Source organism: Anneissia japonica, unplaced genomic scaffold (genome assembly GCF_011630105.1).
Source record: "Anneissia japonica isolate Jap-2015-1 unplaced genomic scaffold, ASM1163010v1 scaffold2994_len2133135_cov197, whole genome shotgun sequence".
Classification (NCBI taxonomy): Eukaryota; Metazoa; Echinodermata; class Crinoidea; order Comatulida; family Comatulidae; genus Anneissia; species Anneissia japonica.
This window is the reverse complement of record NW_022728550.1, coordinates 1,315,278-1,387,366: the sequence shown is the minus strand read 5'-3', so window position 1 is coordinate 1,387,366 and position 72,089 is coordinate 1,315,278. Positions and strand designations below refer to the sequence as shown.

The window sequence follows — 72,089 nt, the reverse complement described above, 5'->3', positions numbered from 1 at the left end:
GAATGTTATAATTCGTGCAGCAGTTTTGAAGCCTCTGGAGTCTGTAAATTGCATTGTATTGGATTATTCCAGCTGATGAAAAATATAGGGCCTATAAAACACTTGAGGAATAAAGTTTAAAATATTGGTGACAAAAATTGTCAGAGCGATCACATGATCATGCAGCTGTATAGAGAGAACTTGCAGGAGGTAAGTTAAGTTTATTTATGACATTTGTCAGAAGATAATATATTAGATGACACTGATACACAATAAAGCTATTGTTAGTCACCTTCACTGTCATAATAATGCTCTGGATTTCAACCTACTCATGTTTTACATGTTGTTGACAAAATTCCAGTTGTGCAGTGAATAGTAAAGGTAATTTCTTTAGTTGAAGCTTCAGTTTGGATTCCAGAACTTCACCTAATTGCGCGCCACACCACCACCACAGTACAAAAATACACCGACAGGTGGTCTTTACTAGACTGGAAGAAGTAAAATTTTCATATTTAACAATTCAGAGATAATTTTCAACAGACATTTTTATCATTTTCTTTTTGTATTACCTTTTCAAATATTTTCTGATATTTAATTTAAATAAATTGGTAAAATTTAACTTCCCCATACACATGTTCGCCTGAATAGCTGATTTATACCTTTAAAAACATTGAAAACAAATGAAAACTAATAATAGTAGGCTCAGCATTAGTGCTTGTAAAAGGCTAAAAAAGATCAAACAAGTTGTGATAAACAAGTCTTTTATCTCATATCTGTACTTTTAACCAATGTAAAGTTTAATTTCTTTTAGATATTGACTTTAGCACTTATGGAGTTATTTCACACTCGCATTCCTTTTCATACATTCAGTTGACAGTTTACCTATTGATGTGTGATACAATCGCTCTTTGACAAAAACTAGGCCACCTGTGGAATTGCCCCAGGAAAATTTGTAAAATTCCTCAATTCTCGTGTTGGAAATTTTACTGTCAGAAATTACACTCAAGTATTGTGTGATAAAGGAGATATATAGTATATGTGGTTGTGATCTTTCTATTATGTTTTCGTACATAATTTTATTGTGGATAAATGGTGGTGATGCATGGTTGGTACATGGTTCTATTTGGGGATACATTATTGTTTATATGGTTTTCAGGGGCAGATCCAGAGATGTGCAAAAGGGAGGGGGGCTGGAAGGGGGCCGAAAATTAGGCCGATCAAGATAACAGTACCCTAGGGGATCCGGGGAATACCCCCACCAAAATTGCTGGGTTCTAGATGCCCGAAAATAACCTCTGAGGACTCTTGGGCAATAAATTTGTTCTTTTTCTTTCTTTTAATTTTTTTTTTTTTTTAACCTTCCAAAGTTTAACCTTCCTTCCAAAGGTTGGGGGGGGGGTTGGGGGTTGAGGCCAGGGCAGGACTTTTTTGGTAATGCATGGTCAATACATTGTTTTATTTGGTGGCACATGTATAGGTACATTATTTTGTTTGTGGAGACATGGTTGGTATATGTTTTTATTTGGGGATATATTGTTGGTGAATGGTTTTATTTTGTAGTATAGCACCTGGTTGTTTTGTGGCATATGGATTTAAAATGTGTAATCTATTTACCTACATAGAACAAGCTATATCACTAGTTTTTTTTTTTTTGTGGTAAAGAATGAATATAATAGAAATCACCAATTATAACAAAAATAATAGGGATACTGTATCACTATAGCCTGCTCCATATCACTGTCTACAATTATGCTAAATTAATGTGTTTGTATTTAAACTGATCAAATTTGTAGATCTAGATGAAATGACCAATAAAGTAAAATTTAGTGAATAATTCTGAATCACTGATTATTCAAAAAGATATAATTGACATATTTTAACCACCCACATTTATACTTTACTGTCCAATCAAATTAAATATGTTACCACAAATATTTAGAAATCTCTACACCCACGTACATGTTGTCAAGTTTGTAGCTGATAGTAGATTTAGTATAAAGGAGAAAACCAAGGGCCAACTACTCCTACACATGCAAACCCATAGACACATTCAAATACGACCCTACATGTAAAATTTGCTCTTGAAAAAAGTTGGATGATTGCAGTATAAAAAAAAGCCTAATCATGGCTTCTTACAATTCATGTCCACCCACACAAAACATACAACACATATACCTGCATGCACCCTAGCACATGGGCCTCGCACACATCAGTGACAAACACTTCAGTGTACAAGTCCTTTTACTCTGGAAATCAATTGACAGTTATAAATTATGGCTCTTCTGTTCAGACATTAAAAATGTAAATGCACTTCCAAAAATAGAATACAAACGTCAACAGCATTTTATTCATGTCCAAAATTTTATGGACACCTTTCAATCAATTAAATTTGCTGGCAGGGGGAAGGAAGAGCTGGAAGGAAACAAACGACAGCAATGATTTCAACAAAGATGGACACAAATCGCTCTATCAAATTCCTGCGAATTTAACATGCTTTGAGCTCAGAATGAGATTGAGTACAATGTTGATGGAGGGTCAAGTTATTGTGAAGGTTATAAACTGGATGTGAATAGATACATTATATTAAACCTCTCTCTTTGGCTTCAATATTGGGCATTATATGGGTGACAGTAGTAGTTTTAAAAAGATTATCTCTAGCAAGAGAGTTCATAATTATTATAAGCATCATACAAAGTTTATAACTAATATTATAATCATCATCATCTAATATTATAAAAGTCACCATCACCATCCTCATTGTCCTCCTGCTCCTTCTCATCACCATAATCCTGTACCTCCATGTATCCGAATCAAAGACCAATAATTGGAGGTTGTGCACCAGTTCACATATCTTAGATCCATTAATTTTAATTAGAGGGGCCCAGAGAGAGACTTTCACAGATGGAGGGTCTAGGCCTATACTACCTCAGCCCCACCGTGTTTGGGGCTGAGGTAAGAAAGTTTATGATTATGGCATCTCTAAATGGCTGGAAATGATACTGTTAGACTGAAAATGAATAGAATTTTCTTTTTTTCTTAATTTCTTTCTTAATTTTGAAAAATTTAGGGGTGGGGGCCCCTGACGGCTGGGGCCCCTCCCCCTTGAATCCGCCACTGATTATACAAATCTTCTCTCTCCATGAAGAACAAACAAAATGGGAAGGCAGCATGTATTTTGTCAAGACAAGAGAGTGTGAGAAAACAAATACCTGACCACATCTACCAAGATAACAATTTACAAGCTTGTGTCATTGCCACAACATATTCATCTCAGTACAGGAATACAAGCTCCGGCAATTCACCTACGCTGCTGCTGCGTACTTGGTATTTCTTGGCAGGATAAGGTCACAATCAATGAAGTCAATATTCTTATTCTTTTTATTGCACAATAGAATATTCTTGATGGGAGGGCCTGGTCTCTAAAGTAAACCTTATTACTATAACAATTGTTTGAGAACCACTCCCATCCAGTATAAAAAAAAACATCATTAAAATGTACATTAAATGTACATACACATCACAACATCAAGCAAAAAGCAAGCGATAAAAAAAAAACCAAAAAAAAAAAACAGAATAAATGCAAAAACAGTCATTAAAAGCAAAAAACAAGGTCATCACAATCACCATTTAAGTACAGTAATAACAATAATAATTATAATTATTCTACAAAACCTATTGTTATTATTACCATCATTACAGCAAAATTCCCATTATTATTTTATTATTTATTATTTATAATTATAATTATTACGATTATTGTTGTTGTTATTGTTGTTATAGTAGTTGCAATTACAATAACCACCATAGCAACAAAATTATTACAGTTATGAGATCATTTTTATTCAGATGAGGGATGTTGTGTATACAAGTGTGATTTGAGTCTAGAAATGAATATGGGAAGGGAATCAAGGACTAGAGAATTCTTAAGATCATTAGGAAGGTCTTCCCAAAGACGAGGGAAAGCGTGAATTGCAGATTTGTGGAGAAAATCATGATTAGCTTTAAGGTGTTTGAAGGAGAGAATTTCACTGTGGCGAGGTAAAAAAGTGCAGATTTGGATAGAGTTAGAAATACTTGTACAGTCGACATAACCCAATACATAACAGAAAAAAAAAAATTAATACTGTCTGTATGTCACATGATAATAAATGAAGTACAGTAGTTATTGTTAGTTATGCTGTATACAGAACATTATTGATAGGCCCTCTAAAAGTAATTGTCAGATGAAAAAGATAAAAAACCAAGGCCCAGTAAGTCACATGATCACCCTAGGTTCATCAGAGAAGCCACAGTTTCCATTATAATGGTCAACCAATCATGATGCAACTTATGAAATGACCAAATATGGTTATGACATACAATTCAGAGAGCGTTAATGGGATATTTGTTGCTTTGTTGTGGTAATGGTAAGTGTGGGTTTTATGGGTTAATGGATATCTGCCAGTCTTGTGTCTGAGTAATTTCTATATTATTTCTAAACAAGTGTTTGTTATGAAAAAATTGACTTTTTTTATTTTGAATAAATACAAAACACAAAGTATGTATCAATCCATGGATGAATGAAATTTATGAATAATGAAGTAAACAATTTAAAAGTACCCCAGATGAATACAAAATATAAGTGAAAATAGGAGCACTGTTAAAAAATTTGAATCTTAATCTAATTTCATCAGTGTATATGTTATGTTAGATTTTTCATGTGTATATACAAATAAACACAAAATAATGTACAAGGTATTAATCATCAGGTCTTATAATCTAAATTAAAATAAAACTAACAATTCATAATTCAAGCTAACTGCTACAGTTTTTACAAACCATTTGTTATAGACCTAAGGATTTTTACAGTTTTATTTATGTCTGGATCTTTTTATGTGTATTTTTATATTATTCCCTTTGATACAAATACTGTATTAATTCTAGGGTTAGACCAATCAGCGTACATTTCTAAGATTAATATGTGATCTTTCTATGCAAAAAGGTTTTTTTAATTAATTTTTTTTTTTATTACATTCACATCCAAACAGCAAGTAACTTTTCACTTACAGGATGGATGATGTTTTATTAACCAAGTCTCTTTATTAAGATTAGGAAGTGGAGAATCCTGTTCTCACAGGAATGCATTCAACCCAGGACCCTGGGATTAAAAAGCAAGCAAACTCCACTGCTCGGTTACAAAAACACATGAAATAAATTCAAAGATTTTTTGATAGTTTGAAACATAGAGAAATAAATATAGTAATATACAGATATGAAAAATTACTAAAGAAAGAAAAAAAGAAGTGAGTTAATCCATGTTGGATGTTAATTTGGGAAATACTTTTCCCTAAGGAAAACCAAAAGTGTTTAATGGCCTGAACACATGTGGATAACTGCCTACCAAGGGTCCATATTGAACATACAGGAAGGAAAAGTACATAATTGGTTTTAACCCCTTCCTGGTACACAAGTTCAAAGGTCCTTGTACCACCCAAAGATGTGTGTAAGATATCCCAGTTGTTATTTCCCTGACATGAATTTTTAATATCTTTTACAATGCATTTTTTTTTCTTTTTTTATTTGACTTTTTCAATTAATTTAATATTTAGTATAGTGATGTATGGTACAAAAGTATCAAGGTGTTACTTAAAACGAAAAGGTTGAAATGTGATTGAGGTCATACAATAACCTGATTTGATCCACAATTTTTAAAGGTGTCCACTAGTCTATTTGATCTAGTTGCAAATTCATCACACCCTTCCCACCAACAGGCAGTGGAAGCTCTAGGATATATTTTCTGGGTTTGGGGGGGGGGGGGTGAGCTGTCCGACAGTGGGGATTTGAACTCGGAAGTTCAGAGAGGATGTTGCCCTTCCCAAATGAGATTTTTTTAAGAATAGGAACCTCTGGGTGGCCAGAAGTGACAGACATGTGTTGGCTTGGCGCGGGCCTATTTTTATATATCTTTTAGTCCAACTGCCCGACCAATTACAGCAAAAATAAATTAACAGGAAAGATGTTTACAAACAATATTTCAAAATTAACTTAGCTATGATACAGCAAATGATAATAACTAAAATGGAAGCAATAATAATAATATAACTAAAAGAACATGTAATAATTCAATGTTGGATACTTTTTTTAAACTATTGGAAAAGTATCACTGAACAGTTAAAAGCCTCCTTTTTAAATCTACTGTATATTCAGAAGTGGATCAAAATTATTACAAGTAATACAATTATAATATGATTATATAATTGTATTAATTAATGCAATTATATAATCATATTATGAGGCTTAGTGCGATGGGCACCTAACAGCTCATTCCCTAAGTTCATCAATGAATACGGACTACCTTTAATTATGTAATTAAAGTTAAAATTGCACATGATTATAACATGTTTTAAAGGTACTGATCTCATTAACCAATTTGTATTTCATTAAAATTTACATAATGTAAAATTAAAATATGCTATTTTGGCTCCACAAAAATTTAATACATTATAGGTCTACGTCTGTGTTGTATTTTTGCAAATGGCATGCATGGTAGCCCATTATAGATACATGTGCATGTTTTTATGGTGTTATTTTCTGTGTTACTGATGGGAGCAAATTTGTTTCCCTGTAGATGTAGAGTGTTATAAATATAGAATAGTTCAAGTGGCTGTCAGTGTAAAGTATGATAAAGCTAATCAATGATTACAAATCCTAGACGTTGAATTTCATTTCCTAATGGCCCTGTCACACCTTGACGATTTAGTCAGCGTATGCCAAACGTATCAAAATTTCTCTAAAACGCTGACATACGCTGACCTATCGATGCTTTTTATCAAATTTGGGCGCATTCATAGCGTATTCATAACGTATTGGATGTAAAAATAACGTGTTAGTAACTTATATAGAACGTTTTGATTACTTATAGAAAACTTACACGAACAAATGCTTAGCATGTTGCCGGCATTCCCAACTTATGCCCAGCGATAGTCTACCTTATGCACAGTGCGCAGCAGTGTATCGCCTATGACTGTGTGACGTAGCCTTATAAAAAGGCTGCCTCTCGTCGATTCAAATCATAACCGCACTAGACATCGCAGTATCAATGTCACCGTATTTACATCACCCAATTTTAATGTACCTATTCCCCTAAACGCTGCCAATACGCCATTATACGATAACTGTAAGTTAGAAACACGTTCTGTAAGTTTTGTGGTCGTCTGGAAACTGTCAAATACGTCTACATACGTCAATATACGTTGGAGTAAGTTCGATATAAGTTACATGCAAGTTCGAAGTACGTTATTCATTGGTTAGAAATGCGTTTTGACTTTTGAGTAACTTATAAGTAACGTGTGTCAATGTGTGTCAACGATCGCTTAACTTACCTACAACTTATGGCCCACGCATGCAGAATGTACGAGTCATACGCTGACATACGTCAAAAAGTTTTGTACATGCCCAAAACTTTTCAACATACTCGCCGTACTAGGACGTATACCAACATACTTTAGCGTGCTCTAAACTTATACGAAACTTACCAATAACTTATTCGATGTATGCCAGCGTATTCGCCATTTTTTTATACGTCGGCATACGCTGGCTAAATCGTCAAGGTGTGACAGGGCCATAACAAATTAAATTGAATTAATAACTAAATTAGCCACCCACTAATTTCCTCCATAAAGTAGTCATAATACCACAGCTTAAATCTGAATAAAAAAAATTGAACTGAGAAATTTATTTTGCATGCGTACTTGACCAATCAATTGGTGGACTGGTGAACTTAGAGTGCATATAATGCTATATTGTTTATTTTAGTGACAATACCAAGACATAAAAACATCATTTGTTTCATCAAGGCCATTTTTATTCTTACCTTTTTGCTTTTATTTAAGCATCATCAGGGAACTTATAGGGAACCTATAGATTAATTGGAAGGGAACTTTCATAAGATGTTCAGTTCCCATGGTTTCCCATGCAGACTTGCTTAGATAACAGAGTGTGAGGTAGCTGAATTCCATTATTATTACAGCAGGTTTTTCCAGGTCCATTGCCATGCTGATAGATTCACCAACATATTATCCTACCTAAACTGTAGGCAGTGAATGAGGATCTTGGATAGATAATGGCTTTCAATAGTTTTGAAGTCATTTTCAAATGGTCCTGTTTTGAAAAGGTCAGATACACAAAATGCAGAGGAAAAACTGACCTAATTAAATGTGTGATGGTATGCTTTCTTTAACAATTGGAGATACTGTAGTTGATATCAGTGGCGGCGCTATGGTTTCCACAACGACAGCAGGGCAACGCCCCTGACAAGCAGGGCAAGAGTTGTACTTTGGTGCGTAGCACCACCTGAGGGCCGTAGGAGGGTTTGAGAGGGGGTGTCTCCCTCCCTAACGAGAAAATAAAAACAAAATAAGCTGTTAGATGCTCTTGACCTACGGATGGTGTTCTTTGTTTCTCATCGGTGTCCAAGCTATTAATTTATATAGGCCTTTCCAATTCAGGTCAACATTTGATATAAACATTTTATAATACAGGTATTAATTTTTTAAAATATTTAATTATTATAAGGGGGTGGGAGAAAGCCTCACAAATGGCGGGGCTGTGGCCCTCCTCCTAGCCCCCCCATAGTGCCACCACTGGTTGATATAGCTTGCAACTGATAAATATAGCTTTTGTTATTTTTCCTTCATTTAACATTTATTTTTGGAAAATACAACATCATTCCCATAAAGCAAAATCAACTACTGTTCATATACTGTAGGCCTACTATGTAATATGTAGGTCTATTTATAATACTTATTCTTTTTATAAAATACTAGTTTGTTTCTCTGTTCGAGTGGATAATATGCTAATTATTTAAAAATATTTTGTCTAAATTTTATATTTGTACATCAATATAGTGGCAAGGACAGACGTTTGAATATACAATACATGAGTGTTTATCTTAGAATATTATCTGAATAGAATTAATGAAATAATGATTTTGTATTTCAACCAAGGCTATTACCTCCCACACACATCCCCTATTTCCTCTTTATCTTAACCGTCTGTCAATCACCTACCAATCACATCCCTGTCTCTCCTTTATCTTGCACCTTCCAATCACAATTGCTAACTTGTTTCTCAATTGACTGTTGCATTATGAATATTCTCTTTCAACACAACCTAATACAACCCATGCAATATATCCATTACATTAATATATTGTGTGGTTTTTGTCCATTTATAAATTGAATATAATAACAAACATATATAAAGTCATGAAATAAACAATAACATATCATATATTAATGGAAATTGAATACAATAATAAATTTTTAAAAATATGAAAATATAAATATTTCAAATACAGAAAATATATGTGCACATAATAGATGTATATTTTAAAAAGTGTACAGAGAAAATTGGAGTTATTTAATTGAGACATTTTGTAATTTAGCAATAGATTATAAATAATTATATTTTGAAAGTGAAATATACTATAATTTAACAATTTTTACAAATGTTGTTCCCACTTGATGCATATTGAGTTGAAATCCAAATATTAAATACTGTAAATACAAATTGAATATTTCCCATCATGCAAAGTGTTAAAAGATGTGATTATTAATGATTCTAATAAAATAACTGCAGCATACATGCAACTAGTTAATGAGCTGCTGCTCAATATTGCATGCCTGTGACCTGTTGCCTATTTGGTAATAACTGCAGCATACATGCTACTACTTGCCCGTTAATTATGCTGTTAAAAAATTGAAATTAAAATAATTTTTTTTTCATTTCGGATTTTACTTCATAGCTGCTCAACCATATCTTTTCACTCAATATTTACATTTTAAATTCTAGTAGTAGTAAGGCTAACCAAAAAATTATTTTTTCTTAATAATATTGGGAGCCAAAAAGGTTGAGTGTTTTTGTGGGAAATCATTAAACATCAATAATGTCAACACATAATATACTGGTTTGGCAATTTTCATCCAAGGAAGCAGACAGCAGTATCGTACTATTCCCTTAATAACTTTTTTCAAACCCTTTAGAGTATAATAATTCCTATCAATATCTCCGTTTCTGAATCATATTTGCGTAGTTTCTTTGAAATTAGTTTAGTGTTTCCAAATTTTATGTTATTTATCCCCAGTGGGGGCTCTAATATATAATGTCAATGGTGCCAGAGCTGTCAGAAAGGTGGTGTCAAGGGGGTTCACGTCTAAACATTGGTAGGGGTTCCCATGCTGGCATTGCCATTATTGATATTTAATCAATCACTAATAGTCCTTACTTTTAAGTGCCTGACAGGAATTGCCCCACCTTATCTATGGGTATACCTCCATGATCTATGTAACAAATTACTTTTAATCAAAACAGCCACTCTCAGTGCACTAGAAGTAAATAAAATAACACTTTGATGGAACAGAAATGGAAGCTTGTACAAAGCAATTGAACATTTTTATTTTTAGGTTTCAGAAAAACATCAAACAACATAAAAAATACACATAAACTCTCATATATAAATGCAATAACATTTAAATAATTTTTTGAATAAAAAAAACTTGAAAGAAACAAAAATATATATACTGTATATAAAAGCAGCAAAACCAAACAGGGCACAGTCAAAGGTTTCGCAGCGCACACTTTCCAGCTAACACCAGAGTACTTATTTTTTTATTTATTATTATTATATAAATTATTGTTTTTTTTTTAAATTTATAATGTTTATTTTTATTTATTTTTTAAAATTCTTTTCTTTCTTTGGCCAATGGCCCCTGCAACAACAACCGCAACTTGACCTTCGGGGATGTAACTCAATATCTGCAGCTGTAACGCCTACTCCATTGAGCCACATGCGATATCTAGCCATGACTGGTGCAAACAGTGGCAACTGACAATTTTCTTCTGTCTCTTATACACATCTTATACCTCCATGATCTATGTAACAAATTTACTTTTAATCAAAACAGCCACTCTCAGTGCACTAAAAGTAAATCAAATAACACTTTGATGGAACAGAAATGGAAGTTTGTACAAGGCAATTGAACATTTTTATACCATGAAACTAAGGTATGGAACGAGCTTCCAAACTAAATTAGATCAACATTTAATGATGTTGAACTGGCAAAATTTCAAAACTTAATCAAAACTTAATCAAAACCCTTAAATATTTTTATTAATTTCCATTGAAATGTACTGTTCTCTTGCCTTGATCAAAATTAAATTAGTCATTTTCTTTGGTTTTTCAGAAAAACATCAAACAACATAAAAAATACACATAAACTCTCATATATAAATGCAATAACAATTAAATAATTTTTTGAATAAAAAAAACTTGAAAGAAACAAAAATATATATATACTGTATATAAAAGCAGCAAAACCAAACAGGGCACAGTCAAAGGTTTCGCAGCGCACACTTTCCAGCTAACACCAGAGTACTTATTTTTTTATTTATTATTATTATATAAATTATTGTTTTTTTTTTTAATTTATAATGTTTATTTTTATTTATTTTTTAAAATTCTTTTCTTTCTTTGGCCAATGGCCCCTGCAACAACAACCGCAACTTGACCTTCGGGGATGTAACTCAATATCTGCAGCTGTAACGCCTACTCCATTGAGCCACATGCGATATCTAGCCATGACTGGTGCAAACAGTGGCCACTGACAATTTTCTATTTTTTCAATTTTGTTTTGTTTTTTTATGTGGGTGCATAGTCTGCCAGTACAGCATTAATATATACCATGCTGAATGTATGTGAATACTCTAATGTTATTCAAGCATTTCATTAATCATTAAGTTATGATCATACTGTAAATTCAATTATAAATTTACAATGATTTGTAGAAAAAAAATAGTATAGTAATAAAAAGTCAAACTGGATTAAAAGTGAATTATATTGGTAATTGTTTAGGGAATATTCAGACAAGACCACTGTATTTTAACTTCAAATTCAATTTATATTCTGCATTTATTGTAAGTAAATTTCACTTAAGTACAATGTTTCTTCTTGTATCATGTTGAATTGAATTCAAAATTATTTATTGGAAAATGTAGTAGACATGGCTTTTATTCAATAACTAACTGTATAGTTGAGTCTAGTTCAAGGGTACACTTATCTAGTGCTAAATTTATATTTAATAGAACAGTATTATTAAAGTGATAAAGGTTGTTAATTATATCTATTTCATATCTCTCTGATTCTCTTTGCCACCTGTCTCAGTTGGTCTGAATCCGATTTGTATTGTTTTGCCTCACTAGTTTTCTGTTGATTTGTGCTTGTTTCGACCTGTTCTGTTTCTGTTTTTTTCTTTTGTTTCTATATCTCAGGCTGTACCAACACAAGGTTTGTTTCCTTATCTTCTCTGGTCTTTGCCTTCTTCCTTTTTTTATATTTCGCATATCTTTCTATTATATAAAAATAATAATTTTTTGTTATATTTATGTGAAAGGAAGTAATTCATGTTACATTGAATCGAATTTAATTCAGATAGCTTGATCAGTCCAAAGTAAATTTACAAGAAGTGTACAATAATGCACACATTGGTTACTTAAAGAGAGCACATTATTCTTGAACAAGAAAAGTCTGGAAGTGCTGTTTTTGGCCATCTAGAAGTGCCATAGATATCAAAAATGTGTTTCTCAACCATGGTAGGTCTAAGGTAGACTGGACCCATCATCTATACGTTGCTGGGCCCCCTCTATTTTAACTTCATGGCTCCACCACTGACACTATTGTTATTATTTGTTGGTTATGAGTTTGATTTATTGTTTGGAAAGTCTAATTTATCAACTATTACTGTTCACCTGTATGGTGCTATACAGATCTGTCCGAAAATATTGGACATATTTCTTCATTTTCATATTGAATACTATTCTTGTTCATTTAATACTTCTCAATTTCTCGTAATTTTTCAACTCCGATCACCAGAATCATTGTGTCACCTAATTTTTAGTTCATTAAAGTAGACCATCTCTCATAAATATATACAGTAACTTTAATTAAACCTGTTTAGATTAAACTGTGTCCAGAATGAAAGTCCTATATTCATTTAATGTGCTTCATTGCCATTCTATCTCCTAAACTGATTCATCTACTCATACTAATGTATTTTTTTTTGTCTATTCATTATCAAATTGTGTTAATTAAACATGCTCGCTTCTTGAAGTGGAACATACCAGCAGAAGTAAGTCATCTGCATTTCCACATTCCAAATTTAATTACCCATAATCCCCAGTGACGTTGGTCATTACAATCATGTGGTCATCAAGTAAGCAATTAAATGACACAACTAATCAATACCGGTAACTGTCTTATATTGTAGGTTTCCTGGGTGTCAATGTTATACTGTAATCTTAGTTGATTTTTTGTTAAAAACGGACTCAATTTACTGTGGTCCAATAGCAGACAGTATTTATATTTCCTTTTTTTAATATTTTGTTATGGTATTATGAAAATCACTTACCCTACCCCACCTGAAATGTAACAAAAAAGAAAATTTATTTCATTATGGCTATAATTATAACTATATTTAGGAGAACATCCCACTCTCAATTCCCCCTCTCTCCATCGTTGCTATGACTAGTAGTACTGCTACTAATGCTGTTGCTTAGGATGTTCATTCCTTTGATCTAAACATCCTAAGTGGTTATACATTTGTCAATCAAAACTCAATTAAAAGAGCCTGCAAGTGTGCAAAAAGGCGCAAAACTAGGGATAGAGCATACGGATGGCTATGTTGCTAACAATTGGTTGCTAACATCTAAAGTAACTTACTTTGCTCTAATCCAATGTAAACATAGTGCATTAGGAAGTTTAATGTCTGAATTTCAATACCATAAACCCTCAAATAAGCGCCACTCTCGAATAAGCATCGCTCTCAAATATGTGGCACAAACACAATTACCCTGTGTAATTGGAAACACTTTGAGAAAAAGGGTTTAAATACAAATGTATACAGTGTTCAAATGAATAAATAACACAATGAAAACACAAGCATATTTTTATAAACGTTTATTTACGGTGATGTAGGGCTTATTATAAACGAACTATAGGAATATGTGAGATAGGGATCATGGGAACGGGCATTGAAATTGCCATGCCAATATGTTTTTTAATAAGCACTGCTCTCGAATAAGCGCTGCTCTCGAATAAGCGCCACACTGAAGCCTCAACAAATTGTATAAGCCCTGTGTTGCTTATTCAATGAATTACGGCTACTGCTTTTTAAATTGGTTACATCACTTTCTCTTTCCAATAATAAAATAGTATATTACAGTTGTTGACCTTTAACTCATTTTTACCTGTCACAAATGTGCTTGAAATTTTTGAAATAATAGAAAATAGTTAGAAAGTATACATACTCCAAGTATTGAAATACATGCCATCGTGTTGGGATTCAATATTTCGACATTAATTATGTCATAATCAGGATTGATGATGACATAATTAATGTTGAAATATTGAATCCCAACTCGATGGCGTGTATTTCAATACTTGGAGTATGTATTATACTTTCTTATCTGAGATTAATCAGTGGACCTTTCGGTTTTATTAGAAAATAATTATGTGTTGAGAAAAATTCATAGGTTAAACTATCAAAAATTCAGGAAGAGTATGGCAAAAGTGGTGGAGTGGAGATTGAGAGGGGACCAAAATTATGAGTATATAAAAATAAAAATTTAAAGCTATGCTTGCCCTCTTTATTATATTTAAGGTGGATGATAAGAAGCAATGTATTATTTTTTTTTTTCTTTTTAATTATATTTAAGATGATAGATAAGAAGCAAGGTATTGTTTTTGTTTTCTTTTTTTTCGGTAGCATAATCATCATAATGATGATCAAAATCATCATTGTTGCCATCATCATCGTGTCATATTCATAATTGCCTCTTCGTTTTCAACATATTCTATAATATAAGATTATTAAATTTTTTTTTGTCAAGGTATAACTATAGAAAACATTTCCTTGACGTAGATCTCTTTGAATTTCATTCATTATTTTAGTTGTGAGAATTGTTGATACAAGATTCATAAAGGCTTCAAAACATTTGCAAGATGGCCAATTTAATTTCATACATATGAATGAATTATGTTGAAAGTGATTTATGATAATGAGTGTAATAATGACAAGTTATAATTACTCAAATGACTAGTGTCTAGTATTAAAATCCATAGAGTCTTGTCTCACTGAATGGTGTCTAAATTCACAGCAATAAAAACAAAAGAAATTTGGTTACTCTCAAGAATCTTTAAATTCATTTTATAAACAGATATTTTTTTTTCATTTTTTGCAATTACAATTGTTCCCAAAGTATCTAACATTGCTGAATGTCTGTGTCAACCATTCTTGTGTCATATGCAAAATAAAGAGAAATCAAAATAGATATTTATATAACGATCAATAAATGATCACTATGTAAAACAACACAATGAAAGTATTATTTTTTCTTTATTCACAATATAACAATTCGGTGACTAGCACTTCCTTCCAAGGAAGACTTAGTTCAAAACAAGTAAAACAATAATGAATGTAATATATTTTACAAATCATGATATGTATTTAATCATAATGTTTAACAGGAGGTTGTACAATAGTTAACAAAACCAGATAGTGCAGGTCATACTTGTATCTGCTCCATAATAATATAAGGTTAATAATACTGTAATAATTATAATAATTATAAGTCAATTGTGACCTCACCACTGCAACTCCCAATGTTATTTGCCTATCCCCCACAGTACAATATTATTCCAATTAGTGGATGCTTGGCTTGATTTTTTTAGGTTCGTGTGCAAAAAAAAAAAAAAGAAGAAGATTTCACGCACCTCGATGAAAATTGAATTGTAATTGAAAATTACTTTCGTAAAACAAGGTTAAGTAGAACCCAAAGAAAGTTACTTTAAATTCAATATTAATTATGAACAGCTAAGGAATTCCTTGAATCAATGAACCCTAATAAACTAAACAAACTGATCGTTTAATAGGAATATTCTAGACCTATTATTAAAGACTCAAGAAACGAAATTAGATGTAGGCAGACGGCCAGAGAGGAGGCCACCGAGGCCTTCTCCTACTAGTACTAGTCTGTTACCTAGCGTAGTTATGAAATCATCATACCTGTCTACACCGACCAAAAAGTCAGTGACTGTATATTCTTTCGAATGCTTCAAGAAATGTTTATTTCTTTGACGAAATATCTATCAAAATAGCATTACAAACAAGGTCTTCCAACACAATACAAATTACAATAGTTATTGATCGCATCTGCACTGTACTGCTGATGTGTAGTTAACGCGTACTGCAGGAGCACAAATCAGCATACGCACAACTAAATGTAAATGCGTACACAGTATACTGATCATATCACTATAGCAACCGTGATTGCTACAACAGTTGGTTATTAAAACTAACATTAAAAGACTGACTTATAAACAGGGGTTTAGCTAGAAAAAACAAAATAGGCCATCCAAAATGGAAGCCAGTGGATGCCGGTCCGGAGCCGATGGCCCTCCCAAACATAAGAAAAAAAATAGAAAATTATGATCTTTAGAGAGCATTTAAAGTTGTTTAAATGTGGGATTTTGTCTTCAAAGGAACAGTGTTGAATTAGCTATCAAAAAGATATTTCAGTTATAGACATAGATTGCGCACGGCTACGGTTACTCACAAAATGTTTCTAGGCTATGCAGATGCATCTTTTATCATCTCTCGTCTTAGTCTAGTGTAAATTCTATTCTACTGTAGGTCCTCTGTATTAAGAGATAAGGCTAGACCTACTGTATTTTGTTGACTAATAAAATTTAACATTCATGAATTTACTTATAACCAGAGAGTTAGGAACACCAACGATATTATATCGGGGAACCGAATCTCAAGTATTGTATTTGCAGAGCCACGTGCATACATTGTGGGCGACTCAGAACCATCCATTTTCTAGCGGGGTATAAATGTTCTTAATACGATGCATGTTGTAAGTGAGCTTTTTGCCAGGTTAAACCTTACATCTTTGGGAATCCCCACTGAATATTAGTATGAAAACAATGTACAACAAAAAGTTGTTTTTATCAAATGTAATATGATTTAGCTTTAGTTTAATGTTATGTAACATTCGATAGATTTGAAGAATATAAAGAATTTGCTTAAAAAAAGACCAGGCCCAATTAGGCTAGGCCGAGGTGATTAGGCCAAGCCGTCATGGTAAAAGAGGCCGTCCTAAATAATTGATAGCCGTCCAAAAGACGGCCGAACTGCTCGCTTGGTAAGCCTATGCTTATAAAGCAAATAGTAGAGCATGCATCGTACACTAGCGGAAAAGTATTATAGTTAGGTTAGATTTAATTCATTCAACAATTATTTCAAGCATTAAATCTAACCTTCGTATAATAATTTTCCTATAGTGTACTATGCGGAGCTCTACTAATTGCTTATTAAATTATTTAATTTTATTTCAAACATCATCCAACAGCAAAAAGCCAATTACAGGATGTCTTAAATATAATACATATAAATATAAACAATTTTACAAAAATTATTGCGAAAAGGAACATCCTATTAATGATAATACTTAATAATAATTAATTAAGCCAGATGAATATTATATAATATATTTTTTTAAAAAGAGTAATGGAACATTTGGTAAAAAGATAAGAACTGAGTCTCGCTGGTATCTGTGTTTGAAAGCATGAAATGCAACAGACCTTAAAAGAGACTGGCTGAATATTAGCAGCTCTGGTGGAACTGATATGAGTGATGTAGTGAATTGATATAAAGATTGATGTAGAAGAAAGTGAGTGAGATAAACTACTATTTTCTGTGCATTTAAAAAAAAAGTATATATAGATTTGTCTCATTATGATTTATGGATTGAAACATTAAGCATATGTATTAATTTTAACTGTTCTGTGGAGAAATTGGCTAGAATTTTATTCATAGATACTCCAGTATAGTAGTAAGAGAGTTTAGTAAATGCTATTCATAAGCTACAATTTTTATTTTCAATACTCTTTACCAACTTTATATCACACACTTAAATTAGGTTCAACATGTTTTTCGTAGTGTGTTTGTACAAATAATGGAGAGAGGGATTGTACTGTAGTATGTGTCCTAATAAAAATAATACAGTAATAATATGGCATATTGGTATGAGTAATATTATTTAATTTCAACTTTTAACATTTTAAATTATCTCACTTGTTTTGTGCTTATGAATGTGCTATCTAGAATAGCAATTTTATTTGAAATTTCATAATTGCCATTGTCATTATAATCACTATCATCATCAGTTATAGAATATTTGTTTCATTTGATAATCGCTTCTGCATCCTTTAAGTTTTAGAATCAAGCTGCTTTTTACAACACAAAGATGCTTGAGCAAATACACCAAAAATCAAAATTGTTATATCTATGCTATTGTAGAAGACACTTGGGAATTGAATAAACATAACAGACATAATTGAAAGCCATTCTGCTGATAAGTCCGTAAGTGGTATCACTTAGGATGTTAAATATAGGTCAGCTTAATTTCTGTTTACGCTTTTGTAGAATTTGTGTTCAAATATTTCTAAAAAGCTATTGAACCAATTTTAGGTTGCTTTTTAACATTTGTTGAAGTTTGACATTGACATGGAGATTTCAAAAGATGTTTTTTTGAGTTTTACATATGAGTATTGTTATACTTCTTTCTAGTGCAAACATCAAAAAACTTTTGTGAGCATTACATTCACTGATGTAAATATTTGGTACTGTTCATCAATTTAATAATAATATGTCGTTCTTATATAGCACTTCATGCCTTTACAAAGCCTCTTAGTGCTTCACATTACTACCCCAGTTATTGGATCAAACTCATATGGAACACATTGAACACCAAATTAATTATTAAATTAAATTTTAATTATTATTCCATAATATTGCAGCTAGTAATCAGCGCAGTTGTGTTGGAACCTACCAGGTACCCACTTGTACTCCTGGGTGGAGAGAGGCAACCGTAGATAAAGTGCCTTGCCCAAGGACACAAGCGATTTGCACAGCGAGTCCACAAACAATGCGCAAACCGCTTCTTAGCCAATTTGTTTGGCTAATGGTAAAAGCTTCTACTACAAGTAGTACCCTATAGTCAATGTCGATTTTACTACAAATAATTAACAGCAATAGTAGCATTAATCTTCTTTGCAAGTAGCATAAAATAATGCTTTGCTCATTCAAAAATAAAATTATTGCATTGTGCAAAATTAGTTACTAATAATAATCATAATTAATGTCTAAACAATTAACCTTAATATATAAATTGCATAGCTTTTTGTTCTGTGGTCCTAGAGGTGCATAAAGACAAATGTAATATTATTACATTTTATTTATATTAAATATGCTATACAAGTGTACAGCTATTAAACCATTCAATTATTATAAAATCAGTATTTAACATTGCCATCATTGTAATCATCATCCATCATCACCATTAAACAATGTATACCACTGATCAGCCACCAAGTTGAATGAAGGTAAACAAACATTAACTCTCAAATATTTGCATTAATACCCCTTTTATTTGTCAAAGGCCCAAGTTTTTATCAATGAATGAGTGTTCAAATCATATTGTGGTATGTAAACTAGAAATTGCAAATTGCAAGTGAAGTGCTGTGAAGTACAACTGCATGTAAATGTTCTTTGAACAAAATTATTTATGCGAGTCAAGTGAAAATAATGAATAATAAAAATATAACAAATAATATGAGACACGACCCACTGTCTATATTAGAACACTTCTCATTGGGTAACAAAGTCGTAATTTTTCATTTTTGTCAGAAAGTGTCTATAGTGGTGAATCATGGTTTAGGTTTTTTTTTAATAAAGTTTCAAAAATGTCTATGTATGTGGAAAATGTAGTTGATTACCAAAGGTTACAATTTTTATTTTGAAGACTGCATGGTCTATTTTTTTATGGGGCAAGTTTCCAAGGGCGGGTTTTCTAGGGGCGAGTTGACTGCCAAAGAGTGTTGCCAAAGTGCGAGCCAGCGTGTTATTTGATCACAAGTGCGAGACATCGCAAGTGCGAGCCATGACGTCACGACAATAGATACGAGACGTTACTCGAGTTGTGCGAGGTATCGGCTGAGATTTGTGGAGTACAATTCAAAAAACAACTATAGGTCTAATAATAAATTATTGTGATGTTAAATAGACAATGTTAGCTATCAAGGAGCGACGTTGTTTTTCATTGGGACCTTCGTCCCTTCAAGGTTAGGCCTATACCATCCTAGCTAGTCTAGGCCTAGAGTAGGATAAGGCTAGCGCGACATGCGGACGTTGGTACATGTTGGTTAGTCTACAAACGTCGCCTAAAGTAATTGATTTTACCCGGCAGAACGAAAGAAAGAAACTCCCCTTTTCAGTCGTCTTAGGCCCTTGTTTTTTGACAAACAATGACCTTTCAGAGGTCAAATTGCTGTCAAGAATATGAATTGGCTGCTTGGCAGCAATAACTGTAAAAGTCTCTTTAAGGCCCATTGTCAAAGTTGACTGGCCAATGCCAAAGTGGACCTACTTCATGTACTGAGTAAATAAAACGTAAACAGTCACACATTTCTGTTGGCTTGGTAGACACTCATTCATTAATAAAAACTTGGGCCTTTGACAAATAAAAGGGGTACTAATGCAAATATTTAAGAGTTAATGTTTGTTTACCTTCATTCAAGACATTCAACTTGGTGGCTGATCAGTGGTATAACATTGTTTAATGGTGATGATATACAAAGCCTTTTAAAAAAAAAAGTCTTTATGCACCTCTAGGACCACAGAACAAAAATCTATGCAATTTATTTATTAAGGTTAATTGTTTAGACATAAATTATAATTATTATTAGTTGCACAATGCAATAATTTTATTTTTGAATGAGCACAGCATTATTTTATGCTACTTGCAAAGAAGATTAATGCTACTATCGGTGTTAATTATTTGTAGTAAAATCGACATTGACTATAGGGTACTACTTGTAGTAGAAGCTATTTTGACAAGTTTATTAATGACGTACTCATGTGCGTCATGCATGCAATATGACTTCCCTGTGCTCTGATTGGCTGCGCATTCTTTTGCACAAAGTAGAAACTAGTCAAATTCCAAGCAAGCTATCTGGCGAATCACGCATAGAATGGAACAATGCATGCGTACAGTTAAATACATACACTTCAAATTTTGCACACAAATCATAATAGAAAGGGTAAAGAATTACACAAAACTATGGCTCATGGTTTTCTAATTTAATTTCTTTCATGACATTCATATAGAATATATATGGGTGTTTTTTCTATTCCATCAGGTATTTTTTTATGTCAGGCAAATACATTGCACGAGAATGTTTTAAAAAAAAACACATTTTATTACATTAACCTCTTTTCTTACATAATGCACCACTTTTGAAATGTTCTTCTCTCACTACTGGTAAAATTAATTCAATTTAAAGAAGCTTTTAGTAGTTATAATTTAAATTTTGTTTTAAATGATCTCGCATAATACTGAACGTACAGTAACTTTATATGGCATTATCACTAATGTTACTTCTTTCATCGTTGATGTTTTCTGAAAAAGCTAAAGAATACTGCCCTCATAAGTAAATTATGTGCATTAATAATGTCATATTACTCACAAGCTGAAAATGTTCATAAACATAAGTAGGATTATGGCAGGTAAAGCACAATCATTCACAGAATTCTGAAATTTATTGCTAGTCTATATTTTGTGGATATTCTTGGAACATAAAATTGAATGGAGTAAATATACCTCTTAAAATAGTGAATCCCAAAAAAAAATGCTGAGGAAATGTTGAATTACATGTCTTCTCCAAAGTTAATTACGTCTACAAATCTTGATTGATTCTAAACACATGCTACTCGGAAGAGTAAAAAGAAGTCGGCATCATCGGTACGATCAATTGCTGATTGAATGGTTGCCAGGGTGTTAGAAGTTTTCCGACCTTGGCTTTTCTACAATCACTTTCATTATTATTTATCACTTTTTTTTAGAATATAAAAGCTGTTAGCAATTCATATTATTTAATTTTCTTTTGTAACATGAAGCATGACTTTATTTCTTCTTATCTAAATTAGTTATTTTAGATTATTGTACCAATATTATGTTCGACTTATGTTTATTTGTTCTTTGTCATGTCTGTTGTTGTTCTCCTCCTGTTCCTAAAAAAAACAAAACTTCTTGGGTCCATTCTGTAAATATACCATATAGTAAAAGAAATTGTTATAAATTTTTTTTTGTAGGGCAATGAATAATTTAAAATGTTTATATAATTATTATTCTGGTTGTCATTACTATCTTTATCTGGTACTTGTATCATTAAAATTATTATTCATCAATTATTACATTATGACATGATGTCTAATGCAATTTTACTATTCCATATATTAATGCCCAGGTAGGGCATGTGTGACATGTTCATTTGACGACCAAAGACCATTTCCTGTTTACATTGCGATGACACAATCTATCTTTCCTATATGTTGTTATAACAAATTTAACAATAATCCGAACAAATAAATTCCTATTATTCCATAGATTCCAAGAAAATGAGAACTGAAAAATGTGGTGTACTTTATAATGAAGAACATAAATCCAGGCCTAGCGACCAATGCTAGACCTACAATTAAATTGATTGATTAAATTGACATGATTTTACCAATCTCATGGAGAGCAGCGAGACCTGGGGTGGCAACAGTGAAGAATACAACAAAGAATGTGGTGAAATTTACTCTTCATTCATCTATTCAACAACAGATTTTTGTATCCCATTCTACTCAGCATTCATTCCTTAAACTCCTCACCTATTCAACATTTAGAACTTGTATCTGTATTACCTACTCAACATCCTCTTGTACTTCTCTATTCAAAAACTACTGTACTTCTCATATCCCTAAGATATTCAGCATTTACTAAATATATCCATGATTTATTAGAACCTTCGTTTCTGGATTCTTGCACAATTGGCTCTTTATCAGCTGATTTACTATCCTATAAATTAGCTTGTTTTGTTTCCATTTACTGCTTGTTATAGCAGCATCCCAGAACACTTAGCCTGTATATTGCCTGAATACAGGCATCTGAATTCTTTTATTCACTTCAATTTTTGAGACATAAACAGGAGTTACTGACAGAAATGCTGTAATGACATTATAATATTCAATTGTTTGGTTTTTCTTACTCTAAAGTATGTACTAACATTAAAGATGTATAGTCCAATTAAAATTACAAGAGTATATCAATAATTTGAAATTAACTTGTTCATTTTGTAGTAATTTTATTAACTTGAGCATAGAATTATTGAATTAAGAAAATGTGTACCATAGATGCTCAAATAAGCGCCGCTCTGATTTTTTTTTTCGCTAAGCGCTGCTCTCAAATATGCGCTGCGGCACTTAATCGAAACTATATAATTACCCTGTGTGTAATGAAACTCTTTGAGAAACAGGGTTTTAAATACAATGTATATAGTGTTAAAATGAATAAATAACACAATGAAGACACAAGCATTTCATTATAAACGTTTATTTACGATGACGTAGGACCTATGATAGGCCTACTAAACTACAGGAATATGTGAAATAGGTAACATAAGAACGGGTATGGAAAGCGGCATGCCTATATTTTTTTTTAAACGCCGCTCTCGATTAAGCGCCGCACTGAATACAAAAATGTTACAAGCGCTGCGGCACTTATTTGAGCATTTATGATACCCTGATATTTATACTGGATAATGATAATAAAAATAATAAAACACTTCCAGTGATTGAAAAGTGTTCATACAGTATCATTTTTCACTGTAATATTATTGGTAAGCATTTTTTAAATACACTAATGTTCAAGCATATTTATTCAAAATGAGCAAGTTAATTTAAAAAATGATTTTATTATTATTATTATTTTTTTTTTTGCATGGTACAATACTTCTTGAATGTATGTTTAATTTTAACATTTATTGTATGTGTGTAATCCAGCAGTGATTTATTACTCATTATTCATGTAGCAATAATGTTGTTGTTTCATTTGGAAAATATGTTTCTGATTGATTAACTGATTTACTGCTCATTAATGCTTGTAGCAATAATATTGTTGTTTTACTGGGCTATACATTTTAAGCATCTACATACATTTCAAGATTGATACCTGGTTTATCTAGCTTGTGGAGATTTATTCATTAGTACGTTCACATAAATATGACAAAGTGTATATTTTACTGGCTGTTACTCAAATTCACCTATCTTTAATGCTTAAAGTTAATGTTGGAGTGCATCCTAATTAATCATCATGAAAAAGCAGTGTGTAAACAAATAGCACCAGTCATGCTACTACCATCCATGTACCAACAGTCCTACCAGAGCACGTCATTCAGGCTACTGACCTTCTTGTGCCGAACTGTTCCTTCTTGTGCACTGACTGTTACACTAGAGCACCAGTCATGCTACTGCCATACATGAGCCAACTGTTCTACTAGAGCACATTCAAGCTACTGACATTCTTGTGCTGACAGTCCATTCTTGTGCACCGACTGTTCCACTAGAGCACCAATTATGCTGCTGACATACTTGTGACAACTCCTACCAGAGCACCATTCAGGCTACTGACGTTCCTGTGCCAACTGTTCTACAAGAGCACCAGTCATGCTACAGACATTCTTCTGCTGACTGTCCTACCGGAGCACCATTCAGGCTACTGACATTTTTGTACCAAATGTTCTACTAGAGCACCAGTCATCCATGGATTACTAGCAAACACTACTGCCATGCCTGTGTCATCTGTTCTTCCAGATCACTAACTATTCTACTACCATATCTGTGGCAACTGTTTTACCAAAATAAGACACCAACCATGCTACTCTACCTCTGCCAAATCATCCATGAGATTACCAAACACTACTGCCATGCCTGTATCATATGTTCTTCCAGATCACTAACTATTCTACTACCATATCTGTGACAACTGTTTTACCAAAATAAAACACCAACCATGCTACTCTAGCTCTGCCACATGATCCATGAGTTTACTGACAAAAATTACTGCCATGGCGGTGTCATCTGTTCTTCCAGATCACAACCTTTCTACTACCATACCTGTGGCAACTGTTTTACCAAAATAAAACACCAACCATGCTACCTGTGCCAACGGATCCATAAGATTACTAGCAACACTACTGCCATACATGTGTCATCTGTTCTTCCATATCACTAACTATGCTACTTCCATGCCTGCGCCAACTGTTCTACCAATGAACTAACCATGCTACTGCTGTACCTGTGCAAATTATGATACTTGTATCAACTGTTCAACCATCTCTACTCACAGATTACTATACACATGATTCATACTCAGCAATTCCAAACAGCAGAGAGAAAAAATATTAATATACAGAGTGTAATTAAACAACCAATACACTGTATGAACAACTGAAATCCATGCTTCAACTCAGAATTCTTTCCAAATAGATATAAAGATCATTTGTCAGAAAATTAATAGTGATGGAAAGTTCATTCTCATCCTTGCGAGGAGGTAATGTGCTTCTGTCATTATCTGACCTACCTTTTGTTGACTTTTACCTGTCTGTGCAATAGTACACAGTGTGTACTTTATAAATTAATTATTTTTTCCATATAAGAGCTATTGTGAGATGTAATTCTGGGGATTTGAATTGGAAATAGGTTTAAAGCTAACCTGTTCATTGAATGAGAGGTTAATATTGCATATTTTACATTGCTCTCCTTAATTTGCTTACTCAGAATTATCAATGTAGTAATTTTGTTAAAACATTTATTTATATATGCCTACATATGCACCAACATAATTATACTGGCTAATGATCTACAATACAGTACATAATATAATACTACAAATTAGAAAATTATGTGGCATTTATGTATGTATAGTAATATAAATGAACAGATTTTTTAATATACAAAATAAAATGAACATTCCTATGTATGATAACTGGAAATAATTTTCTAAAATTTATCCCCCAAAAATCTATATTTTCATATTAGCATCATCTACTATTGCAGTATGTGATTGAGTAGGCTTATTCATAGATATCCTGATTGAGTAGGCCTGTTCATTGATATCTTATGAGATAGGCCACTACAAAGAAACTGGAAAAATCAATAAATAAAAAAAAATAAAGAAGAAAATTTTAGATTATAATTTGCCAGCAGGACAGCTGCCAACTGAAGTTCATGTCTAAAGCAACCTAATGCTTGCAGTCAATAGTTTTGAGTAATCCGCACAGACTTAATAGAACATTGGTCAAAAATCAATCCTTAGTTGCGAGACTTAATCTTGTTATCATCCAATCAGTGTCAAGTATTGTCTACAGCCCTATGGTTATGAAATGTTGAATTGATTTAGATGCAACTAATATACTTTGCAGTAATAACTCAAAAACAAATTACCACATATAGAACAAAGAAATCTTCTTCATGAATATGCATGTGAATTAACACTGCATGTAAATATCATCTTATAAACTAACATCAACATTGTTTCTTAATTTAATACATGGTATTGGTGTCGATATTTAAAAATGCCTTGGCAAAATGGATGAGTGGGGGTGGGGGGGTACACGTCGGGATACACCCTTGGGCGTCTATTTTTAAAGTAGTGGTTTGTACCAGTAGTATTCGCTAAGAGAGGTGGGGCAGGGTGGCTTCAGATGTGTATTTGTGTGTTCTGTGGTGACATAAAGTGTTATAAGGTAATCTAATAATTTTATATTTAAGTGCAAGATAAAATGAATGATTTCACAGTGACTCAATGGACAATTCAATTTCATTTGATAGTGTAGACATCTGTAACAAACCATGGTTTTTGGAAGTTCAACAATGCTCTAGGAATCAGAAATAGCCTGATAAAAGTTGTCTGTTATGTGTGACAGTCCAATATTCAATATTCAATATTTTGTAGGTTATGCTTAATTGACTAATATGTATTGGTGAACTTTAAAAAGATATGAAATTAATTTGATTTGTGGCAAGCAACATTATAAACAACAGACCAATTAATTAGCTTGAACTAAGATTGTTAGATCGTCTGAGTACCTAGAGGCTCTTACCTAGTCTAATTCCTACTTTACCATTACAGTTGTCTGCTTAGCTTCGGGATTTGTGTTTATATGAACACTGCATTTAGAATTGCTCAATCAACAAGACATATGGTACGTTTTTCTGGATGTTGAATGCTATTAACAGGTCCCATACTGCATTAGCATACTTGATGACTCTTTGGTCTTTTTGGAGCACTGAAAAATGTTCTTTCGCAGAAGTACCAAAGTAGGGTTTGCCATCTTGTGTGTATCCTGATGATGTGTTGGTTTCAGTTTAAATCCTTCTGGAAGGAACCCTCCCAAGGTGCTGATTATACAGACCACACTTTCATATTCGTGGAATTGCTCTAGATCTTCCAGAAGCCCAATCCTCTGGTGTTAAGAGCTACTTAGTCATTAATATCTGCCTATAATTTATTAAACTTTTATTGGCAAACAATCATGGCCTACACTCTTTAATAAAAAATTTCCAACACATATATATGTATATAACGCATATCAATTTCAGAAAATCTGCTAATTGGGGCCTCCTCCACTTCCAGTGGAGAACTTAAGTGATTATCCATGAGATTCAGAACTACCAATTTCACCCACTTCTCAAAACTCACAATTGAAAGTCAAAACCTTCTACTGCACCACACAGCTCCCACAAATGAGTGGCCTAATTAATGCCTTAACATCAGCTCCAATTCTATTACTCCTCTCCCAGTGTTCATTTGGTAGAACCAAGTCTTCTCGGACAAGGACTTAAAATGGGATTGCTCAGTCTGCATATCTGGCTTGTGTGCAATTTAAAGAACCCAATGCATCTTTCGGAAGAGTAGGGTATTTTCACTTCAACCCCTGTTAATTGTTGTGGAATGGTGTGAACTAAGTGCCTCTCTACAGCTGCTAAAGTAGTAACGGACCTTGTCTTGTATGTATCTTCCTGGAGCCAAACGGTCACACCCATGCAATTCAGCAAAGTGATGCTGTGAGATATGGGTTATTCTATCTTTTTCTTTACCTTAAATTGGATATAAACAATTGGGCAACACCTATGGACTTATTTTCACTGGCTAAAGGCAGGGCCCTGGACATCTAGGGGCCCAGGATATTAACAATTTTTTTGGCTAGGACCATGAGTGCATATAAGCCAAGCAGGATATCTTGATGAGCAGAAAGTGTAAAAAAACCCACAAAAATATGCTGTGAAAACTTATGTAGTTTGGATCTGCACCAAAAGAGATTAGATTTTACAGTACTTTAATAAATTACTGTGAAGCTGCCAAGAATATTTGTAATAAAACTATGCTAAATAATACTATCATATTTGAAGTTTTCATCAAAACATGTTGTTGTACATGGTTGTTACAATATTAATTTTAACAAAAGTATTTTTTAAACCTAATCAACAGACAATTTGATGGTCTGCTCATTGTTATGTAAATTAGGTGGGTGTTATTTTTTTTTTAATGGTAGATTTTAATTTAGATTATTATTCACCAAACAAAAGAATTGATGCTTTCTATCTGATCATTCTGGTTACACATTTTAATTTACAAGAGCTTTGTTGTACATTTTCTTATTCAGTCTCTCCCTTTGTGCAAGTCTATGGTTAATCTTTTTTCTCGTTATTTTTGTTCTTTGTCAGGATGATAGTAATTGTATGTATTATTTTTTACGATGTAAGTATGGTGTTTTTTCAAATTTTTTCTTTGATTTTTTTGAAAACTGACATAGTTATTCATATAAACATAACTTATATTTTAAATATGGAACACAACATCTTGGTGCATTTAGACATAGTTTTTAAGAGACAAACTATCTGAAATTTGTGAATCAATAGCAGTATGCAAGACAATTACTTAATTATCAAAGACTAATTCCATCACTGATAATCTTAATGAACCACTAATTATTGGAAATTCTGTGGAGCTTTATATAGCTCAGTGGAAAAACCAATGCACAGAACATTAATTAGGCTTACTGTCTAAACTCATTTGCTGGACATCTAGATAATATACAACAACTTTAAAATTAAAACATGTACCATGCAATGAAACTTGTCGTGTTTTTAAAGAAATATTGGTTTCTTTTATTGTGTTGAATGAAACTGCTTAGAGGTTGATATTAATTTGTTTATATGATTCATTGTTTTTATTACATCCTGATTTCTCAAATATTGTACTTTAAACAGTTGTATGTCTAAACTCCTGTAACTTCATAAGGAAATGTTGGATTTTAATGATTCTTTTACCATTTTATTGCTCTCATTTTACTGTTTAACACTGTATTAATATCTAATTTTGAGTGACTGGTTTGGCTTGCCTTTGCCACATATGATAAAAAAAAAACCATCATATAGAAATTATATAAAAAAAAATAAGTATCATTCCTGATGATGACATAATTAATGTTGAAATAGTGAATCCCAACGATACTTGGAGTATGTATTATACTTTCTTATATATTATTACAGTACTGTACTATCATCATTGTCGTTTTTAATTTCATAGATTTTTAGGTGAACTATTGCACTGAACTTGGTAGAGTGACATCCACAGGAGGATGCATAGATATTAGTATATAAGTATTTATGTTGAGCGAATATTATATGTAATATAAAAGAAATTGAACTGTTTATTATTGTTATTATCTTTGTCATTATTTACTGGTATGTTATTGTAATAAATAATTCTATTTATTATAAATTGCTTAATTTGTATTAATAGTTGTTTACAACTATCTCCACATTACTTGCTTGTTGTTCCTTGAAGGAAAAATAAAACCTTATACAGTGAACAAATTTCAATACAGTTTCCTAAATTGATAATTTAATTTCAGGAAATTATCTTATGAAAACCCACCTGGTTCTTCCCTCAAAAATGCCTCACTGCTTTAAAACGTCTGCCAACACAACAAATATATCAACAACATACTAATCCATGAAACAGACCGGATCATATTCGAATAGTTTTGTAGCAACTTAGTAATGTAACAAATAAATCAACACATGAGTAAACACACAGCACAAGTATCATAACTGAGTTTAGATTTTGTAGGTGGAGTAGCGGTAATTGATGGACTTTCCACTGCCATTTGTTCAATATAAGTTTTATTATGATAAAAATGGACTTTAAGGGGGTTGCATTAAAATTTAAACTTCGATCAGATATGCTACAACTAAATTTCTGAACATAAGTTGGTCCACAAATAATAACGGAAAATGTAGCCTATGCAATTTAAATTCAGACAAGAATATTGACTAGCTCCCCTTAGTCTGCCCAGCATTACAAAATATATGCACTGATGAAATTTCTAAATTGTAAATAGAATTACTTGACAATAGAGAATTATGTTATCAATTTATTAATGCAAACGATGACCTAAAAATACTTCATATTTTGGGTTGTTCATCGTTGCTACTTAGTAGAAAGTATGAAAATATCTTTGACAAGTTTTGCAAAAGATATACCAAAAGAGCATGGAAATTCCGCAGTGAGATTTTGAATTCCATGCTCTATAACAATATAGAATTATATAATAAATTTATTAATCCAAACAATGACCTAAAAATACTTAATATTTTGGGTTGTTCATCGTTGCTACTTAGCAGAAAGTATGAAATTAGCTTCGACAAGTTTTGCAAAAAGATATACCAAAAGAGCATGGAAATTCCACAGTGAGATTTTGAATTACATGCTTTAACTATACTATACGGTTCATCTCGGTTTTTCAATTTCATTTTAGTTGTTATCTTTCCTGCATTACTGTTTTGATGTTATTTTTGATGTTCATGTATTAAGGGGAAGGGGTAAATGCATTGTTTAGGGAGGGAAAAAGAGTACTTAGAATATTGTTTCTGAAAATTTATTTATTTTTATTTGTGGGGAGGGATAACATTTCAATTTTCAGGAAAGGAGGGGGTGGGAGGAACAGATTAATTTAAGCTGTTTTGAGTTTTAAATTTTAGCTGTTTTTGTAATTTGATGTATATTGGTGTTATTGTCATTATTAATATTCTTATAATTTTCATTGTTATTATTATCGTAAATAATTATTGTAAAATTATATTGGTATTATCAAATTTACCTTGTTAATAATAACTATTGTTAAAATAATCTCTTAAATAATATATAACCACAATTAAAATATAATAGTAAATAACAAAAGCAGTTTTATAAGCAAATGTTATTATACTAATGACAGGTTAATGATATGCATAGTACAAGATAACTGCATTTTTTCCCTAGCATATTGATCGCTAAAACCACTTTCAAAATTATTATTAGAATATTAATAATACTGCTGAGGTCAAATTTAATGTATGGTTATTAAATTGTGTTTTTTTGTGTTAATCTCACTTCAGAGCAATGACGATGATACATCCTGAGTCATGTGATTAGTTAAACGAGAAAGTATTCATCAGCGTAATCATGTGATTTGATGTAAAGTGGCATTCTCATGAGACTATGTGATCATTTATGATGAGTCCAGAACTAACATGTTGTCTGCTCTGAATATAAATCTCTCCATACGGTGATGCAAAATGTAACATAGTTTATATACAGACTTACCACAGTTTAGCGCAAGGAAGGTGTGCAGGGCCCACTGTCTAGGGCAATATGGAGGAAGGGGTGCATGAGGGCCTACTTTTTTGCCCAATTGCATGGAGGAGATGCTTAAGGGCCCATTGTCTAGCCCAATATGCGGGAACGTGTGCAGAGCCCACTGCCTAGGCTAATATGCAGGAAGGGACGAATAAGGGCTGACTGCATGTCTAGGCCAATGTGGAGGAAGGGGTGTATATGGGCCCACTGTCTAGGCCAATGTGGAAGAAGGGGTACAGGGCCCATTATCTAGGCCAATATGCATAGAGGAGATGCTTAAGGGCCCACTGTCTAGGCCAATATGGAGGAAGGGGTGCATAAGGGCCCACTGTCAGGTCAATGTGGAGGAAGGGATGCATAAGGGCCCACTGTCTAGGCCAATATGGAGAAAGGGTACATAGGGCCCATTCTAGGCCAATATGCATGGAGGAGGTGCTTACGACCCACTGTCTAGGCCAATATGGAGGAAGGGGTGTATAAGGGCCCACTGTCTAAGTAAATAAGCATTGAAATATACTTGCCAACTTTGGTATTAACATTATTTTAATGTATAGATTTTTTAGGGTTGGAGTTTGGAACCATAAAACATTTTTTTTGGAAAAAATTTCTGATGGTAATTTGTAAATATATATTATTTTAACCAAACTCAAATAACCCGAAAAGGTTAAGTACTTTAAATGCAGTGTAAGTGCAAAATTGTTGAATCATTCCACAAACTGTGAAATTTTACAGATTTTATCAGAAATAAATAGAACCTCTAGAGACCAAGATGTAAAAGATGTGGTAATATATGAACTGAACTTTCAGATATTTGGTTCGTTTGTATTTGATCTTCACTTATCTAAAAACTTCCCAAAGGCTGCTGAGCAAATAAATTACCCATTATTGTGTTTGTGAAGAACAATGATTAGGAAACTAAAGTAATTGAACCTGATGAACACATCTACATTACTATTCTGGACAACCCCAACCTAATTGTAATCATCTTTCATTTCTGTAGTGTATATTACAAGACTGTTGTGCATTCTGAATTGTAAATTCAACTGTTATTTAATATCCATTCAGTTCAATTTTTATTGTTTTGGAACTTTTAATTTGAAAACTTCATCTTGATAGGTTTTAAACAGTTATGCATCTGTTCTTAATGCTGGATTAATTGATTAATGTGTACATTTCTAATTGCTTTAATGTCAAAATTACAAATAGAAATAGGTAAAATTATTCCAAATTTAGAGTACATACATAAAAGATACTCTAAAATCAACTTATATCCTTTTTTTATAACCCTTACAATGCAGGTTTATATTGGCAATATTGTCTACTTAGGCTTTATTTATAAGCAAAAGAATTTTAGTTTGTTTTCTTTTAATTTTAGCATGCATGATTTTGTATCAGCATGATAATAATAATATATACTCATACAGAAAGCGTAGTGGAACATTGGCTTAATGTAAATTCATTATTTTAATCTAAATAAAATAAAATAATAATGCTGGTAATTTTATTTTTAACCAGAATACTATAGGCTGCATCATACTCTGAATGGCCGTTACTTGTCACTGATGATTTTATTATGAGATGTGCTTCCTATGCGTTGGATTAGGGTTCCATTAGGGTAGTTGTTTAACAGGCAGACTAAGTAGATAAGTGTCTATAAAACATATCTTGGAAGATTCAGAGAAAGTGTATTCCAGCACAGTGTAAATAACATAACATGGCTTCAATAATGAAGCCATCAAGATCATGTGATGAGATAATGTATATTTTTATTTATATGTATCTGTCAACTCCATTTATAGAATTGTTTATTTGACATTTCTCAGTGATGGTGATGCATGATGGTATATACATGGAGAAGTGGATTTATAAGCATCTACATTTCATAACTGTAGTATTCTGAGGGCGGGATATCTAGAACATGTAAGAGTCAAAGAAAACATTCAGTTCCTCTACCTTACCTCATAATAATTTTAATCATGGAATCATGCATATGAATGTTATTAAATGAAAAATAACTATATAAATAAATAAATAAATAATCTATTAAACAATTGGGGAGGGAGGGGAGGAGTGGTGTAAAAAAGATATGAAAAAAACTATTATTAAATTCAGATTAAGATTTGGGTAATTTTTTTTGTCATAACATAGATGATAAATATCACTTGATTTATATCAGCTTTTACAGAAGACATAACTTTAGAGAGCATTCATGAAAAATGTATTAAGTAAATTGTATGCTTCATATATTTTCATTTTCATTTGTATTTACATTTCAAATTGAGCTTTTATGGTTGTATGCTCATGTTGGTCATGAAGTCAGAAAAATCAATTAATTTTAATTAGAATTCACTGTGAATTATTTATTTATATACTTTCGATTGTTGATGAGTCAGTCAATTTTAATTGGAATTGCTTGAAAGAAAAGACATTTAGGAATTACTGAATGTATGTTTTGCTTATTTTTTATTAATGAAAGAACTATAAGCCTATGTATAAAAATTAATATTTTATGGAGAAATATTAATATATTGTTGGATATATTGTAATTAATTTGAGTGGATAAGGTCTCGTGGTAATTTATCATTGGTACTAGGTACGGTAAGTAAGTAATATTTATTGCTTTGCATGAATTAATTACAAAGAAAGGACAAAACATGATTAAGAAGGTACAAAAAAACAAAAACAGGATAAAAAAAACATCATAAATGCACATCATTATTTAAAAATTAAGCATGGAAAGCAGACGATGACCCTTTATTGTAATTAAAGTAGAAAAGATAATAATAATAATAATAATAATAATAATAATTTAGCAATACCATACTATTTAGCCATTCTACAATCAATTGTTGATACCAAAGATATCTTCAATTCATTGTACTTTTAATGACTTTCAACTATCTTTCGTTATTTATTTTTTGTTTTGGTAATCATCAGGCTACTTTGTTTTCTTTGGTTTTCTATTTGATTAAAAAAAATTACTGGTATGGTAAAAATGTTTGGTTGTTTGATAATATGAAAAAAAACCCTTATTTTTGTTACTATGGGAGTATCAAGATAAGGTGTAGCTAAAGTTCAGTTAAGTCTATTCTTGGCCTACTATAATTTATTCAAATAAAGGCCAGGGCTTCTATTCAAGGTTTTTTTACGGTATACAAACTCTACTCTAATGTCAATTAAATATTAAAATATTAAAAGTGTATTTTTTATAAATTTTTCATTTTCATTATTTGAAAGCTTTAACTTTTATGATATGTAAAGTAGAGAATAAAATATAAATTAAAATAACAAAAAAAAACATGATAAACAAAACAAGTCTTTGTCATACTTGCTTATCATCTGTTCCTTTGTTATAATTTTTTTCAGAATTAATAGCAATATTGTTATATGTTTCTCAACTTTGTTCTTTGTGTAGCAAGTTTGTCTCATCAGTGACATGCTCATTTAAAAGTGAATTGCATTCGCGTGTTGCCACAGTGCAACAAGAGCCATAGATGGCTCCCTGGATAGTGATCATTTCAATCTTACAATAATTTACAGCTGTTTATAAAATTAGTTCACTTTCTTCTTGTATTGTCATATTTATGTCCAAATTACTGTCGCTAATTATTTTTGATCAAGAAATTTGTACATTATATTTTTAGATACTACGATAGGGATTTTTATTGTTATTGTTATTATTATTATTGTTGTAAAAGTCATAATTGTTATTGTTCTTATTACTTTATTATTAAACATGTTACCATTATTAGGCCTAATATTACTTTCATGATATTTTTATCACCATCATTATCATCATCATCATCATTATCCTCATCATCATCATCATCATCATCATTAATCCTCATCTTTATTATCATCCTCAGTAGTTTCAATATTAGTAATAACAATTTTAATAGTGGTATTATATCTTATTATTGAATTATTTATTATCAAGTGCATGTAAAAATAAAAACTTATTTATTTATTGTATATTGATCCATGTGTTATATTTTTGTAAAATATGTGCTGTGTGACTTGACTATGCATGTTTTATCTGCTGATAATAATAATAATAATAATAATAATAATAATAATAATAATAATAATAATAATAATAATAATCATAATAATAAATAGGCCTAATAAAACATATATTGGTCAGGAAATAGAATAAGTAATTATTGCAAACAGGTTTGCATTCTTTCTTCATTAAAGTACAGTACACCAGAAACTACTGCAGACGACAAAAAGGGCAACAAAATAAATGAAAAATAAATAATATACATTCTTTCTTTTTGTATAAATAGGAGACTTTCCCCTTCCTAATGGCTAACATCTTTGTTTCAAGTTATTAAATAAGATTTTCTCAGAAAACAAAATCAGGGTTTTTTAGGTGAATACCACTTCCTTGGTTACAGCAAACCTCAAGAACAACCGAACATAACAACAGTCTATTATCTGTCTGGCTGCAACTTTGACGGACATTCCTCAGTCTGGCCACAGATTTGACAAACACTTTCTAACTAGATGTTGCAGTCTTATCATGATGTCTGTGAATCATTAGAATATTACAATCTTATATTTGATATCCACTTAATAAATTTATTCACAAGCAGTTTGAAAAGCTTAATTATTAAGTAAAGGATATAATTACAGTATTGTTATTCTTATTGTTTATTGTTATTATTGTTGCAGTATATTTATATCTATTTTATTATGTAGCATGATGTATTTCATAATTATATTAATTTCACCATTTATATTTCAATCATTTAAAAGATTCATTATTTATAAGATACTAGGATTTATTCAGAATATAGATTTTACAAAAATGAAAATAATTTTAAAATTGGTAAAAAGATAAAACAGTACATGATAAGAAATTATTCTAATCACATAGATAAAAGCTTGACAACCTTAAAAAAATATTGAAAGGAACAATAAAGACAAATCCAGGATATTACCCATGGAAAATTTCAAGGGTCTTATTTCCTATTGGGACAGAATAAACGTTCAAAACAAATTACTATCATGATTCTTTTAATATTACATTTATCATTTTCATTCAGACTATCATCATTTTTATCATTATAATTAAGAGTACTACATTTAAATTCATTTCATTTACAGGATTTTGTTTCCCCAGTCATGTCAGTCATAGGGAGTGGAGTTAGGTCCCCCTGCAGTGACAGGGTGTAAACTTAGGATCCCCTCCCCCAGTCCCATGAACCTGGAGGAGGGTTCCCATGAACCTGGAGGATGGTTCCCATGAATTGGTAAACCGGCATGAAACCTCTCTGGGCCAGAGTGACTTATTACATCCAGTCTAGTCGTGCTGCATATCATCTTTTTAATCATTATTATTCATCATCATTTTCATTAATATTATTTTGGATTTATTATTATCATACCAACTAAAACAATAATAGACATTATTTTTTCATATAGGTCTATACATTAGAAACTGTTTTAAATAAAAATACCTTAGATTTTTTTCTTGCTTTTATAATACTGTATACATTTCTGCTCCATTGACTATAGTCTGTTCAATAAAGAACAACATACAAATCTGATCAATATCATCTCCAGTCAAGCATAACATGTTTCATAAATGAAGATGAAACATGTCTTAGTGAGTGAAAAGATTCATTCAAGGAAGATTACCCATGATTCATTGCAGAATCATTGCTGCGCAGGGAAAATATCTCATTGTTGACATGATGTGTACGGTAACATTATTGTGAATGGATGCAAGAGCTATAAAAACAAGCACTGTATGCTTCAGTAGATCCATTATTTATGCAAGAGTGCTTCACTATATGAATAGCTATTGGACTGTTGTGGATAGATTCATATTTGCAAGCTCATTTTGACACATCTAGGCATGTTTGTTGTATGTTGTATAGTTTGACACTTCATAGCAAGAAAACAAAAGATTGAGGATGTAGTTGTCAGATTTACACGGATGGTGTGAATGAGAGTAGCAAAATTTGGAGGCAAATGGTAACACCTTTGTGAAGTGACGACGAGCTGTTAGAGCAAGATATGGATGGTAACACCTTACGGAGGTGGATGAGAGCTGTGAGATCAAGGTGCTGAGATAATACCTTGGAGAGGCTTATATATAATTTTCTGTCTTGGTCTGTCATTGGCTGATTTGTTAATGATGACAATGGACGAAGGTGATGATGATGGTGATAATGATGCTTATGACATTGATGATTATGATAATGATGCTAATGATGATGGAAATAATAATAAAAAATAACAATGATGATATTTATTACATAAATCAAATATATATATATATATTTTATGCATATGCCTATATATTCTTTTTTTATGCATATTTCTTCTACATACACTATACTGTACCATTAAAAACAGTGGCATTAGCTTACTAAGCTTTATCTTGCACTGTTTTTGCACTATTGTACCTTTGGCATTGAAAGAACAAAGTCTTTGAAACCATCAAAAATAATTAGAAATATATAATTGTCATCAAAGTACATGGTACATATTTTGGTCTGACTACTGATACACCCGAAGGCATGTTACATCAAAGAGTTTACGCCGCACTTAATTCATAGTACAGTAATAAGATTATTCAGCCTATCTACAATCAACACGACTGTGGCTATATTATTCAGAAGGAATCAACCTTACAACATCTGCTCTTCAGATCATCCATATTTTTTCATTGCTGCCTCAGAAACAGAGTTAAAAATAATTATATTAATTAGCACATATGTTTTCTGTGACAATTAATGGACCAAAGTTATATTTGCAAGTTGTGATGACTATTACTAAAATAAAATAATTTGGATTTACCTTGCTATTTAGCATTTAACATTCCAACAGTCGGTGAAAGACTATGTAAATGTGACTGTAAATATCCAAATAATATAGAACTTATTTGTAGTAAATATGAAAAGAAAATAAATAATTTATTCGTTTATAAATCAGATGGGAAGGGTTTGGTGTTGTTAGATCATAAAATATCTATTAAAATTTATTTGTATTCAAATGATTAACATGTGATTGATATCTTTCAAATTCCAAGATTAATACTACTAATTTTTTTGGACAAGTCTAATATACTACATTCCATATGTCATTAAAACATAGCGATTAACTATAAAAGTTTGATAATATTACCTGAGGGAGGGAAAGAAAATCAAATATGTGTAAGGTCAAGTTCAACGTTATTTGACAGATCTTGATAATGGGGTATCCTAGAAACCGTATCATAGCAACCAAGATTACTATGCCACACGTAATTTCCTTGAGCAAATCATGAGAATCTTTAGTAATCTCTTCCTCATATTAGTCTTCCTGGCATTGCTATGGAAATGTTGATGTTATGAGCGGCGGTAGTAGTAATGTTACCTCCGGCTACGTAGTATTTCAAGCTCCTCATGTTAGCTCTCTGCACTTGGCTCATATCCAATAGTTCATAGTTCATTTGTACTTGACTATAAGCATGCAGTGCTCGTTACAAGTCATTTATGATTCGTTTTTTCTACAACTGGCAATTTTCTTCATGTTTAATTTCCGGTACATCACATTTTCTAGAATGACAGAATGTTTAAAATTTTTCATTATGAAAATGCTCAGTATTTTTGCTATTTGCAAACCTTTATTCCATATAAAAAGTTGCCAGAGATGCTAAATAGACATTTTTTTAAAAGGAATTTTTGATCACATCTTTAAATAGTGAACAATGGTTAACAGTTTTAGAAAAGGTATGATAAATATCTAGCTGTAATATGCATTATAACAATGATGAAGGTGATTTCGATATGATGAATATCTGTGAATGTTGGTGGATACGATGAGGACGATGATGATAACAACCACAAGGATAGCTATGGTGATAATAATCAATTACTGATACCACATAAGATGTAGCTAAATGATCCTAGCGAGATCCAAGTCCCACACCCCTAAAAGTTTGTAAATTAGAAACAAAAAATGGAAAACAAATATTAAGATTTAAGTTTAAGAGGGAAATTTCTGACCATCTAGAGTGCTATATCCATTACATTTTGTACCTCCACCATGTTGGGGCTGTGCTGGTGTAGACCCTCTGTCTATAAAACTCCCTCCCTGGGCCTTTCTATTTCGATTTCCTAGTATACAGTAGGCATGATATGGTGTAAACTGTATTATGTAGTCTACTGCATACTAACCAGGGAGGTGCTATAATAACTAACCATGGATTAACTGTATAGGGTGCCACAGTCGTGTCGTCATGACGCCGGGTGGCGCACTCTGCTGTCAACAGACGTTGGTTACCGTTCAATACGCCTGAATGACTTCATAGGCTTTTTGGAATAACCATTTTAAAATCTAATATTTTACCATCAAAATGTACTAAAAACACAAAAGCTCGCATTATATTAGTTATCGAACACATATTTCAATTAAAATTTACAAAGAAAAAGTAAGATACAACATCTTAATAATTACGTAGTACTCTATACGTAACATGTAGTATTAGTATTGGACACATTGTTGTGGTAGTAGTGGGGAAATTCTTTCATTTATTTTCACCAGAATTAATCATCATCAAATGTGTCATTGCCAACATCTGTTGTACTAGTGAAGGAGAACATGTTAACAATTCCAACACTAAGCTCTTGATCTTCTATATCAATGTTCTACATTGTCTTCTATGAGGTTGCCTGACATATGGCATTGGACAGTACTTGGTACTGTACTGTAGTTTTGGTAGTGGACCTGTACCAAGGTGAAATCCAAGTTTAGTTTGTTCAATATCTACTATTAAAATTAGTTAACCCAGCGTAGAGCTGCTAGAATAATTATGTTTAAAATGGTGCCATTGGGACACACATTATCAAGATAGGCTGAAAACGCTTAACATCTTAAGCATAGAAGATATTTTTAAAGATCACCGGCTTATTCTTGGTTTCAAAGTTCTTTATAATTTGTGTCCCCACCCCCCAAATTAACAGAGTTTGTTGTGAGGGCAGGCTTATTGACTGGAAAGCCAAAAGCTATATTTTTCTTAACTCTGCTTTTGTGTCCTTTCCCAGACTCTGGGAATAAATACTGTACCTCTTCTACTTCAAAACTCTGTTAATGTTTCCTCCTTGAAGAATAATTTAGTTAAGCATTTTATATCTTTTTATGTTTCTGATTTTTCTGATTTTTTTTTGTAATAGTGTATTTCATAATATGAAGGATAGGGAACATATCTTGTTGGCGCTTTCGCCCATTCCCTATCCAGGCAATACATGTTATTTTAATTCTATATACTTTTGCCAAATAAATATTATTATTATTATTAATTATAATAATAGCAGGGGCAGATTTAGGGGGCCCAGCATGCCCCCCCCCCCACTTTTTTGAAAGGGGGGGGGCATTTTACAAGCAGTGTTTGACAGTAGATCTCATCTACCACAATGATCATAACTTCTTTAGAAATTATGCATTTTACTATGTAATGAGATGAGGAAAATTATTTATGATGGTACTAGGTAGTAGTAATTTTACTAAAATACACAATTAAAAAAAAAATTCAAAATTTTATAAAATCAGTAATGAAGCATGAGCAATTGTTGCATCCATATTATTATACTTGATCATATTGTAAATTAATGCAAATACAACTCATAATGGCTGGTACAAATCTGCCATAATTCATAAAATTCCTGGAGGAAATTCCAGCCATGCTTCAGCTCTGGAATTAAAAATCTGTGTGGATAAGAATAAATGGATGCTTGTGGTGACTTTTAAACACAGAAACAAAATTAGAATTCTCATAAATCAGTTAACGTTATAAATAAGCATTCCTATTTCTTTATCAAGATTTATGGACGGCGTGAAGAATACATTCTTAAAAGCATTTGAATAGCTACAAGGACACAATATAAACGCTGCTTAAAGTCTGTAGGAATCCTTTTCATAGTGCACTTCCTTGAGAACCAGTAAATCTTAGGGCAGATTAGTAGGAAGGGCCATGAAGATTATAATGCAATATTTTTATATTATTATTATAACATCCACCCTCAGACTTCTTTTGCGCGGACCAGTAAGGCCGCACAGCTAATTATGCAAAAAGGATGGCAGTAAAAAGGGAGGAAAAAGGGAGAGAGAAAGAGAAAAAGAGACACAGCAACTCTATGAACTTGAGCTAGGTTATCCCTACGTGCTAGGCACATGAGGACATAATTAAAACTGATTAAAAGATACCTACATGTGAATGTCGTCATTATTGATCCCAAGAGTTGTCCCAAGAAATTAACAATATAAAATATTAAATGCATTATATTTATATTTAATTATATTTAAAAATATTACATTATATTATATTATATTATGTTTAGAAGGTTACAATGTTACATTCCAAATCAACAGAAAATCACAAAGCACTATTAAGAATATTACTCAGGTGTTTGAACTCATGGTCAGTATTGTTAATTTGATGAGGATTCATAATTATTAATTGATTTCTAATGAAACACAATACATAAGAATTAACTGGAAAACTTGACTATAAATTTTAAGCGATCTGTTCTGCAGGTAGGCATATGATAATATAATAGTAACCTTGGAAGTTTTTTAAAACATTTTATTTCTCTTCTGACATTCCAAATAAAACAAAAGGTTTTTAGTATAATGAATTGGATCAACATGCCTTTTTTTTTTAAATCATAAAAAATAATTTTCTAAATCATGAAAATGCTTGGTTTTACAAGAGTAATTTTGGTCGTGGAAAGCTATAATTGCAAGTTAAACAATTAAATAAAAAACAATTGAAATCAACACACAACAAATAAATTATATATCATCATCATCAAAAACATCATTTTTATGCAAATTTAATTTATGTTCTCATTGGCATCAGAGAGCCACTGACAGTGATTCAGTTCACAATTTGGCAATCCTGTCCGGCCAACTGATTGTTGTTATTGTTGTTTTTCGCTCCCTGTTATCTTGTGTTTGTCAATTTTAATGTTTTTTGGACGAAATAAATGAAATGAAATGAAATCATAATTATCTTGACTTTGTAAATGAAGATTTAGGAAGAAGACTGTCAACATCTATTGCATGCTCATTGGTGGCAAATCCTATGCGGGAAAGCAGGCCCGGACACAGTGGCTGCAGAGATTCGTGCTATATAATATACTCAAACATACATTCTGTTTTGATTTAAAAAATGTATGTTATTGTTGAATGTTTAATCATAAAAACTAGGCCTCCTGAAATATAGCTCTTACCTATCGTTATATCATTTATCATAATTACTAACATAAAAAATTCATTGAATTCTGATTCACTTAAGGAAAATTAATTGGAAGAAATGTTCAGTCAGCTATACCACATGATATCACTAACATGACATTACCAACATAATGCATTTTCATAGTATGTTAGTTATTTTCATAATGAGATGAGAAACTGGAGAACACATACAGACATTGAATGCCAAAGACATTAATGAAAAGCACTCACAGACCATCAACTACTACAGCACATTACCAATCAACAGAATCTGAAGGTCTTTGCTGGTGAACCAGTTGTTTAATTCTATATCTAGTTCAACACTCTATGATTATTAAATGCCATGGTCATGTTTTAAATGAAAGTAGGTATTGTTTAAGATAAATGTGATTATAATTAAGAAAAGAAATAAGGTAAACTAGACCTCAACAATTAAGATCATGATGTAGGTAGTTGAGAACAGAAACTGATTAACTAATTGGTATAAGCTTTATGAAAAGCTGCTGTATATCTGTATCCTTAATAAGCTGAAAGCTTTTTTCATGTTGTAAGAGGCAGGACAATGGCTTCTTGTGAGGAGATCAAACAATGAAGTTTGTGTAACTCCAACTCCAGACACAATAGTCGAAGGTTGGGGACTGTGAGAAAGTTTGCTTATAAATTAGTTCTCATGCGTATCTCCAGCATATTGAAGAGTTTTGTGTATATTTAACTTAAATTGTCATTTTAACACAATAAACTGCAAAAGAAATAAAAAATTTTTAATAAAATAAAAAAATTTAAAATCATCATCATACTTCTAGTAATAATACTGAGTGACCTTGAATAGTGGCATCACACTCGAAGGCTGATAGGGATACAATTCAGGTCATATTGCACCAGGGACCCCAGCACCCTGCTTTCTGCCACTGGAAAGGGTACTGTCAACTTAGCCCTGTTGAGTGTTTCAGTGCATCAAGTAATTTTAATGTGGCCGTTCCAGTCAACGCACTTGAATATCAGTAGGCCTACTTTACAAACATGTAGTCTCTTTTAGTTAGCTGTGAAAATATAGTGTGCAACAGACCTGCCAACCCACTGGGTCATGAAAATCTGGAGATTTTTTTAAGAATCTTAACAAAATCTGGAGATTTACCAAAAAATCTAGAGGTTTCCAAATTAACCAAAAGATGAGGCAAGATACCAAAAAAGTCACGTCCCTACAAATCATTGGCCGTTGGTGGGACATTTGAATTGAAAATGGCTGCTTGTTTATTGCACCGCGAAGCGAGCAGGCAGCGAAATACATTGAATAATAACGATCAAATCAATCAAATTATCTATAAATCGGAGTATTTTTGGGGAGGGGGTGGCCTGTGAAATCGAGTGAAAATTACATATGATCAGGAGAACTGGAGATTTGTTGAAATATCGGGTGACACCCAACAGGATCGGGTGAGTAGGCAGTCTGTTATAAATACAGTATGTGCACCTGGGCTACCATAAATAAACTGCAATGAAATTTGCGATCTTTTATAGACTCTCAACACATTTTACTATCATAGATGGTAACAAAATTTGCATTCATTTGATCATAATTACTGTAAATGAAGGCTTTACTGCAGTAAGAGGTAATAAATTGATTCTGGATTCAATAGAATATTTCTGAATTTTTCCTTTTGGTTAATTGAGTTGTCAATATTGTGTAAGTAATTTTATTTTTTATTTTACATACCGTCATGTCGCGATGCTGAGATTCACTGGTACCGTCACCAGAACAAATAGGAAGTTTGCATCCCAAATCACCCACAGCTCTGCAATTACTGACCACAGGATTTCTATTATGAATCATCTCCCTTATTGGAATGTGAAGATAATTGCAAAAGAATCGCACTGGCAAGATATAAAAATAAGATCAATCAGGCAGATGTTTGTATGAACAGAAATGAAGGGTACAAACACCCCTACATGTACAATGATATTTTGAAGGATACGGTTCTCCCCCCCACCCCCCTTAGATTGGATTGACCCAGGAGCTATAAACCAAATTGTCATCGGACTGTCCTAGCTGTCATTGCTTCACTTTTGATGATGTCTCTTGCCAAGAGGAAAGCCGGTAAGTAAAAATGAACAAAATTACAAAAAATTGACAACTGGATTAACTTAAGGTAAAAATAAGAAATATGCAAGAGCAGTATCCAGATATCAAACACCAAATCCTGCTGTTGGGCATGTAGGGCTTATTAAGTGCTGCAACCTTTACATGAAGTAAACAACACAGCCTTTATTTGAGAGCGGTGCTGAGAGAAACAAAAAACGTGTTTGTTCTGGCGTTTTTTTTTTTTTTTTTCAGAGCAGTGTTCATTTCGTCACCGTTTTCACAAAGTGGCACAAACTTCAATTTCAACGAAAACAAAATTTTGAGAAAAACATGTTTGAAGTGGACTACTTCACAAATCTGTAAATTTCACTATCAAGACAATGACATTTTGAAATTTGTTTGCATATGTTTAAAGATAAAGCATTAAACAATTAAAATGTTCAATTTTTTTTTCTTAACATTAATTAACCTGTTAATTAGTGTTAGTAGTTTGTGTCTGTTCGTGAAAACGATTAGAATAAACATGACATATGTTATTTACACGTTGAGTGATGTTCGTGTCACTTCGTGAAAACGATACACGCTGTACGCACTCCCGTTGGTAAGAAAAAAACTTACACAAACTGTATTTTAGCTACTCTATGTTTAACCATTGTAGTCAAGGGTGAAAACAGGCCTACAAACTTGGCTTATGCTGCTTAAATCATTATGTTTTTACTAATAATTCCACATTTGGTGCATATGTATAGACCTATTCCAAGTTATACTGCAAGAATGGTACCGCTATGCCTAGGTAAGCTAGGGAAATCTAATCTTTACATCTAGCCCTAACAAGCTAGGCCTTACCTAGCGATCACAACGATTGCAACGCCACTGTCATTTAAGAACCACATGAAAATTGGTGTCTTTGTGAAAATGAAAAATCCACTTTTCTCGGTTTGTGCGCTATGGACAATAAGCGTAATTAGCTGATTAGTGTAGTTGCACTCCTAAAAATTATATGAAAAGGTAAAGTTTGATGTACATAATCAAAATGTCAAAGAACAAAAAAAAATGAAAAATTATGATTTTTGAAGTTTGTGTCAGTGACAATTTGAGAGAGGAGCTCATTGGATTATTTGCAGTATTTTTTTCCTACTAATGATTGAAAGGTTTTAGCCTTAGTAATCATAGTATCCAAAGTCATCCTGCTTTACATCATAAAATGATGTATTGAATATTTAATTTTCCTCCATCTACCATTATTGGCATAATCCATAAGTCTCTGATTAATATTAATGTTAATTAATATTGCACCTGAGAAGTAATTATTGGTAATGTATATTACCTACACAACTGAAATAAAATATCTCTTGAATTGTGAATGCCACTAATCTTCCACTGCCATGGTGGGTTTTGATAAAATTTAAAATAATGTATATGCAAATGAGTACTATATTGCTAATGAGATAATGAAATAAAAGAAGACAAGAGTTGTGATGAATCAGCTAAAAGGCTTGAGAATAAAACACCATACTCATCATATTCTTACAGAAAATATATGAAATGTAAATCAATACATTGGTAGGGAATGATATGTAATCGATACTCTTGCCTATTAACGAACATCCTACACCAAGACAAAATATGCCGCACAATCTACTCGCAAATATCGATGAATGAAATTTCTCTCTTCAAAGTGTGGCATTTATTTCCTTAATAATTCGCTTATCAATTATTCTTAAATTTATCACTTTCCTTTATTGAAATCAGAGCACACGTCTAGCTCTGAATTGTATAAGAAATACAGTTTTATCACTGTGCCTTCGACCTGTAAAAATATATTATAAAAGCAACATACTATTCGCCTACAGCCTATCTATATTTTATAAAGGTACTTGTCAACCAAGGATTATGATTTCAACCTATATTTTATTCTTATATTTAAAAGTCTGATTATGACTTGCATATGTTTGTCCTTTTATTAAAAACCAACCTATGCATTTGTTAATAAGTTCATTCAATTTAAAATGTAATATTTTTCACCATTTGATATGTTAAAATTATGTATAATGAAGTCTGTGAATATCTGGCCGCTTACAGTAGCTTTAAGTTCACATCTTCCCACAACGACAATAGAGCATTGTTATGCCATATATTTCAAATATAATAATCACACAATATACTTCAATTTAGTATAATAAATTTATGCATTATTTATAGCTTCCATTTGCAGGTTGATGGCATTGTTTTTGCTTGAGCAAAAGTTTTTTTTTTTTATTTGTTTAATGTGTTGATTAAGTTTTAATTTTCTTGGCTTTGTTTTTCTTTGGACACACCTTTACGTACGAGTGCCACTATTGTAGAAGTATTGTTTCCAAGTAAAGAATATAATAACATAATATACATAATTTTTTTTATATATCATAATTAACTTTCTATAACATACTTGATTAGGCCTATAATGTTAATGTTAATTTTTTTAAATTAAAATTCAAATCGGTTTTGTTTATATGAATAAAAGTTTTTTCCAACTCCAAGATTTTTGCTCAAATAATCATTGTAACAAAAATCTCAGATCAATGTTGATTTATGTTTCATAAATGTCGTTACAAGCCAACAAGATCTGATTTGCTTTATGAAAGATATTGTAGTTCAAACCTCAAAGATGATATGTTATTGAAGTCTATAGCAATATGGCTTGGTCTAATATGGTCCTGCCATCCTCAGTCATTAGTTAGTGTATATTAGTCTGGACTCGCCACAACCGATATTGATTTAATTAAACTGACGGAATTACTGAATTATGCGGCACGCATAGACATCAATACAAACTTGGTCATGTGACCAAATTAGCAGACTATGAACATATGTGAGCTAATTTATTTTGTAGAACTGGCCAGTCGATTGGATATTGCTAGGATGAGACCAGAAGCCTGCAATACTGTTTAATATTAGAACTTAAAATATTTAAAAAGCTAGATATGGATTCAAATCTTAACTCTTCCTTCTCCAATAATGGTATGGATGACACTCAACAAGTATTTACCACATTACCATTGATATTTAGAATTAATTCTGATTTATAATTACTTGTTTTACACAATATATTGAATAAATAGTGAGTATTTCTCACTCCTTCCTATTAAATAATTAAAAATTTGTTCGCACTGTTTCTCTCCCTTCTTCAAGCCTCATTAAAAAATGTACAAAACACTATGAATCTAACGAAAATCAGCCTTTTGGCTAAGCTGTGAATATGGTTTGATATTATTAATATATTGGAAGCAATACAAAGTTATTAAGTAAGTATAGAAATAAGTAAAGCATTGACTAAACAGCCTATATTAGGTAAGTTCAAGCTTAAGATTTTTTTTTACCTCAAATGTGTAAATGGTATTTACACATAAAAAAAAACCTTGTCACTTTCAAAGCTTATATCATCCGGTTTTGACAAGACTGTCACAAAATCAAGCCCATCATATTAGTGTTGGAAGGAAGTGATCAAATGGACTTCTTTCCAAGGTTGTGTTCCTTCAAAAACAAAAAATTATCAACAATTCCAGGGTACCTTTAAATAATAACAACTTCTGCCATATCTTGTTGTGTTAATGTTAATGAGCATTTATATAGCTCATTTCCTTTAGCTTATGAATTGCATATGCTGTCTTTAAGGTATTTTTGTAGCAATCTTATTACATTGCCAAATGTTTATTTATTCACAATGTTTTACAATGGTAGTCCAAAATCCTGGTTTCTATTAGGACTCTGGTACATTTAAGTTAAAACTTGACATATATTAAAGAAGTAAAACATCAAAGGAGATCAATTATATACAATAATCACTGTCTCTAATACTACTATACATTTAAAAAACAAGTAGCTAGTATAGTGCATCATTCACAAATAATAATACTTTAGTTAGATTTGTATAGCGCACATATACATAATTAAATTAAAACGAATTAAAAGTTTAAATTATATAATTATAAAAAAGCAACAATAAAAATGGTAAACTTGCTAGATTTGGGAATGGTAGTAATGTGCATACAGCTCCACATGAGTCGTGTAAGAATTGATCCGCCCTCTCAGTATGTGAATATGATTCTGGGTTTCCTTAATCTACACAAGCCATTGTAGAGGTACAGTAATACATGGTAAATATATTGTGCTATGTTCTCTTAAAAATTCTAATGCTAATTACTCAACATTTCCAATAAATGTAATATAAACTTTAAAAAACTTAATCACTTAATTTTAATATTTCAATAAAAAATCAGAGATAAAATTCAATATCCTTACTAATAATCAAACAATACCACACTTTTTTGCATACATCCTAAGTTTCTGGCAGCAATTCAAAAAGGGTTTTCTTTTTTTTATTGTTAAAATTGTCTTTCATTCATGGTAGTGATTAACTTCACTTTTAGATGACCTTTCTCAAGAAAGGTCTATTGGTCTTGTCATACACTGATATCTGCAATTATGAAATAAATGAAATTATGGATTGTTAAGTATGCAATTTTGGCTTCAGGAGTAATCAGCATTGGAAGTTTAGGAAGTATGTGTGTCTCCTATTCAGAAATAGGAGTCCCTGGAATATTGCCGGAAACTTACGTTCTAAGGAAATAATATAGGAAACAAGTTTTTTTTATGGTCTAAGTAGGTAGATATATTGCATAATTTTGTATAACAAGCCAGTGGTGGCACCAGCGAGCAGCAGGGGGAATTTACCCCCATTGGACAGGCCTGGACATCCATTATTCGACGACAGGACCATGTCATCGGATAACAAATTAAAAAAATATTAAATTGCTTTATTATTCAAATAATGTTATTTTGATTACCAATCCCTAATATTGTGGTCTAGAAGCACAATTTGTGCTATACTAAGCCATAAAAACTGTCCCTGTGAACCCTACCTGGACCCGACCTGAGGCTCTAGTTGGCCCTTGGTTTGGACCCCTTGTCAGCAAATTTCCGAAGCCGCTGCTGTACATGACCATATGTAAAACAGGTTATAATATCCGGCACCTGATATGTTTTATACCTGTATAAATATGTAAATAGGTTACATTAAATATGCTGAAAATTTACTATCCATTGGACTGCTTGTATGTGCTCATTACTCTCTTGTTTAAACGACCTTTAATGGAATCTGTATAATAATACAAGATATTATTTTGTATGATGTGGCTACTCCCCTTCCAACCCAACCCTACTGATACCACAGGCATAAACTGGCTATGATAAACACTTGCCAATACAGTATTTGAATTTCTATAACTTAACACCACACTAATGATATTCAAATTACATACCCGGCACTGTAATCACCCTCATCTGATTGATTTCTCCTGGGACGTGAACCGCATTCTTCAATGGCACAAAAATTCATAATCTCATGACTAATGAACAAGCAACCTCGCCAGAGAATGCAACCTAGAATTTAGTCTCATTAGGAGTATGCAAGCAATAACTCCCATTTCTCTTCATCACACCACTTCCGAACTTGACCATTAGTTCTGAAAGGTTTTGCTGACAGCTAGAAAAATATCTGTTTACTTCATGAAATAAACAACAATGTTGAGATTACTTGTCAAGATTTCTTGTTTGTTTCATGCATTATTTTGTAAACAACTTATTAATTTTTGAAAATCGCTATTATAGCTACCTATATCCCAGAAATAGTGGCTGTAAAGAGAATGTTTTTTTTTAAGTGTACTGGTTTAATATTTTTGATTAATTTTCTCCCTGGAACTCCCTCATTGAAGAATGATACTTGCCTTTATCAGCCAATAAACACCTGAGGTACCATTCATCTTGCATCCTGTTTTCCATATTAATATCCACTCATCTGTCCTTACTGTACTTCCTCACCTTTTCTAGCCTGTAACGATGAGTAAACTTTGACCCTTCTCTGGTCATTTATCATATAATACATCAATAGGCAATGATTATAAATTTTAGACAATTATAGAATTTAGACAATAGAATAAACCAGTGTGATCATAAAGCCTAAACGATTTACCTACCTACTACAATACACTTCAATTTAAAAAGAGATAGATACTAGATTCTTTAACACTGTAATCTATTTAATGTGAATGAAATCATTATTTGGCCTCTTTATAGTTATCAATGGAGTTAAAGGACAAATAAAATAAGCCTTACATGTAAAGCATGATACATAAAAAAAGAAGCATCTTGAAAGGTATTCTTAAGCTGCTGACATAATGGCATTAAAACTCCCTAAGGAATCTGGTAATCCATTTACCTCCCTCCTACATGTTAACAAAAAATAAGGTGAAATTGCCAGGATAAATCTGTGGTGAATTCACAAAAGATGAGTAATCGTGACTCGCAAAGAATTGATAGCAAGAAGATCCATGCAAAAGCGTGGTCTCACTTGAATGGTACAAAATAATTGTAGGATTAGTGTTGCACAAAAGGTATCTTTGGTTAGTATCTTGTGAATGACCACGTAATCTTTCACTGGTTTTTTTTATTTTTTATTAACACTCCCTTCTTCTGAACAATGGTTTTTTTTACACATCCCTTTTCATGTCCTTGGATAAATTTGGTTGAGTGAGACCCTGAATTAATCACTCTATTTAATTTATGTGTATTTAAAATTCTAAATAAAGTGAAAAGAGCTAGAAAAATAGCTGGGATTTTGTAAAAACAGGATTTGCTATTGTATAAATCATTGGACTTCAGCATCCATCTGCAATGGAAATAAATCCAATGTGTGGTGGAATGCTTAAGATTCAGGAAAGGTCAATGCTATGGTCAAAAGCATTTACTTCAATATTTTTTGTCATTCATAAAATTAATAAGAATGTTGACAGCAAGCTCATGAAAACAACAGTCTCTTATTCAACGCTTTTTAGATTTAACCTTGAATAATTACTTTTCAGAAATATCCAGTGGTGGTGACAGCTTTTCCAAAGAAGTCTTCCGCAAGCAAGTTACCAAAACTTTGGATTGGAGAACCTGTGGAGGGTGTCAGGGAAAATCTCCCCTCCCTCAGACAAGGCATGCCTATTAGGGTTTTGTGGGCTATTAATTGCACAAACACAATATCTGTATGCAAGTCCAGAAATTACAGATTTTTATCTCGCTGAGCAGCATTAAATCTTACACCAGTATCATAATCTTACAGAAAAAATAATTAGTTTTCATGAAGTCATTCTGCAAATCAACGTTAAAGTAGGCGTAATCAATTTTGTTGCCCTACTAGTATTCAGCTTACGATTAGATGGAACCAGTGTGCTGTAATGAGCATTAATTTCTTAAGCTTCAATTGAACCTTGAACTTTGTTGTCATGGTAATTTTAATAAACTTGACATGTGCATATTAGTATTTTAAAAATGGTACAAATGTAATGTAGTTAGATTTATATAGCACTTTATACTGAAACAAATGCAACAACTAGATATTTTTCAAGGTTTTGTGTGCTTTAATATGTACTTATAGATCCATCTGGACAAAAATATGACAGTTTAATGGTAATTTTTATAGGAAAGGAAGGTCACATCATGGCGAGTATACTAACAAGTTTAGATATGTTATTGTGAAGAACGATGACACTATTGATTACAAGAATAATACATCTTTTATTGGTATTTTAATTAGACCCAAAACAAAATTGTTTTATTGCCCTGCACCGAAAATTAGTGTTGGTTGGGTGGTTTATACTATATGGCCTGGGACACGCATCAGTCAATGGCCAATGCATTTTGATTGGTAAAATGATAACAATAAGGCTAAATTTCAAATGCATAAAGTTACTTTGCAAAAAAAGCCAACCCTAGATTTTAAAGACTTTGCATAGGTTAGGTTGTGCAACACAAAGTGTATTTTGCTGCCCTTTTAAAGCACATTATGATACCTTTAAAAACATATTGTTTATATTTGAAATCAATAATCCTTATGGTTTATAGCCCTATGTGTACCAGGGAATATTAATTGCAATGTACACATGTACGAATCATTTTAAATTACAAAACGTTTCTGAAATGATAATGACAATTTGAGTTGATTGGAGTTTATGATAAGCATAATTTAGGAAATTGTATTTGAGGCTTTTATTTCAACAAACTCAATGGATAAAATTATGCATTAAATCTCAATAATAACATTTTCATAAAAAAGACGCTCATTTATTGATAAATGAGCATGCTACATGAAACCTCTCAACAGCTACCTACATGACCATGTTTATGAAAAGATTCACATCTGTTGTTATATTGACATAAATTAAGGCATGAAATACCCCAACAATGCAGATAGCAACCAGTGTGGATGCCAGTTTGAACATCCCACAATGCTATATTCAATATCCCATGATGCTACATAAATCATCTCGGAAGTCTGCATAGCATATGCCTGTTGTAAAATACATGGTGCGGAATAGGCATATACTACATGCCGTGGGGGTCTAGCCTTGGGTACATATTGTGGCCTATGTGTACCTGTAGAATTGGCCTATCATGAGAACGGAAAATGTTTGGAGAAAGCACCTGGTAACTCTATGTATAATGCAAATAATGATGATTTTGACTAAAAATAACATTTTATTTGTAGCCAATTAGCATATCCCATCCACAAAAAAATAGAAATTTCAGAAAAAAATAACCGTTTTTCTTTATTTTTATTATGCCCTCCGCTGCCTTGAAATTTCTAATGATAAGATATGTAAATTCTTCCTGATTATATAAATTTAAATCATTTAACCATCCCATTACTACACTGTTTACATTTACCAATAAAATTTTATTTTTATTTTCTCCTCTGTCTGGATGCTCTGTCAAAACTATTTGCTATATAAGAAAACAAAACTTTATTTTTATTTTTTTCCGCTCTCCTCTGGTGATCTTTAAAAAAGTAAGTTCACGAAACAAGGAATAAAAAAAGTCTTGCCTAACAGGTAAGGAAAGCCATTAATGAAAAACAATTACAAATTAATTATTATTTTTAATTGATAAGTTAACAATTGTTTATAACTAAAAAGATATTACAGATTACAGATTGCCTGGATACCAAATAAAAAAAATTAGAAATGACACCAATATGTTGTATTTAGGAGCTAACATCAGACTTGATATATCTACTTCAGCTCACTTTTGCTTAATAGTATAATAAAAATATGCACTATTATTTTTTTTTAATTTGTTTTACATTTGATTTATTTTCAGTTGTGGCACAAGACTCTTAATGTAGGGAACACAATGAAACACTGATAAATTTTCAATGAATGATCATTATGCACATTTCTGTATGATACAGATATTCTAGTTTGTATTTTTCAAATATTAATCACAACCTAAATGTTGGAACACCAGAATTCCTTGAAAGCTGATTCTGTGAAATGTTCTTTACCTGCCATGTACTTACTACATTTACTCATCGACGCATCGTCCTGACTACAAGCAAAATAAAATAGCATGTAGGATGACCTGTGGCATTAGTGACATCATGAATACATAATACTACATTAGAACTTGAGCTGAAAAACATCTTGATGGAAAGTATTCAGATGATGTTTTCTCCTTGGGGTTTGCAGAGGAATGCTTGCTAGTTCTAAAGTTACATCAGAGAGGTCAATTTTAGAGGTGGTATGACCTCATAATGAGGCAAGCGAAGAAGACTGAGATATGATGCAATATTCCCCACTCCCTGTCATGTCATGTGATGCAATATTCCCCACTCCCTGTCATGTCATGCGATGCAATATTCCCCACTCCCTGTCATGTCATGTGATGCAATATTCCATGTCATGTGATGTAATATTCCCCACTTCTTGTCATGTATGTCATCTGATACACTACTTCGCTCACTCCATGTTTAAATGACATGTGATGCAATACTTCACCCACTCCTGCCATTTCATGTGATTCAATAGTCCCCATTCCTGGCATGTAATGTAATGCAATATTATCCTCTTCCTGCAATATTATGTGATATAATACTTCCCACACTCTCTCATGTCATTATAATGAGATGGAAGTAGGTGGCCAAGATTTTATTATTTTAATAATTTATAGTAGTCTCGACATACTTTTAAATATGTGAGCTGTTAGCTCATTCGGCTAAACTAGTGGTAGCCACCGTGTGTGCGCTGAACTGTGGAGATCTATTGGTTCCTGGTTCAATTTCCATCGCTGCTCTCCTTGTATTTCAGCTGGAGGGCTGCAATGCAAGTTACGATAGCACATCTTTCAGATGAGACGTTTAAGCCATTGGTGTACATAAAGAATGCAGTACTATCATCAGAAAAGAGTAGGGGATCAGTGCAGTGGCGGCTCTAGGATATATTTTCTGTGGGAACTAAGTTGTCTGACATGGGGGACTTGAGCTCATAGGCTCGAGCTGGGAGAAGGGTTTGAGAGGGGGTTTCCCCTCCCAAATGAGAATTTTTAAAGAATATCAACCTGTTGATGGCCAAAAATGGCACTCTCAGACTGTGACAGACGTGTTGGCTTGGTGTGGGCCTATTTTTATATGTTTTATGGTTTGACTGCCTGACGAGCTCTGTCCAGCGGGGGGGGGGACTTGACCTGTCCGGTGGGGGGCTTAAGCCCCCCCTGCCACCCCGCTGGCGCTGTCACTGTAGGGGATTATCTCCCGGTGTACTGCCCAATCACCACCAGAAAGACTCCACTGGAAATAAGTATTTTTCAGACATTTGTGGGTTATCCTTGGGGTTTTCACCAAATAAATCCATCCATCCATTTAATATTTCTGTATGATTTTATGATAATTTTAATCTAAATTTGGATCATCCTTGTCATATTAATTTATATATTGAATATTTGGACTAAATGGCACACAGAGGCACGAGGCCCCTTGCTAAAGCTTCCTCGGGCCCTATTAACTCTTGGAGCTAGAGGTCATGTAGGGGTGTATACCATGTTATTTTTATAATTTCTGTTCATTAAGGGGTCCACTCCACCAATTTGTGGCCCATGGTCTTGGCAAAAATAAATGCCAATTAGTATCTCGGACCCTTTAAGGTCTGGGCCCCTGGCTCTAAGCAGTGAGAGATCATAGCTGCTGTGCCACTGTTTGTACTATTTTATTATTATGCAAGCCATTCCAGTCCTTAGCTGTGGTAACCCTTTCTGGCATTTGACTACTGACCACTGCTAATGAACCAAATAAGTATCCCACCAAATTATATCTTCGTTTTATATGATGTCGTCTCACTGTTCACCAAAACTGCTACAGACAAAGCCATTAACATCATAAAACACCAGTTACTCAGTTGCACGAGCCTAAAGGACCGCACAAACCTATCTGTCGATGATCTAATAATGTTGCTCTCTATTGTTCTGAAAACCACATATTTCAGCTTTAACAACAATTTCTACAGGCAAGTGGAAGGAGTTGCAATGGGCAGCCCAGTAAGTCAAATTGTAGTGAATATTTTCATGGTTGGAAGAGGAGGCGTTACAATCATCCCCAGCAGATGAACGACCCATACTATGGAAAAGGTATGTAGACAACATTCTCGCACTGGTCCCCGAGGGGGCTGCTGATAAGCTCAACTTACACCTCAACAATATCGACCTCACTAGCAATATAAAATTTACAACACAACGCATGTCCAACAACACCATCCCTTTTTTGGACATGACAAAATTTCATTATAAGACAACAAAGTCATCTGTCTACAGAAAACCCGCACATACAAATCAATACTTACACTCATGTCATCCACTTGAACCCAAGCTGAACGTCGTTAGCACTCTCGGGGACCGGTGTGAGAGTGTCGTCTCCACCCAAATAGCAAAGACAAAGAAATGAGCATTATCACATCAGCGCTATCCATATGCGAGTACCCTAGTTGGTTGGTGAAAAAGGTGTTGGAAAAGAAAAATAAAAAACAAAGTAAAGAAAAAGAAAAGAAGGAAGGTAAGGTAAAAGATAATATTGGGATACCATACTTTCCTAACATATCCGAAAGAATCAGAAGATGCCTAAGGGAACATAATATTAACGCATTCGTCAACTCTTTGCATTGTTCAACCAGCCATTAACATCTAGTTTATTTATTTATTCATATCAACAATGTGTTCAAGATTGCTTTTGTTTTAAGGTATGTTGTTTATTCATGAATAATATGTCACACCTTGTTTTACTTGATTGGTCAATTTTACCGGTTTCTCGCTTTTGATTGGTTAGCTAAGTTACTTCAATTCTGGTATATGTTGCTATGGACAAAATTATTTTTCATTCCTGATGATGTTTTTTTTTTTTTTTTTTTTGCAGGGTTACATATCTAAAGCATTTTTCTTGCTTATTTTGTAACATATTCCTTTATCCACTACCTTTGTATTTCTTTTGCTGATAATTGTATTGTTTGATATTGGAATAAAATTATTATTGAATTGAATTGAATGTTCGAATAAAGAATGAAATATTGAATCACTATGGCTTCTCTTAGTCTTTTTGGAGTCTGCGTGATTATAATGTCAACTAGATCACACGGACTGTCGGCCTCAAACACCATTCACAACTTAGCCATCACTGACCATATGACTACACGAAACCACCTCCCAAACTGGAATACTGTTAGCATCTTAGCCAAAGAATGAGAATGAAACAATAGAATAATCAAAGAAGTCATCAACATAAAACTACACCCTAATAACATAAATAGAGATCAGGGCGCATATGAATTTGCCACATATATACGACAACATCTTGAAGGAGACGGACCCCTGCACATCCCGTATGGGAAATCCTGAATGGTCATCAAAGGCTAAAGTTCACTGTCATAGTTCATCCAAGCTGACATCGAAAAGCCTGTCATAAGTCATTATAGGCACTTGTGACTAAGCCTTGCTGATAGGCAAAATGTCAAGAAATAAATATTGAGTAACATCTCAATTTTACACTTGACTTTGGATCATCAAAAAGAACCTCTAATACATATTTATCGTAGGATCCAATGAATTTATTTAATAATCTACCACTGTCATTGTTTTATACTTGAATAAATACATAATAATGAATAAACAAATAAGTAAATTATTAATTAATTGATATTTATAATGTTTAAGAAATATTTACCTGGAATAAATAAATATAGTAATAATTTATCCAAATCAAGTAACTAAAATTCATATGAAAGCAAACAATTCAATGAATGAAAGGTCTTTAATAAATAATTATTAAAAAATATGTGTCTGAATGAATGATTTTACAAACCACATATTAAATTGATAAATAAATAACCAAATAGGTCTATATAGGCTATTATGAATATCTGCTGGTAAATTAAGTCTTGTATGAACTTGTTTTGAAAATCAAACACCAAATAACTGTGTGAATTGCTTCACTTTATGTTCATGTAATCATGATTAATTAACTGATCGCATCAGTTTTTGCACATAACTATAAAAAAAAAACGTGTATATTATATCTGAAAGAGGTCACAGTCAAAATGCATCATTACTACCCGGATATTTAAGTTGACATTTTATTTATACGTTTTTCTTATTTATTTTGTTGTATAAGATTCAAAGTTATCCTGTAATGCAAGCAATTTTATTCTCCCCTGTAAGTAAACCTAATTAGCTGCCAGTTGGTTGTTATGGCATTTACTTTGCAAGGGAAAACTATTGCAATTTTATGGCTAATGCTGACTGAATTATGATGGGCTTGTTTTTATATAAACATCCTGAATTCTCAACATGAACAGCTCTCAACCTTGAGGTTTTGGTTCAATTGCCTTGCTGTTCATTTTGCTCTTCTTTTGACTTTCTCTAACCAGGTGTATAAATTATAAATAGGTATCAGAATTATAAAATATCCTGGGAAGGTAAAAAGTTGCTTGAGTATTGGTGTACTCCCATACAGTGGCGGCTCTAGGATATAATTTATAGGGGGACTTAGATGTCCGACTGGGGGTTGCTAAGTATTAATGTGTGTAACTATAACCGAAGGCCCGAGCTGGGGGGTGGGTGTGGGAGAAGGATGTCCCCTCCTCCCAAAATGAGATTTAAAAAAAAAAAAAATTGGGACTTCTAGACTAGTAGATGGCCTAGAAATGGCTGAAATGGAAAAATTAGGCCTATTTTTTGTTCTTTTCGGTCCGAATGCCTGGCGAGCTTTGGCCGATGGGGGGGGGGGACTTAAGCAATAACAATTCATATTGTTGACAATTTTATTAATTTTTGAATTTACCATTAAATTTTGTAGGTCTGGCTCCTGAGGCCTGGCAGCAACTCTCTGGTGCTCTCTTGCTATCCAACTTATATGACACCAAAAACATCATGGATGATAGTAGTGGTTTTTCTTCCCTTAAACTACTATTTACATGTAATTTACATATATTTGTTGTACACTTGTAATATATTGCTGAAACATTGTTGATTCTGAAATAAAAAATATAGAATTAATTTTAATTGATATAGAACTGTCGAATGTTCAATATTGCTTTCCAAATATATAATAAAATAATAAAAACTAAATAGGGATTTTGTTTTTATAGCCCTTTGTTGACATAATTGTTAGAGTATTTATTAAATCCATTATGTTTTTCTCAGCAGACAATATTGGTCGATATTTCTAATTAATTTTACAATATGCTGTGCATACAGTTCATATTTATTACAAAATTATAAACAACATAATTAATAAATTCATTAACAATTTATAATTTCCAATTTAATTTAAAAAAAATAAATTTAATCCATGGTATAAAATTTATGAAATATTCTTTTTTGAGTTAAGCACTACATGCAGGAGAAACACATTATGTAAATTAATGTAAATGGCATAATGTACTATGCTGGATGACTATGCTGTAAAATAAGCTCACCAGCATCATGGACTTAGTATTATTTTTATCTTCATACTATCACATCATATTATTGGCTAATCAATAAGTTTCACTAACACTTACCGTAGTAACTTCCTTGCCAGGCCACCTGCCATTGTCATAGCACATTACAAGTGTCTGTTAGTAGTTTGTTATTAATGAGAGTGCAATAATTATTGTAATTCTTCTGATCCTGACCAAGTTCGAAAGCAGAATAGGAAGCGAATAGATAAGTGTGATTGATGTTGGTGATAATACAGACGATGATAATGATGATGATACAGATAATTATAATAATAATTGTCTAAATACATGTTTTGATCTCAGTGTTAAGATTATGATGATGACGAGGACGACGAAGATGATGATACAAATAATGATGGTGATAACACAAATTATGATGTAGAAAATTCTAAACTTTTATTCCAAAAATTTTCTACATCGTACACCAACACAGATGAATTATTATCAACAAATTATGATGATACAGATGCTGACAATGAGGATGTTAATGATGTTTTTACAAATAACATAAAATATAAAATGAAGGTACTTAAAAAAATAATAATTGTTCATGACTGCAATTAAATAAACTTAAAGTTACAATAACTTCTTGAATGTGAATATTGTTATTCAGTAGGACAAACCACTCACAAGAAACCTGCAGAAAACTTTTCATCAAAATTTGTCACCACTTCAGATCTCTGCTTGACCTTGAGAAAGATAATTTCACTTTGTGAACGGTGACTAGTTATGAGGAGCCAAGCATAGAAAAACCAGTTATTGTCATTTGCACATTTACTGGCATAGAATGCCTCATAATCTTTAATTACTAATCTATAACATACTTTATGACCCAAGAGAGGTACTATAAGATATGCAAATGAGTCACTTTGATGAATCATCATCGTCAACAAGAGCATTTCCATATATGGTGATTAATTATCTGTGTTCGTTTACTTAGCGATTGCGTAAATTTATCCATGTTCCATTAGCAATGTAAATAAATTGTTGGTAGCAAATTAGTGTACCTGTGTATTAGTCAGCATTGCTTGAAATAAATTAGTAATAACATAAAGGAGCATTCTTTTTGCTTTACTAAGCATGTATTCATCCTTTTTTGGCTGGTAAAATATCAACACCCTTTGTTGTCTATTCATGTGATTGGCTGTCACACAATAACATTTTACAGTTGAGTAATCCAGTCAGGTGTATTAATGTTTGTGCTTTCCTGTTGTTGTATTTTAATATTCATATAAATGAAATAGTTATATATTTGGGTCAACTTGTTTATGATAATATTATGTGGTTGATAGATCAAATATTCCTCAAAACTCCTTGAACATACTTATGGTATTAACATTTTATGACTGGAATTGTGGAATTAAGAATGGAACAGGAAATTTATCACAACAATATTTATAATTATTTTGTTTTAAACTTATCATAAATTGACTATTTTGAAGTAATTCTTTAAATTATATATAATTTTATACCATCCAATTTTATTTTGAGAATAATCAATTGTAAATCTTATATTTTTGTTGAAAATGAATATTTTGTCTGTTTTATATTTCATGTTTTTAATCATTGACATTATCTATATTGCAATATTAAACATTATTACCGTATTTAAAGTTTTACCTCCACTTAATTAAATATTGTAATCTTTCAGCAGATGCCTTTTATATTTGTGTGTAGTAATACATTCATAATTAAATACTTGTGGATGTAAACTATGTAAATTTGTAATTATTAAAATTATATTGGTATTGTGAATACTATGCTGGGTCCTGAAGAAAGTATAAATATGTTATTAATCAAGAACTCCAGAAAAATTATAATCACAATGTTCTCACATAATGAAAAGCGGGTCGTGAACAGAATTCAGCAACGGAAGTTCAGTCGCTTTTAAGTTCTCTCTAATGATCAACTCTCGTAAACTGCTCTCGTCACAAAATCAACATCACAAATCATCTCATTCATTATTATTTCTTGAATTATTTAAACTACAAGAAATCTGACATGAACAATGCATACTTTGAGTTTACATGTTTTATTTATTATAAGTTTTGAGCTAATATACATTACATATACATATACAATAGATGAAGACGGATGTGCCTTTTTAAAAATTAAAATTAGTGTAAAATAATTAGATATAAAATAATTCATAATTAGTGCAAATTTTTGAATAGAAAATTTTGGTTACCAAAAAAATAATGTTCATGCATTTTTTAGAATGAACTTTTCTCTAAATTAATGAAAAAAAAAATCTATATTTTATTAACATCTTCATTTGAAGATTTTAATTAGCAACTGACCTCTTTCACTACAAAGGTCATTCAAATACATATATATATATATATATACATATATGCACAGAACCTTATGAGAGCTGATTGGCTGACAGCCAATGCAGCCTGACTAATTAAGAAGCTAACAGCAGATACATATGCCCATATATGGAAATACCATCCACATGAAAAGAGCTAACCGGATTTTCATAACAATAACAAGAATAGCTGTATAATCATACTGCTATGGTAAGCGAGCAGGATTATAAACCTGAATTTTAATTCCATTCGGAACACAGTACTATCATTTAAAACTAATTTTGATATATATTTCATAGTTCAACTTGGGAGATATACAAAACGAGTTGTCATACACATAGAACGCAGACTCTAAGACAAGTATCAATTCTCGCTAGAGTTGGGGTAAATTAAAAAATAAAAATACATTTGAATAAGGACAAAAAACATTTACATATATAATACACATAACCATTTTGTCCTTTACCCTCTTATATATGGAATTTATAAATATCAGTAAATTATATAATTGTCTACACAGATAATCTTAAAATTTCATATGATTATCAAAAAATATTCTTAAATCATACTAAATCTAGACTGTATTGTACGTATATTAATGAATTTTCTATGACAGAAACATTTTACATAAAACTGATAAATGCACTACAAATGTAACTCTAGGATAATAGCTGCATTCATCCTGGAATTATAGCTCAACATAGAATAAATATTTTTCCAACATAAACCAATAATAAAAAATACAAAAATATGGGTTGTGGAGCTCTGATAGAAAACTGTAAAATATGGTGTAGTTTTTGCAGGTTTTTTTTCCAGGGGCAGGCAAATCATTTGATGAGTACTGTATATATTCAATGATCATGATGCAAACAAAAAAAAAACAATTTTGATATAGGACTAAGTGATAGTACCAACTAGAATGCCTGGCTTCCTTAAAATCGCTACACTGACGCTACAGTGTTTTCGTAGCAGTACCCGATGCAATCGAGAAGGCTCCCTGATTCGACCGACCAATCACCAATCAGCTTCAACGAAAGCTGTCAGTAATAGCGTGTAGCGATTGTATGGAAATCGTGTTTAAGGGTACGTAAATTAATGCTAAATGTGGTATGAGTACCAAATACAAACACAGTATTGTATAATTTAGTTATTTACTAATAAAAGTAGTAGTTTTTCAAATTTTGGTATTCAAATTACTGAAAAAATAACAAGTTCAAAAAGTATTTCTATTTTGCAAATTAATTTTACACATGACGTTGAGAGAAGTGAAGCATTTTAATAAACATTGCTATAATAGTAGGTTAGACCTACCTGCATCTAGCAAACTGACTCACAGTCATGGACAAGTATGTTGCATTATGAGAGGTACCTTGACAACATTAAAGCAGGTACGTGAAAACGATGACCTGTTTTTCATGCTGTGCAATATTATCTCTTTTAAAATTTAAATCCTGATAAATGCCAGTGGAAAAAATTGTCTACAGTATAAAAAATGCAGCCATCACATACTTCTTAATGCCTGTTATCTAATATTTTGTTGACATTTAACTCAACATAAATGGTAAACATGTTTATGACTAAAAATCTTAAGCTATATCAAGTAGAGCCATTGTATGGAATCTTATGAAAGTTTAACATTTATCAGTCAAAATGGCATATAATAAAATATTGTATAATTTGTAATACATAGTAAAATACAATTTATAGCTTACATGGCCAAGCTGACAAGCAAAGGCAGCAAATGCCATCCTTAGCTAGAATATTCTTGCCAAATTATAAAAACATCTGCTACAATGCTCTTTATCAATATTCCAAAAACAACACATATCATCAGTAATGTATTACAGTATATGTCAATTGATTAATTCTGATTAATTATTCCCATTACAATTATTATATCCTCACTCCTGAACCTCATTCTATCTAACCAGTAAAAATAAGAAAATTTGTATACTTTTTAAAATGTTGGTGCTTGATATTTAAATCAATATCATTAAAAAAAGCTTACTCGTATATATACCACATTATATATATTATATATGTATATCATATGAAATTTATTCCTCATTACATAAAAAAAATTTAATTTTTTTTCAGTCCGAAAAAATGACATTTGCATGTATATTACTAAGAATGGTATAACGAGCGATTATTAAGTCCAAAAATGAAAGTCTTGCATTCATTTCTTTTAGCTTTTGGAAAAAAGATTCTTAAAAATATATTTTTTTCATATTAGCTTTTTGGATTGCAGTTAGTATATTTTTATATGTTGGACATTTGAATTTAGTTTCTAGACAAAGGCATTGAAAACAAGCCAAACAACATAAATAAATTTGCATAATGAAAGGTGAGAAACGAAAATAAATAAAATGAATGCATTTCTTAGTTGGCAGATTCAGAATGAATGCAAAGAAATGTAATTTTTCCTTTCCTGTGTTAGACATGTTCAATTAATATATTTATAATGATTATGATATTCTGCACATCTTTAATTGCATTGAAAGTAAAATAACATTATCAACTTCTTTGATATGTCAGAATCTGAAGACATCCTTTTGTGCAAGCCATGGTCTGACTATATCAAATAAAAATTCAAGTTTTATTTTATCATAGACAACAATTTGAAAGATTTTCTAAACATATAGATAATTACTACCGGTACATGCAATTAGGTTGTCACAAAGAATTTTGACACTTCATGTCACATGTGGAATACGCACATACTGTACAGTACTGTACATACACATACACAACACTTTAGGATATACTTTTGAAGTTTTAGGACAAAATTTGGATACACATCGGCACTCTGCTACAATTGGAAACACTTTTACCAAGATTTTCAGAAACGACAAGAAGGAACCATACAATTTCAAATTACTAGTTAGACTACAAGGCAAAATTTCACAAGCATATTGAAACTTTTCTCCATAATTTTGATAGGATAGTACTAAACTGTATTTACTCATCGAATGCAATGAAAAATGTCAATTTGTGAGCCCTTGATTATAAGCATCGTCATGGGTCCAAGACATGAATAGTCCACTATAAGGGACAGTTATTAGTCGAGAACCGGTTCAAATAGCTGATTTCTCAATAGGCAATGGACAGACACTAAAAACTGGCCACTTGTTTTAAAAATCCATATAGGAAGAAAGTCTCATATCATATGGACTTTACTAATTTCAACATTTAATAATAATAATAATAATATAATAATACTTTTTTAATAACTTTTTTCAGCAGACTTAACTAGTATGCTATTCATACGCAAAGTTGACCTCGAGTTGACCTTTGTGACCTTTCATATTTTTGAGTATCAAGGTCGTCACCGAATATGGTTAACCGTTTATCTTTGGATCCAATTTACATTTACATTACTACAGTACACCTTAGTAATCAATATTTATTAGCTATATATACTTAATTATATGCTTAAAATAGTATATGCACTTAATTACTGTAACTACAGTACAATACCGTCCATCCTACAAACCCTACGATGATAGCAATATAACAATAATATCAATAATAATGATAATGATATGATAATGTTAACAATAATAGGATGTATCAATGAAATTGGCAAGTATTAATAAGTGTTATAAAAATAGAGGCAGCGTGGAGTCCATATACTAATGTGAAACTAAGAGTTTCCAGGGGTATAGTATGCCTTAATTCACCTTAACATTACATCTAATTGCTTAATCTTTTTTCTTTAATTACCAATGGCTTTGTTGCTGGAATGGGCCAAGTTTAACAAGTGCACCAAATTTACTCCAAAATTCCTGGAGCTTAATTGGTATTATTTGTTGGCTTAAAATCTGTCTTTGGTTTACAAACTACTTCATCACCAGTTCAAAAGGTTAACCAGAACTATGTTCTGATTGATTGAACACATCATCCATACCTTTACATTCAGTTACTGTATGTGCTTTTGCTGTGAACTACTATACTCAGATTTGCAGAAAGGCTTAGAGGATCAAATTTTGTCAAGCTTTCTTCTGGTAAATTTAGGAGAAATGTTTTTGCCTCACAGACAAGTTTAAAAAGCATTTAGGTTTCAAGACAGCATATCCAGCACACAGTGCTTCAATAACCTTTGACCTTGTTGGTTGCAAGTTTATTGATGTGTTCCACATCAAAATTTTGCAGTCGGACTAATGCGAGATAGATTTTCCTTGCCCTAACATACTATAACTGTATTTTTAAGAAAAACCAAATTCCACCCTAACTTATCCAGCTATAGTCCAGAATACCAAAGCAAACACTGATAGGACTCTAGTAAAGCATCCAATCTTGGCATCAGGATACTCACAACCAAGAACATTTACTGTAATCCTTCAAACCAATATACTGCTTTGTTACTATGACTTCCATCATACCACTTCTTTCTGCATGATGTTAGAAATATGTTCCAATGATATCAAATGCTTATCTCATTGATATCAAACACGCATTACTGTCAAGATATAATTCCATACGTCTCATAGCGTCGCATGCTCCAAGAAGTTTCAGATCCTGTTTTGCAAGAAAAGTTCTGCGGATGCATGATTCCCTCACAAGTGACGTTTCATGTGCAGAGCCAGATGGTCAGATCGCGAGAAGCAACGATCGCAATGATTGCACTTAAACGGCTTAGCACCGGTATGTTTACGATAGTGGCGCGTCAGTTCATCAGAACGTGCAAATCGCCACTCACAGCCTTCCCATGAGCACTTGTATGGTTTTTCACCTGAAAATTATTTAAAAAAATATTTTTGTAATAACTTGTGTTGTTTGCATAAAATTATAGCCTCTGCTCATAAAATAATGTTTCATGGAAAAGTGTGAAGACATGTTGCCGTGACATTTCAAAGATCAAAATATAATTGTAAAAAATTAATTTATTAAATAAACAAAAGTTTTTATCTTTTATTTAAATGATTTCATAAAAACTGTCCTATTAATAACATCTAGACAATAAAGAGTTGGCCATTAAATTGTCACATGCTTAAGCTGTTAACTCAATTGCTTTGCCAGCAATTATGCGTATATATTTTATGCAGTCCCTCAAGTAATTTGCAATAAGTGACTACACCATATTAATGAATACAAAATTCTCATAAAATTATATCATCATGCATTATCAAGGTCTCATAATTAGAATTACTGTCAATTTTTCTACCATGTTCCAATGTTTCCATAATATGAAATGAAAACACACTGAATTGCTCTATAAATAACTATTATATTCTATGCATAAACTAAGCTACTGTGGTCACACACAGGAAAGGCATTATTTTGGAACCAGCTTTAGGAGCAGAACAACAAAATATAGCCTACTCCACTTTTTTTTTTTAAAGAACATTAAGGCTGAAATTGCTTAAAGAAATAAGAACAAATTGAAGCGGAAGAAAAATCAAATGAGGTTTTTATTTTTTAAATAGAAAAACCAACAAAATCTTATCTGCAATAGCATATCCTCTATAGTACAGTAATAATACAACTATACAAAAATACTGAAAATACAACTATTACCTTAATAATTTCAATCAAATATATTTTCATCAACAAACAAGAAAAAAGCTAATATAAACCAATGTAAAATATTATTTTACTATCATATATTTTTGTCACAATTTTTAAAATTCACTAAAGTTACTTGGAATTAATATATATTGAATTAAAATCTTAACTGTTTTAACTTTCATTTCTGCCTCTCATCATAATACCACATCTGGACAAGTACACTATATTTAACTCAACAATAGGAATACACATCCCTGGAGAAGCCCTTAATGCAACAATCTGCATATTCATTAGCAAGGTCAACAGTCACATGATAAATCATAACAATACTCTAGGGAAAAAACCCAAACATTCATAGTACCGTACATAAAGTATCCATTCAGGAGTACATATACTTTAGTTCCTTTTACTTGCTCCTGAGATTCAGATTATTGGTAGTGGTAGTAAAATGTCTATTGTATAATACTACTATGGTCCCTACTTCAATACTAATGTACTAAGTTGATGGTACAATTTTTAAATAAACTGTCAAGCATAGAGTAAAAACAAATACTATGGTTCACTCTGTGATGCCACTAATTAATGAGTCCCTAAGGTCAAATACTAAATATTACGCTAAGTAATGTATACAGTATATATATTCTATACTTGATACTACTGTACTTCTAATATGAATTCTATACTTTCATACTAAGTAATTAAAATCTGTTTAGAAACGGTTGCTTGTACTAGAAGGTCACAGTATTTGTGGGGAAGTAACTACAAGGTCTTTTTTAATTTACTTGGTCAAGCAGCAGCTGCAAATATTTATTATCAATATTACTTTAATTAACAAAAATTATAATTGTGAACATTATTAATTAGGTATGAACACTGAAGAAATGTTTGATCAATCAAAAATTAATCTAGAAAACTAAAATAAAAACAAAATGATTATAATTTAATATAATTGTTATCATATTCAATATTAAACCTATTGTCACAATGTGTATACTAAAGACAATACTAATATAATAATAAATAATAATAACAATAACAATAATAATAATAATAATAATAAATATTTGTATAGCCCTAATTCAACCATTTACCAAAGGCACCAAATGTGTGTATAATAGTTGAATATCCATAATCAATTGAATATATTATCTGATGAAAACAGAATTTTTAGAATTCTTCTTATTGAGCAAAGTGAAACAATTTGGCAATTCAGTGTGTTTACAATTGGAGTGTATCCATAAAGTACTTATTTCCACATGATGTTTTCTTTTGGTGTCTTATGAAAATTGTGAAACAAAGTCCCATCATCTTCAAAGATTATCTGTTAGAATCAAGTTCAGAACCTCAGACAGTTGGCTAAGAAACTTGTTATTGACAAGTTGCAGCTTGTCAATTTAAACATTTATGGTAATTATATCCACTTGCCCTTTTATGTAGGGGATAATAAAGGGAAGTCATGTGACAACGAAAACCGGATTTCAATAATTACATGCCACCCTTGCTTGTAGTTTAAATCTGTCTAATGTCTAGATTAATAATGTGATCTGGCTTTTAAAAATAACACATAAAACATTTGCCTTTAATGACATGAGGACTGAGTTTCTTGGTTTCCACTCTATTGTATAATTAGACAGACTCAAGCCAAGTACGTCCAATTATATTAGATCAAAGTATAAAATGCATTTTGTACTGCATAACCTGATACTCTAATGTGACTACCTATAACTATATAGTTTTGAGAAACAGATATAATTGTACTTTTAAAATGATGATGATACTCTAAATATATTTATAGGTCTTACTATACTAAAAGGCAGGATTTTTTTTTTCTTTCTTGGTGCTAAAGTATATATAGCTTGAACAAGTAAATGACATATCAACAGAGTTTTATAATCAAGGAAGTATCCTCCTTTGCCATAATGTTATGCATTGCCATAATATACCAAGCTCATAATTCCTGCGTTTTTATTCTTAGCCTACTTTTTGTCATAATGTAGTGCATTCAAGTAGGCATACTTGATTTAGTGCCCTTAGTACCTACCATAGGTCTATGCCTACTTGTTATATAGTACCTTCAGAATGCCTATTTGCTATAACATATATAGTGCCTTAATATTAAATATGCCTACTACTTGCCCAAACAATTAATGCCCTCAATATGCCAACTGGCCATATTATATAGTGTCCTCAGTATGCCGAATTGCCATAATATAGGCCTAGTGCTTTCAGCATCATACTTACTTTTGAACATTTAAAACTACTGTATTTTATATCTTATCAAACTGCCAAGCTATCATTAAGAAACTGCACGGAAGGAACATTATTACCTATTACTGGACCTCATTTGGTTATAGAATTTCATAGTAAACAGTGCTGCACTATAATTGACATTAGACCTAGGCTTTTAATGCATTTTTTATCCTACTGAATACAAGTACCTAATTAGCAGTGATTGGGGTTAGGAATCAGCAGGACCATGTCTACCATGTCACATATGGTAATTGTCTACAGATAATACAATTGAAGTTTGTAAATGGTAATACATGAAATTGCGATTTTAAAGCCTTCAAATATAACATGCGTATATCCAACTATAGGACATATATAGAGGGCCATACAAAGTACGGTAAGCCAAAGCCGTGCAGTTAAAAAATTCTACAACACATTAATGTAAAATAAGATCAAGATACTTTAAATACATAGAGATGACACAGTATTCTGGTCTGGTTTCTTTATTGGAAAAATATCACACATAATAAACATTGTATATGCATTACAATGAGAACAAAGAAATACATTGCACTAATCAAGCTTGGACACCTTTTTTTAACTAAGGCCCAATAAATTTTTTTTATTAGTTTATCACCCTCGCGCACATAACTTCTATGGTACTGGAAAAAAAAAATGTGTAAAAATTTTTTTTTAAATAAATTTAATTTTTTCTTATTTTTTTCATTTATTTTATTAAATAGTTAGTAGATATTGTTTGCATTATCTAAATCATGTTTTACTTTGAATATCAATGCACCATCAAACAAACCAAGGGAATATATTTGGCTTTAGCAAAATAAAAAATAAAAAAAGCCTCCCTCCCTCATCACTTTTCCTGCCCAGTTAGGGTGATAAACTAATGATATTTTTTATAGGGCCTAAAACTATTCCTAAACCAATATTCAATTTACAACATACAGTACGCTAGAATCAATAGGCCTATACTGTACTCTTGAGTGGAGGGTCACAAACATAGAGTACCTTGAAGCAGACCAAAGCAAAATTCCCAGTAAGGGTTCTCGAGTCCCCTTTTTAAAGGTTGCCAGATTGCTCCCATCAAAAAACTATGGCACAATATTCTTTTGAATAATGTACTTTGAGTCATACTGTAGGTGTTAGTGAAAGATAATATCAAATTTCTTGAAGAATTTATTATCTTTACTAAATTCTCAGGAGGGTGGTGATAACTGAGGCATTACTTTCTATTTGTTAAGGGCTTAGGGAGTCAATTAAAGTTTGATAGAACTTAAGTGCGTGGGAGTTCGTACTGCCTGTCAGATTTTACCAGGTAGGCCTACTCAAAATACTCAGGATGGAGAAGAAAATGTTTATAGTTAGTGATTTATCTTTGCGTTATCAGCAGTCATAACGATGTAGAGGCTTTTAGGGCTGGGCGTTGCCATTCTGCTTTACCTAACACTTGTGCCTTTCTATCACCCATTAAAATCTTGTAATGGTATCTTGTACAAACTTCTCAAACACAACATGATTGATAATAAAGTTGTTGTGGCAAGCTGGTTTAAGGTCAATTCTAGGGTCTCCTCTGGCTTTTTGCTTGGTAGGATTCAAACAGGGCTTGTTATGCATAGTGATCTCATCAATGGGCTTCTGGGCATATGAACACCAGTGCTATTGCATATTTCTGTGCTTTTTATTGCAGGCCCCTGGATTAAGGTGGAGAAAGGTATGGCTTCCTACTCAGGGGTGTTGTGGGAAAGTCGGAATACATCACCTGGGAAAAATTATTAAGTTATGTTACTAAACAGACAGATGAGGCCTGCAACATGGCTGCCTGAATATATACTTGCTGTTTCCTAGCAACATACAATGAAACGAGCGATAAAGATGAGATATTATGTGGTAAAGAATTTCAAATATATAAATAACAACATATTCTCTTTCCTAATACATGGAGGTATAAAAATAGAACTTATTCCATCTTAGTTCTCATCATTGTTCTATATTAGTTATTTAAATTGCTTAAATCAAAATCATTATCACTTGTTGATCAATATTCTCTCTTGGTGACCATAGTTACCAATCCTAATACATAAAAATATTCTAAATGTTTTAATGTCTAGCAAAATTACTTGGGATGGATCTGGATATTTTCCAATTTATGATTTACCTTGTTTATGGGTGTATAATAATCTCAGCTCACAAAACATTGCACAAAGTCACTTTATATAAATTGTCAGTACAAAT

General features: G+C 32.0%; 1 protein-coding gene and 2 long non-coding RNA genes across 10 annotated transcripts in view; 1 reads left to right on the top strand and 2 right to left on the bottom strand.

Annotated features, from left to right (window-relative positions):
- Positions 1-36,892: 36,892 nt before the first annotated feature.
- LOC117114328 lies at positions 36,893-51,494 on the bottom strand. 7 transcript variants are annotated; one of them, XR_004446334.1, is made up of 4 exons: positions 49,235-51,494; positions 45,800-48,466; positions 44,588-44,745; positions 36,893-39,194 (listed from the first exon to the last, which is right to left on the bottom strand). It is a non-coding gene; the product is annotated as an uncharacterized LOC117114328 (long non-coding RNA). The 7 variants fall into 7 exon arrangements; XR_004446336.1 differs by having other exon boundaries at positions 45,800-49,409; positions 49,855-51,494; XR_004446337.1 differs by having other exon boundaries at positions 45,800-49,982; positions 50,254-51,494.
- LOC117114330 lies at positions 44,744-53,089 on the top strand. The gene is made up of 2 exons (XR_004446340.1): positions 44,744-44,968; positions 51,853-53,089. It is a non-coding gene; the product is annotated as an uncharacterized LOC117114330 (long non-coding RNA).
- Positions 53,090-61,856: 8,767 nt separating this feature from the next.
- Positions 61,857-72,089, bottom strand: part of LOC117114277 (Krueppel-like factor 6) — a 31,783-nt gene continuing 21,550 nt past the window's right edge. Inside the window, exon 3 of one of the 2 annotated variants that reach the window (XM_033257891.1) lies at positions 61,857-66,837. In XM_033257891.1, the coding sequence (XP_033113782.1) occupies positions 66,662-66,837 (176 nt within the window). In that variant the 3' untranslated portion in view covers positions 61,857-66,661. The remainder of the gene's footprint in view (positions 66,838-72,089) is intronic. The other variant, XM_033257890.1, reaches the window with a different exon arrangement.